Source organism: Magnolia sinica, chromosome 8 (assembly GCF_029962835.1).
Source record: "Magnolia sinica isolate HGM2019 chromosome 8, MsV1, whole genome shotgun sequence".
NCBI lineage: Eukaryota > Viridiplantae > Streptophyta > Magnoliopsida > Magnoliales > Magnoliaceae > Magnolia > Magnolia sinica.
The window spans coordinates 20,244,283-20,316,371 of NC_080580.1; the positions used below are offsets into that span (position 1 = coordinate 20,244,283).

The 72,089-nt window shown below is 39.2% G+C and overlaps 2 protein-coding genes and 1 pseudogene across 2 annotated transcripts; 2 read left to right on the plus strand and 1 right to left on the minus strand.

Moving 5' to 3' along the window:
* Nucleotides 1-15,222: 15,222 nt before the first annotated feature.
* On the plus strand, nt 15,223-17,337 carry LOC131254159 (uncharacterized). Its single transcript, XM_058255162.1, has 2 exons — nt 15,223-16,982; nt 17,082-17,337. Exons 1-2 carry the CDS (start codon nt 15,223-15,225, stop codon nt 17,335-17,337), a joined length of 2,016 nt encoding a protein of 671 aa, XP_058111145.1.
* Nucleotides 17,338-19,966: 2,629 nt separating this feature from the next.
* On the plus strand, nt 19,967-20,854 carry LOC131254160 (uncharacterized). The gene is made up of 3 exons (XM_058255163.1): nt 19,967-20,369; nt 20,473-20,520; nt 20,654-20,854. Exons 1-3 carry the CDS (start codon nt 20,064-20,066, stop codon nt 20,852-20,854), a joined length of 555 nt encoding a protein of 184 aa, XP_058111146.1. The 5' UTR covers nt 19,967-20,063.
* Nucleotides 20,855-30,079: 9,225 nt separating this feature from the next.
* Nucleotides 30,080-54,332, minus strand: LOC131253041 (probable pectate lyase 4; annotated as a pseudogene).
* Nucleotides 54,333-72,089: the final 17,757 nt, after the last annotated feature.

Below are 72,089 nucleotides of genomic sequence, written 5' to 3' on the forward strand. Positions count from 1 at the left end.
ATTCTTATAATCGCTCTGAGTGACCTATTGCGAGTTTTTTCCTTTTGTTTGATTGCACCAATATTCTTTTGAGAATCTAGTTATATACATTTATATTAGACATATCTACTTATTTTGGTGCTTAGGATCAAAGTTGATCAATTTGGATCGGCTTTATCGATTCTAGCATCCTACACACATTACACATGATAAGAAACAAACGGAGTGCCAACACAATCTAGATCAATACTAGATAGTCCAAATGCTCCAACGGTAGCAATAGCATTTCTCTTCACCTGAGTCCAAGTTACGCTACTGATTTGGAGTTTGAATCAAATTGGATCTTCAAGCTTTAAAATTAGGCTTATGAAATAAATTAGCAAGTGTGATACATGTGGACAATTAAGAGTGAAGATTTCATGCCATGAGGATCACTTTTTATTGAGGCCTGCTAGTCCCACCCACGTTCACACGCAATAAACATGTCACCATGACATGTTTGTGAGAATTATGAGCCGCATATAAAGTGGCCCACCATCAATATAACCTATAGCTAACCTAAATACCAGGCCTTCTGAATGCTGACAAATGGTAAGTTATTTTCACACTTACGTGCCGTGCTAGCACATGCATAACGTGACCTGCAAGTAATGGGAGGGCAAGCAAATTTAGTTGAAATATCATTTTATAGTAACACGCAGGTTGACAATAGGGATTTTTGCATGGTCTAATTACAGAGCCATTGACTCGATGAATAACCGAGAGCAAGTGGCATAGAAAGAGAAGAACAGAAAAGTATAGTGCATTTATTGATCCTTTGAAATGTAGGTGCAATGATCTTTCATTTTTCCAAGCATGATTAGCTGTCATTAGTATGGGAAATGGTTATATGGTCCCACCAAGATGTGTATTGAACATCCGTCCATTTTTTGGGTACACTGTAGGTTACGAGATATTTCAAAAATTAGTCGTATTTAGAACTTAAGTGTGTCATATCATCTGAAATCATCTGAAATCATGCTTAAAATTTGGCGGGTACTCTTGCTCGGGTGGTAGGCTCTCAGGAGTTTCAACTCCTGGTCAAGGGTTCGAGTACCCATAGGTGATGAAATTCCACCAGCGTGAGTGTGTGGGGGTGTGTGTGCGTGTGTAAAATTAAAAAAATTAAAAAAAATTAAAAAAAAAGAAAATGAAATCATGCTTACAATATCTAAAAGCACTTGTTGGGCCCACCTGAGTTTTGGATATGCTGAAACTTGGTTTTGCCCTTATCCAAGTGGGACACACACAATGGATGGTCTGGATGTCTGAAACACATCTCAGCTAGTGCTATAAATGATGATGAAGATTTCAATAGGTGGATATCCACTCTCGACTGTTGTCTATAGTGTGTCCTACCTAAGCCATGTATTAGCCTGATTTTTAGTCCTGTGGCCCACCATGGGAGGGTGCATCTTATCAATGGGGTGGATTTCTGACATAGATCACAACGAGCCCACAAAGCTCAACTTCATGGGCAGTTTCCCATGAGGTGGACCTTATAGTACCATTTCCCTATAAGTAATGTCACAATTATCATTGAGATTTTGAAAATCTTGATAATATCTTGAATAGCATCCTAGACCACATTATTGTGATTGGATGTGAGATTTTTAAAATGTTAGCATATTCAAAATATCATGTTTTTTTCACAATATTTATGATATTGTCACAAAAAAAAAATAATAAAAACCATAAAGAATTGGTTACATAAATATATAATCATTCATATTGTATTTTAAAATGCTTTTATTTTCGCAATATTTTCATGCTGATATCTTGAGGAAACTTTAAATTTTAAAAATCTCTTGAGAAATTTCTAAGCCAAAAAATTGTCTAAGAAGATCCATCACTATGCTTTCCGAAATATTGAAAAAATGTTTTCAATGATGCATGATAGGCTTTGCATCCTTTCCTTACTTTTAATATTTTCTTTGTTTGAAAATTAAAAGAAAGAAGATATAAAAGGGAAAAATAAATAAATTAATGACCTATTTATAACTTAATTGATATGATTTAACTAAATAAAACTCGGAATATTTTAAAAGTAGCCTACCAAGCAATTCAACAAGTCTGGTGCTAGTTCATCATCAAGGTGGAGCCCACCTTAAGAAGAGCTCCCAAATGCACCACATTTGTGTTAGGTTGGCATGGGTGCACACTTCAAAGGTGGAACTAATAGAGCTCTGCTAAAGTATAATTATCAAGGTGGACCTAAGGAACTTTTTTTGTACAGTCTTCCTAATTAGATACTTCATATAAGCTATCCACATAAACCAAGAGACGACTGTGTAGTTACGCACATTAAAGAAAGTGAAAGTAATGAAAATTTAATATATATTGATTACAAGAACTAAAATGTAGACAATTTCTTACCGATAAACTATATTTTAATGATAATTTTATCCTCTAATAACCAATTAAGTTTTTAAGATTTGAATGTCCAAAATTATTTATATTATATACCATATAAACTTTTAAATTTGGATGACTGAAAATATATATGCCTAACTATGGCATAGGAAGAGCTTACAATTCAACAATCTCTATAATGAAATGCTACATCGATCAAATGTTTCCCTTATTAAATGAACCAAAACGTCTAATAAATGGATGAATACAACCATTGGTCTATGTTTTATAGGGGCCAACTCAAATGGCATAATTGTTTAACAGTGAAATTTTGAGGATAACCCAAAGACTCCTATCCACTTTGGGGCCACCGTATAAATGTTTTGGATCACTAAAACGAGGGACCTGCATCCACAATGTATTGAGAGATGGATGATATGCAACAATTTTTGTTTCCTCATAAGTTTGTTTTTTGAAAATGTCCCTAAAAGACTTAAGGCCTAGGTGGGGATGGGACCGGTCGGGTTCAAGTTAGGGGCTATCAAAGCCCCAACCTTTTTAAAGTGGTGAAGAATTATCAGCCAAGCCCAACATATGCCCATTACATTGTGCCTAATACAACCCACTTAAAATTCATCAAGCCTAAACTTGACCTGACTTGGCCTATTTAGCAATAATAAACTCAGGCTTTCATTGACCTGACGTGATCATACCCATTTCACAGTAAGTCAGGCTTGATTGACTGGCCCCACTAGCACAACATAACTGTAATAGATCTCTACTTGTGAATGAGTAGATCTGTCTTTTGATCCACTTGGAGGGTAGATCAACCTCAAATTTTAGAATAGAATATGAGGCCAATTGTATTATTAGCCGAGAGAATCATGAATACCTACATAACCATATGTATGTATTTGAACTTACCTTCTATTAATTTGTTTTTGATTTTGGGCCAGCCGGGTAGGATCATTTAGCCCAATATAGTGGGTTATTAGGTATAGAGATGGAAATGGATTGGGTCAGCCTACTGGTCGATCAACTGGCTTTACCTTCTTTTGAGGTGGATTTCGGAGAAGCAAAATGGGTAATGGTTGTGTTTGTGTTAGAAAATGTGGCCCATTTACTTAAATTGGTTGGGCTTGGGTTGAACCCTCAATGGGCCTTGTATTCCCACAATGTATTTATGTATGTATGGATCTATTAATTACTGTTCTAGAATACCTTTAGCCCGATATTCCACTCTTAAGCATGTGTCGTCGTGCTGGGTTGGTAAGATCAGTCAAGCCCACTCTACTTACAATAAAATGGCTTGGGTTGGGTTGGGTTGGGTTGGGCTCGGGTGTGATAAATTTGAAGTAGATTGGATCAGGCCACAAAGTAATAATGGGTCACTGGTCGAGTTTCGGGTAGAAATCTAGGGTTGTTTGTTAAACAGGTTGGGCTCAGACTAACCTAAACCTGGCCTGAACCCAACCCATTACCACCCCAGGTTGGGTATGGTTCAAACGAAGCGCTACTGATTTATTTAAATGGGCCACTTTTCTAGACCAGGCCTGACCAGCTACCCACTTAGCTTGGCCTGAAACCACCTCAAAAGCAGGTTGGGCGTGGGTCAATATCAGCACTACGTTTTCAAAGAGGCGCACCAGACAAGCACAGACTGATCTTGTGACATGGTCAAGGTGGGCACTTTCCTAGCAGGTTGGGCTTTTGTTTTTTGCCTAGTTTCCCAGCTCTTAATCAAGCCTGACAAGCCTCAACCCAGTTGGACCCAGTTAAGCCCCTGGTCACATCCATCTCGTGGCCTAAAAGGCCACACTCACTGCCAAGCTCGATAACCGGACTCACAAGAAACTCGATGGCCGATTCTGGCCGCAACAGCCTCCGTAGTACCCCATTCTCCGCTCCTGAGGTAGGTTCCAATCCTGGGATCCTACAAGGAGGATTTTCATATCAATATAATCACTTCCAATGCGAGCATACCCAAGATCACAGCAAGTACATCTGAGAATAACAAAGGCACACATCACAAAATCCACTAAATATTTGAACTTTTACAATCATCCAAAAGGTCCAAAAGGACATACATGAGAATAAAAAGGAAAAGAGAGAAAAATCAGCAACACTGGAGTCCTCACTGCTCAACTCTACTCCATGCTCTGCTGCTACGGCGCCTACCTAGAGTCTCCTGCACGTATCAATCATGCATAAGCTTATAGAAGCTTAGAGGGTGGTGTAAGTGTGTGACAATGGTGCACAGAAGAATAGTAGGAGGTATAAGGAGAGAAGCATAATCAATGAACATATCACTAGTCTTACCAAGGCTTACCATGAATGCGATGCAATAAGTAATGAATGCCATACCAAGGCAATGTATGAAAGGGGGGCTTGTACAGCCAATGCTAATGCGATGTAAGTAATGTCAGTGCTCATATCCAAACCATAAGTCAAGTACATTTTCAATCATAAGGAAATCACCGGGGTCCATTACACTGCTGAATGACTGCCGCTCTGCCGCTCTGCAGATCAAACGAGCGTAAGAGACCTCACTACCCGCCTGTGGACAACCAATCACCAACAAGGCCTGAAGGTAGCGGACCCATTTACGAGCTGGTCAGACTCAGCCTAGCAATGCCTCCTCACACCAGGCAGGTAAGGCCACACCCCTATCCAACCGACTACACGACAGTGGGAGTCGCGGCCTAACGGTATAAGGCCCTCGTGCGCTCATGTATTCCACCCGGTCACGGCGTTGGAGCAGATCCTTGGTACCATGGAAGTTTTGGGAATCTCCCCCATGGGCATCCTACGCACCCAGTATGCTCAAGTAATATTTCCGGTGTCCACATATGCGGCCATCCACAAATGTCCCTGTGAAGGCAAGGCCCTGATGAAGCAAGGGCGGTATCCTCATGAAATGCGATGCCAATGCATGAGTCGCACACACAAATCATGCACAAGTTTCAGGCACTCAATGTGCAAAAAGGGAAGAAACTCCATCCCTGAATGACCACTATACAATGCAATCAATTCATACAGATGATGCATATGGGTTGCAACGATGTAAGTGTGCTACCTGAGGAATATGAAATCGTCTGTCCCAAGGAGGGTCAAGATCTAGGCACATCGACAGGTATTCTAAGAAGAAGAGAAGTCCTCTAGTGGGAGCCCAGTACTTTGGGATGACCCACAAACTAAGAGAGTCAAAATCCTAAGGAGGAACAGTCTTAGCCCATGCCCAAGGTGGGCCTTTAACCACCTATAAGGGCCTCTATGGACCTACCATAGGGCCACCAAGGAGGACATCCAACCTCAACTGGGTCCCAAAAGGTAGCCTACTATATAAGCAAAGAAAGGTCCAAGGCACAATCAACCCATGGCCTAGTGGGCCATACACTAAGCCCAAAAATAAAGGCAACCTGGTGGGCCCTTAAGCAAGGTTAGGGCCCAACCATAAGGGTCATAGGTTCATTCATTGTGGTAGGCCTAATGGGCAGCCCATTATCCCAACATATGGAAAATTCTTAAATTTTTAACACATGTAAGTTGGGCCTCACATCTCGGCCCAAGTATGGATTTATTATAGTGGGCAAACAAGGGCCCAACTACTTGAGTATTTAGCCCATAAGGCCCATTACAATGACATGGTAAATATAGGACCCAAGGGTTCAATGGGCCTATCAAAAGTTCCAGCCCAACCAAGGCTATAAGGCCCTTACTTAACTAAGAGACTAGCCCAAGAAGAATCCTATTTGGGATGGGCCTTTAATCATACACTAATTAAGCCCAAAAAATAAAAATTAAGATGATAAGATACTGACATAAATCCTCCTCAAATCTAGTGGGCCATATTGCCCCAAAGAACATCTATAGGCAATAGTTATTGGGCTCAATGCCAAAGTCCAGCCCACCCAAATTTCTGGGTTGGTTGGAGTTCAGCATTAGAAGTATTTTTTTAGTATAATTAATTCTGGATGGCTCACACACATCACTGTGGGCCCCACCAGATGAGAGAGGATATACAATACATATATGAAATGGGCCAGACTGTTAGAATGCAAGCCCAGCAGTAGCCTAAGGCAGGGATGTCCCATGTGTAGGCAGTCCTATGGGCCTGGGGTATATGGCCCAAAAATCCACCTAATGTGTTCTAATTGAATAAAAAGGGGGCAAGTATGATCAATCCCCTAAGGACCCTACATGGATGGGTGGTGGGACATTCAACACATCGAGGTGGGCCCACGAAGCAGGCTAGATGCCCCAGCCTGGGCGTCCCTGCCTAGCAGACCACTTCCAGCCATACCACGGGCAACTCAAATGTATTTTGGATCTGAAATTTTACAAAGTGATACTTCCATAGGTGACCTACACCCCCACAAAATTTCAAGATTTTTGGACACTTATAAATATTTTAATTTATTTAAATAAAATAGACTGTCCAGAAAATCGGACTGACCTGGACGTCCCAACGTGGTGGGCTAGTCCGGCCCTTCCCACGGTGTACACAGAGGTCCATTGGCCCTGAAATTTGGTAAGTGGGTCCTAGAATGGGTGGAACATATCTCCACAAAATTTCAGAATTTTTAGACATATATAAATATTTTAATTTATTTAAAGAAATCAATCTGTCCTAAAAATCGGACTGATCTGGACACCGTATTGTAATGGGCCAGTCCAGCCACCACCATGGTGTGTACAGGTGTCCATTGGCCCCAAAATTTTGTAGGTGGGTCATACCATAAGTGAACCACCTCTCTGTAAAAGTTTATGATTTTTTGATACTCATAAATATTTTAATTAAATTAGGAATTTCAATCTGTCCAGGAAGGGATGTTGCTGTCCATGCATTGTTTACCCAATAAGGTGGGCCCAACCTTCATCCAAGAGGGGAAAAATGGAGGTTTAGTATTTTCTTCATAAAATAAAGTAAGGTGGGGTCCATAAAAGTGGCCCATCCTTCAGAGAAACCAAGCTGAAGTGTATGTTTTCCCTCCATACATGTGGGTTGGACAGCCCAACAAGGTGGACCGCCCACCCCTATGGGCCTCCTTTTTGGGTACCATATCATGGACCATCTGAGGTATGACCCATCACACCTCATGGTGGGGTCCACACCTTCTCATTACACTCCATACTTATAAAGAAAATAATGACAATCATGATCCAAAAATCCATGCCAAAGATTGAACATGACAATCCATGCAACAGTCCAAGTTTTTGGACAGCAATACATGGCTGGACACATCAGCTTATATCTCAATAATCCCAGCCATAAAAAGGGTGTGTAGCCTTCCTCAGTGGGCCCCACATAAGTCCAGATCACATACTAGAACTAGGACACTTGCATGCATTTGATTAAGGTGTCCGATGATCATGGAGTTAGGTGATAAGAGCATCCCACCTTGCTGGATTTTTATTTTTATTTATTTTGGGACATCCAAGGCCCACTATAAATGGGCCACACACACACTATCATCCATACATCAGAGAAAGAAAAGAAGGAAAGAGAGTAATCCGGCCATGGGGGTAGGGCCCCGCCACTAGTGGGCCCTCCCAAGAGTGAATCATACCCATACAACTACATTGATTTTACATGCAACATAAAATCACTACATGCATGATATATAATTGTTATGGATGGTTGGGATGCCATCCCAACATGATCCTTAGGGTCTAGATGACCTTAAGATGGAGTGGATTATAAAATACATCATGATGGGGTCCATGGAGAATGGCCCCATCATGGATCATGACATGCATGTAGGATGGGCCAAAGGGCCACATCCATGGGATCAAATGGGATCCCCACCATGGATTGGTGGGTCCCATATGATCCATCTAGAAAGAAAAAAAGATCAAAGGGTAGAAAATAAGATCAACAATTATAATCACCCACCTTGAATCTTCAAGCTACCACCAACACTAGGTACTCCAAGCTCCAAGCTTAAAGGTTCAATGGTCAAGATGAATTTGTGGTGGCTAGATGGAGGAAGAAAGGAAGGGAAAGTTGCTGGAAATTGGGAGAGGGAGGGCTGGAAATTCTTCCATGGAAGAGGAAAATGAGAGAATGAAGGAGGAGAGAGAGGAAGGGAAGGTTGTAGGGGAGTCATCATTACTCTCCCTCCTTGGTTAGAGAAAGAAATCATAACCTATGGTGATACAAACAATGCTTGCTAGGGTAGGTTAGGTGTGGGTAGTGTTTAGGATGGGTAGTGTTTATTCCATGAGAATTATAGTGTGTGTGGGTGGTGTGCATGGGAACTTGTGCCTGAGAGTGGTCCATATGCTTTTGTACAAAAAGTGGGCCACATGATGAAATGCTCACAACTTTTGATCTATAAGTCGGATGAATGCACAAGACACGTCGTTGGAATCGCAACGATGATGCAGTCACAATGGTATAGGTCTCAACTCGATCCGAGTCGGGTCTTTATGATTGGGCTCACCGATGACTGCAAACACTATCCAAAGGTCACGAGTCGCCGGGATTCGACCGGTAGGACCGCGGGATCAAGATGGACAAAATGCATACTCACACACACACATGCACACATGCGAACTCGGGTCGGGTCTCACACACTTTCAATCTCCCCCTTTATTAAATTTGTGACAAAACCAAAATCACAATATGCAATAGATATTCAAACAACACATTAAGCTTGAGCTGGTATAATCAAGACCTAACCAACTCAAACAGTAGGGATAGGCTTGAAGCTCGGCTCCTGTAAAGCTTGAAAAGGGGGGTCACATAAATAAACCGGATCAAAAATGGGTCAAACTCGGTTAGGCTCAGCTTGCATACAGCTCTACATGTGGCCATTGAAAGTTGGTGAGAGTGGGTGGTTTCATGCAGTAAATCTCACATGCAGTGGCGGCTTGTATAACCGCCAGTAAAGGGAGCATGACCGCCGGTAAAGCCTTTTTCTGGGACTTTGCCGGCGGTTTTGACCACTGGTAAAGGCCAGTTTTCTTGTAATGCAAGGTTGTTAAAGTCCACACAATTCAATATGGGATCCATTTAATTTACCCGAGACATTAGTAGTGGGATAATCTTATAGTTTGGATTGTCTATCAGATCTTTTAAAGGCTAGCTAGCACTTTTATAATTTCGATTGGTTAACTTTGAGTTTTAACTGTTAATTTATTTTAAACCATGCTTGATGGGCATCCAATGGCTAAGATATATTGATCCACTCCTTGGAGTGGCATAAGAATTTCCAAGGATAGTTCCCACTATTTCTAAGAAATTTGGTTCATTAGGGTGCATGGATTATAAATTTAAATAGCCGTCTTTCATAGTAAGGTACACAAAAGTCTTATAAGATGGTGGAGTGCCCTAATATGGTACACCTCTTGAAACTATTACCCGTACATGGATCTTATACCTGGTGACTGGACTTTGTAGGGCCAACCGTGATGTATTTAAAAAAAAAAACTCTCTCTCACATCTCTCTCTCTCTCGCTCTCGTACCATATTAAAAAAAAAACTCTCTCAAATCTCTCTCTCTCTCTGTCTCTCTCGCTTTCTCTGCAACTCCGCGACTCTCCTATTTCGTACCCGTCTCTCTCTCTCTCTCTCTCTCTCTCTCTCTCTGCAACTCCACGACTCTCTCCTTCTCTCTCTCCTCTTTCTCTCTCACGGCTGCTTTGGGATCTCTCTGTAGTATCTGGATCTGCTACTCTCTTGTTTCCTAAGGTTTTGGATCTGTTTTCTGCACTCTGCTGCAGTTCGGTCTTCTGCTGCTGGTGAATCTCATATTCTCAGGTATGATCTATTTTAGAATACTTGATTAGGAATATGTTTTGTTAAATACAAATCCCTAATTAGGGATTTGCGTTGTAGAATCCATTTTCAGGGATTTGCATTATCGAATCCATTTTTAGAGATTTGCATGGTCGAATCTCTAATTTAGAAGTGCTTATTACATCTGCAGATTCTCAAATCAGGGTTGTTGATGGTGTTGATCTGATTCACAAGTTCAAAGGTATTAGCTAAAACCTTCATATATATATATATATATATATATATATATATATATATATATATATATATATATATATATATATATATATTGTTCCTGTTTGTATCTTGTCCATCATTTTTTGTTGAAACTGTTTTAGGATTTAAGACGAATCACCAGCAGATAGTCCATTCTGGAAAACAAATCATTCTTCTTCGTTAGTCTTCCTGTGTGCGTGACATGCATTAGAGCAATATAATAAGGATGAAGAAGTGGAGATCTAGCAGAAGTTTGTTGTAGCCATTGATTTGTTTCATGCACTGTGGCATCATCCTCTGAATAGCCACATCTGTTTTATGGGCCAGGAAATCTAGATGGTGGATTGTGATTGATGGATGGCTTGGAATATTGGCACCTATGCTTGCATAGCTTAATGGTGTGGACGATCAACCGTCCTCTGTTTTGGGGTGAGGCAACAGCATCATTGAAACCATTTGCCAATGTATTAGCCACAATTGATGGGAAAAAGAAAATGCAAGTCCCATTGTGGTTTTGCAGGACTGTTTAAAAGAAGAAAAGAAGAATTGTCTGATTTTTGCTATTTTTTCACTCTAGCCCATCCATGGGGTGGGTCCCACCAGATAAATTGTTTAATCACCGAGGATAGTTGCGAAGAATGATGAAGATTGCGCGAAACTGAAATTTATGTGAGATCTTCAAGCATTGTACTAGTCCTTTAATCCTTTAAGATATAGCCATTATGTAATGGCTGAATCAAGACGAGATTTGGGGAAGATTACTTGCTCTCGTGGAGGAGAGAGGATACATCCATAGCAAAGAATAAAGGATATATACAATAACTTCTCCATCCCAGGCATATTATATCTGTAATGGGATGTCATATGCGCAACTTGTCCACTATAGTCCTTTGTTGATCTCTTCCGGGTCATCCAAGTGACTTCAGAAAAATGTCTGTCAGTTAATCTTTTCATGTTACAAATGAGGTATAAACTTACTTGAAAGATTTCTTGTAGTTGATTATTATAATAAAGATTGTTACAAATGTGTATGAAGCCCTGTCAGCATGGATACAAAATTCCCACACTCCTAGCCGAGCTATCTCAGACCTACTTTGTTTGACCCCACACCGACACCAGTTCACAGGCTGGATTTGAGTAGACATAAGCCCCAGCGAGCCCACCCAGCCGGTTGGAGTTGGAAGGTTACATGTTTATCTTTCATGTCAGAATAAAAGGCTGCATGTTTATCTTTCATTTCAGAATAAAGCACGCATCAATCACCTTTCTCTACTCTCCCACAAATGCTTGCCACTTGTGCCTCAGCTGCCAATGATCAAGACCATTCATCCATTACATGGATTACATGGGGCCACAAGGGAATAATCCCAATGGCTACAGATAATACAAAGTTGCTAAAATGCACAAACATTGTTCTAAACCGGCCTTCACACGGGCAGTGAATTGTTCAACATGGCCCAGCCACACCGGTTTACTCGATAAACTGTCTGGAGCACAAATGGTGAAAACAACTGTCTTAAAGAGTGCTTGATCAACTTGTTCCAATGCAACAACCACGTCCTAAAAACCAGACTGACCAAGTTGACCAAAACACCCATCGGTCCTGATTGCCATACAGCCAGTTCGGTTTCCATAGGTCCTGATTGCCATACAGCCAGTTCGGTTTCCATACAAAAGGGTACTTGATCAGAACATCAAATGTTTCAGTTTCAGTCTACCATACCAGAACAAACCACATATGGGATGAGGTAAGAACATCAGCAGAGCATCTTCCAAAAAGAGATTCTGCTCGACTATAACAGATAAATGAAATGTGAGGGACTAATTAAGATGACGACGCGGCCCTCATCTTTGCACTAAACATGCAGCTTTTCAAGCCTAAACAAGTGGTGCCTATGGTTTGGTAATCCACGGACCATCACTATATGCAGGCCATGCCCAAAAATCTCCCCATCTAAAGAATCAGGCAACTGATCTCAGGACCTTCTGTTCCGATTGAAGATTACTTGAAAGATTCCTTTGAGGGAAGTTGTGGGGATTTCAGATTTACCAGTAGGTTTGGCACCATAAAGAAATGGGAGTTTCAAATATAAGAGATTTCAAATCTGCGATAAACACTCGGATTACATCTAAAATCATTTTAAGAGTTGCATGTATAACACGTGTGTCACTAGACTATTAATTCTTTGGGTACATGGCCAAATTATGATATCTTAAAACAATTAGATTATCAATTGCATCACTATAATTACTTTAATATGATGATATGCACTGTCCTAACATTAATCATGTAAATCAACAGTTGGAGTAATTTAGGTAAGAAGTACAAAAAGGCAGTGATGGTTTCCTCCCGCAGCTGCCAAAGCAAATAACACTATTATTTACTTGCAAAGAGTCAGTCTCAATCCAAAAATCAACATTAAAATAGAAAACTACAATTTATGCAAGTAAAGAGAATCCTTAAAGGTTCACATTAACTTAAAAAAGGACTGTCAACTGATTAAAATCCTTTTAGCAGGTATGCTACAATTCTCTATTTGTTGTTCTGTCATTTTTGGTGCTTAATGGAGAGCAAAACTGAAAGTTGCTGTCCATATGTTAAATTTCCAAACAAATTTTCAAGTTCTATGTTAGTATCTTCTAGAATTTCAGCTGTAGATTTTTTTCCTCTTTTTAGATGAAATTCAACATGATCTTCTAAATTGCATATATTTGATTCTTAGAACCAATATAAGCAATCTCTTCCTATATAGCTCTACAAAGTAAGTCAACGGGTTTCTCTCCATTTGTTTGCCAGGTATTATTCATCAATCTCTTCCATAAATAATTGATCTTGCTTAATTTATATTTTTGTCGTTTTATTTATGTGTTTTCCTAGAGAGTAGAGGCCCAACTTGTAACTCCTCAGAACCCACTTTGCCGTAAGATATTACGGTGTATGACGGTTCCCAGCAGGTTAAGTTGCAAGTTATTATATAGAGTTGGTTGGATATCTTTTATTTTTGTAAATGTTGTTAATAGTTAGTTGGATAATGAATGATACATGTGATTGTGAATGACAATAAATAATTTATTATATATGGAGCCCCAACATGCCCACAATTTTTGACCTTTACGCTGACTTGCAATTGAATTCGACGCCCCAGATGGATCGGTCAATGGGTAGCTTTCGAAAGGAGGGTAGTTATAACCCACCAAATTTTTTTGATTGAATGGCTAAGATCATTCAATCGGTGTGACTTTTGGGCCATGACATATCCACGCTGCAATCTAGTGATAGGGACATCTAGATTGATGGATATGCTAATTCAACGGTAGAGATTGTGAAAAATCCTATTTTATTGTGCGCGTATCAGTTCATACGCACTATTTTTTGGCATTTTATACTTTGACATTTTACACTGCATGACTCGCAAGTCGCATGGTCATACGTGTGAGTGGTAGAGAAATGATCATCTACAGGCAAAGGTACCACAACTTGTTGTACCGTACCGTTACCCTAGATAGTGTGCGTTTATGACCACTTTACGAATTGTTGCAATTCTCTCCATAGCATACACACACGCCATTCTGGACCGATCAAATTACGGTTCCTACTGTGGATGGAGCACCATTAGCTAGATGATGAATGCCAATTGTGATTGATTATGTAATTGTTTAAGTATAGGACAATCAGTTGCCCATTTGAGAATTTTTATGTGGCCAAGCATAGATATAGTGTGCTTTTGGAGGCATAAAAATTCTCAAATTGTCCCACGTTTGGACAATTCAAGGTTGGATAGATTGGAATGCTTTTGGTTACCTGATTTAAATGCATATGCTAGTTCTGCGTTGTATCTATCCTTTTCTCTCTGGTTACGTTTCTTATATTTATTTCTAATGTCAAATATCCTCACATTATGTGGATACTTGACATGGGAATCAAATGCAAGATCAACGTATTCGGAGAGACATGGGAAGATGCTACCGGAATTTCAGTGTGGGCATTTAAATGGGAACATGAAAGTATTACAATCTATCCAGTCTTGGATGGGTGACTGATTTAGTTAGTCAGTTAAAGATACCATTAGAGATTCTATTAGATGCCTAAATCGTCGTTACTTGTGGGGTGAGCAATAATGGTGCTTGTTTCATTATAATTTGTCTCTTTAGTACTCTTCCTTAAATTTCTCTTATACCCATTCTAGTTTCTCTCCTAGGAAGCTTTGTCGGGCTCACGTTGTATTTCAACTAACTTGTCGAAGTAGCCGAGGAAAATAGTGATGGATAAGAGTTGGATTCATTTGTCAAGGTATCTCAGTAACTTTTTCTTCCAGTTGTTGTGGCCCAATGGTTAAGATTCATTATTTGATATGTCCTCCAATTGCATTGAATGGTTTAGGGTAAGCAATGCATACGTAAGTGGAGCTAAGGAATTCCTAGACTTTGCATTTACAAATACAAGTGATAGAGGGAGGATCCTATGTCCATGTAAGAACTACAATAACAACTTCTGGGTATCTCGACAAGAAGCATACGATCATATCGTGTGTGACGGATTTAATACGAGTTATACTTATTGGCATTTTCATGGGGAAGCCACGTCTTCTACTGTGCCTAATCTGGATCCAAACGATGATATGCACGAATTGTTACATGATGCATTTGATTTGTCGGGTTCGGATGATCAAGAGAGTGATGCAACATATAGACCTACACAGGGGCTTAATACTGAAGCACAACAATTTTTCAAATTAGTAGAAGACGCCGATAAGGAATTGTACCCAGGCTGCAAGAAGTTTAGTAAGCTCTCTTTCATTATTTGACTATATCACATAAAGTGCCTTGGTGGATGGAGCGACAAGTCATTCACGATGTTACTTGAATTGTTAAAGGATGCACTTCCCGAAGGTGAAACCTTACCAAGGTCTTTCTATGAAACCAAGAAGATTATTGGAGACTTGGACCTAAAATACAATAAAATTGATGCTTGTCCCAATGATTGTATGTTATATTGGAAGGATACTGTCGACGAGCAATCATGTGGTATACGTGGTGCGTCCAGATGGAAAACATTTGAACATCAATCAGATAACGAGGCGACTTCTTCGACTGCCAAAGAGAGAAAAATTCCAGCAAAAATATTACGCCATTTTCCTTTGAAACCAAGGCTTCAGAGGTTGTACATGTCATCTAAAACAGCTTCCTCTATGAAATGGCATTATGAGTGTCGCACCGAAGATGGAATGTTAAGGCATCCGGCTGACTCCCCGGCGTGGAAAACTTTTGATCACTACCATCCGACCTTTTCATCGGATAGTCGCAATGTTAGACTTGGGTTAGCAACTGACGGTTTCAATCCATTCAAGACAATGAGTATTGCTCATAGCACATGGCCGGTTATTCTGATACCATATAACTTGCCACCATGGATGTGTATGAAGCAATCTTATTTCATGATGTCCTTGCTTATTCCTGGTCCTTCTGGACCTGGTAATGATATTGACGTGTATTTGCAACCTTTAATAGATGAGTTGAAGGATTTGTGGGAGGTTGGCATAGACACTTATAATGCCTCAAGCAATGAAATATTTCGAATGCATGTAGCATTGTTGTGGACTATCAGTGACTTTCCTGCATATGCGAACTTATCTGGATGGAGCACTAAAGGACGCCTTGCTTGTCCTTGCTGTAACAAGGACACTTTGTCTAAATACTTGAAGCATGGTCGAAAGTTTTGTTATATGGGTCATCGTCGATTCTTGGAACTTGATCATAAATTTAGAAGTAATAGCAGATCTTTTGATGATACAGAAGAATTTAGCGAGGCACCAACTTTGCTATCTGGGTCTGATGTGTTGGATCAGTTACAAGGAATTAATGTCACATTTGGGAAGAAGACTTCTGACAATTATGGGCACAAGAGAAGACGAGAGGATAATACGAAAGAACGATATAACTGGAAGAAGCAGAGTATCTTTTTCGATTTGCCATATTGGGAGCATAATTTGTTGCGGCACAATCTGGATGTGATGCATATTGAAAAGAATGTGTGTGACAATGTGCTCGGGACACTATTGAACATTGAAGGGAAAACAAATGATAGTTTAAAGGCACGTCTCGACATGCAAGATATGGGTATAAGACAAACATTGCACCTAAGGCAGCTTTTATCGAACAAAACATATTTACCACCTGCATGCTTTACCATGTCATCCAGTGAGAAAGATGATTTCTGTAAAGTTTTGAAGCGAGTGAAAGTTCCAGATGGTTATTCAGCCAATATTTCACGATGTGTATATCTCAAAGAGCACAAAATTTCAGGGCTCAAGAGTCATGACTGTCATGTTTTGATGCAGCAATTACTTCCTATAGCGATACGAACGACATTGCCTAACTACGTGAGCTCAGTCTTGCTTAAATTGTGCAATTTCTTTAGGGAATTGTGTTCCAAAGTTGGCCAAGTAAAAGATTTTGATGGGATGGAATCTCAAATTACGGTAACACTTTGTCATCTAGAAAAGATCTTTCCACCAGCTTTTTTTGATATTATGGTGCATTTGCCGATTCATTTAGCGGGTGAGGCCAAACTAGCAGGACCGGTACAATACCGATGGATGTACCCCATCGAGAGGTGGGTACAAATATTTATAAATTAAATTTATTTTTCATGCTATTCCAGTCACGCTAATCAATCATATATTTCTAAACTATTTAATATTGGTGACTATAGGTACCTGCACACATTGAAGTCATATGTACGTAATAAAAGTCGGCCCGAGGATTCAATTGCAGAAGGGTACTTGGCGGAAGAATGCTTAACTTTCTGCTCGAGGTACTTGCATAATGTGGAGACAAGGTTCAACCGACCAATACGAAATGATGACTATGGTAACACCGTTATAGAACAATCCGCTATTTTCCCACAAATAGGTCGTGCATTAGGGAAGCCGGAGGATTATGTGCTAGATAAAGTTGCATTTACATAGGCACATCGATATGTTTTATTTAACAGCAGTGCACTCATCCCATTTTTTGAGTAAGAAAACTATAACACTTATTTTATACATGATGGAAAATAAGTTACTATCACATGTCTTACTGAAACCAATTCATATGCAAAGAACACATGAATGTTGTTAAGCAAAAGAATCCTCGCGCACAACCAAGGGACATAGAATGCATTTACAATGAAACATTTCATAAATGGTTTAACGATCATGTAAGTAGTTGATGCAATAAGTCGATCGATGTGTGCATGTTCATTTATTTTCATTGTCCAGACATGTGCTTTTGTTTTAACATTTTTTAAATAGGTTGAACAACTGTGCCAGGTAGAGAATAAGCAGGTCTCAGAAGACCTTAGATGGCTAGCTCGGGGTCCTTGTGCAACAAGAAGATACAAGGGTTTTATCATAAATGGCTTCAGGTTTCACACTAAAGACCGAGAAAAGAAAAGAAAAACTCAACATAGTGGAGTTGTGGTGACCGCAAAGACATTAAGCTTTGCGACTGTCAACGATAGAAATCCTGTTACAGGAGATGTAACTTACTATGGTGTCTTGACAAACATAATTGAATTGGAATATTGTGGTGATCGGAAAGTTGTATTATTTAGGTGTGATTGGGTTGATGTTTTATCTCAGGGCAGGGGTGTCAGGAAGGATGGGTTGGGGTTCACGCTCGTGAATTTGAAACAGTTATGCCATTCTGGTCGACAGTTGTCTGATGAACCGTTTGTGTTTGCATCTCAAGCTGAGCAGGTGTTCTATGTACAAGACCCTGTCGAGAAGGATTGGCATGTTGTGATGAGGGCGAAACCTAGGGACTTATTTGACATGCATGGGGAGGAGTTTACAGATGATGCTGATGCATACTTGGGGAGCTCGCCATACAATGATCAAAGTTTGGAGGATTCGAGTGATGACATTGATAGTTAGGAAAGGATAGATATCGATGGTACAACAATTATCACACCTTTACCTCCCACCCAGACAATGGTAGATGACCAAATAGATGATACTGAGTTTTCTGATCGTGATGGAAATGACATTATGTACAATAATTGATTTCTTATACACTATATTGTCCTAAAGTATGAAAGAGAAATTCACATCTTTTTTCATATGGTTGAATTATTATTATTTTCACATGTTCATTTATTTTCATTGTCCAGACATGTGCTTCTGTTTTGGAATATGTTTCATTGATAATGAGATTCACAATTTGTACGACTTGTATATTTTAATATGCAATTGTTCACAAATCAAGTTGTTCATTTTATGAATCTCCATTTAAATGAGAAATATTTGATTATCATATTGTCATATTGCTAGACATATACAGGTTTTAAACATAAGTACTAGACGCAGGGTTAGGCAATCTGTAGGCCCTATGACTGATAACACCAGCCAACCTCAGCTGCCCCAAACTAATGTTGGTCCTGCCCAACCTCAGCTGCCTCAAGCTACTAGTGGTATAACAAAATGTGTTCTTCTCTCTTGGACAATATGTTTTACCATGTAATTTGCTTTTGTTAATTAGTTTTATATGTACCATTGTGATTTTATTCAACAGATTCAACGTCCAAGAAAACAAAGACTCGAGGCCCCATAAGATCCTTTGATGTTTGAAAAATGCGTGAAGGTCAACGGATTTCTATTTCCATCAACGATCTAGGGTAGCCCGATTGTGACAATGCTAGTAAGCTGACAAATTTCATAGGGACAATAGCACGCAATGGGGTATATGCTCCCCTTACATTTAATGATTGGAGGGCGGTGCCAAATGCGAAGAAAGATGATATGTGGGGGCTTGTCACGGTAATGGTTACGATGCTTTTTTTTTTTGTTCATTATGTGATTGTCCGCTTTTAACATGTGATGCAATCCAAGTTTGAGTTTGACAGTAATGCTAAGGCTTGGGTGTTGAAGTCACTTGGTAAAAAATGGAGGGAATGGAAGGGCAAGCTGAAGAAACTCTACTACTCTTCTCATGAGACTGATAAGGAGCGGCTTGCAGATCTTGATGGGCGGGTCCAAGAAGATCAATGGAAGATTCTCGTTCAGTTTTGGAACTCTGAAGAGGGGAAGGTATGCCTCATTCAATTATAAAATTATACAAAATCTTTTGCTGATATTTTATAATTTACTGTCTGTGTGTCACATATAGGCTCGTTCTAAAAAAAATAAAGAGAATCGGAAGAAACAACTAATTAACCACGCGGCAAGCTCGAAGAGTTTTGCGCGAATACGTGAGGAAGAGGTAAATTTTATTAATAACCTGACTAACCATGTTAGTATATTTGTGTTATATAACTTGTTTGCATAATAATAGAGGAAAATGGCTAATGGGTCAGATCTGAGCCGGGCAGATATATTTATCTTGACTCATACATGCAAAGATGGAAAGCCTATGGATGAGGCCTCATCAGTAGTAATGGTATGTTAATGTATTTACATGCAAGAAGAGCTCCATATAAATGTGTAGCAGCAACTATAGTATTTACACATTAACTGTTACAATGTGATAATTATTATTGCAGAAAAAACTCAATGAAGAAATATCTCAGCAACCCGGGACCTCACAGAGTAGCACAGCAAGGGATGATCTATTATCTCAAGTTATATGAGAAGACAAGTATGGTCGTGTCCGCACTTATGGGTTAGGACCATCTCCATCTGATTTGTGGGGTACAACATCCAGCCAACAAAGGATGACTTTCATTGATCAGAGGAGATATGAAAGATATGAGGAACTACATGCTGATATAGTCTCTCTTAAAGAAAATATAGCTGCACTCTCATCCTTAAGAGAAGCTGAAATGTCATCCCTTAAAGAAACTATGGTTGAAATCTCATCCGCAAGAGATGCTGAAATTTCTTCCTTGAAAGAAACTTTGATGAAATTGATAGCCACTATGAATAATGCAAACAATAACCCACCCACAGTATTCAGTGCTGCAGCTAGTTCTAACATGAACCAACTGTCCTCATCATCAAGTCATTGGGTGAACTCTCAGGTAATTATATTATATAAATGTCTTTATTTACATATGCACTATGTCCTAGATTATATATAGTTTAGTTGGTATTTAATGATTGATATTGATTTATCATTTGCAGAAACACTCGACGAATAAGGGGAAGACCACGAGTTACACTAGCGCTGGGGTAATTCCTTATACCAAGTGAATAGTTCTTTTATTATATTTTGATGTTATTGTGTTCTTAATTATATGTGGTATACGGATGAGTGTTTATTCAATACAATGCAGTTTGTCAAATAGTGAATTTTATTTTATAGGATGTGACTAGAGTTCTTCTTACAAGTGTTGTCAAACCCGGAGTTACTATTGCTAAAGGAATTGTTTGGAGCAAGGATCCGCTCACAAAAGTAGGGGGGCACGAACTTGGAATTGGTTTTTGGGAAGTATTAATTCATGTGGCAATAGTACGGGAACAATATAAAACAATTGGGGATGCTATTGGAACGAGTATTGTTTGACCCTCTATTATGTGTAAGGTTAGATTTTTTTATTTTTTATTTCCATATACAATAAAATTTCCTGTACAAGAATGCGAGTACTAATTAATTTTTTTTTATTGTTTTGTTTTGTAGGTTTAAGGAGAGATGGATTGAGCTAAATGAAAGGATCTTTCTCTCTCTCTCTCTCTTGTAAATGTTTTATGTTTTGTGCATGGGTTTAGGACTGATGTGTGATTGGTTTTGGATAGAAAGTGTTTAACTCTCATTTTGGAATTTGGATTGACTTAAGATCCAATGCATATGACAGGTTGGGTAACTAAATCAACAAGTTAGCCAACATGATTTACTCTTGTTCTTATCAATTTTCTTTATAAGTCAATGCAACTCTTGTTCTTTCCATGTTTCCTTACAACATTAATAGGATGGCGTTGACCTTTTTTAGCGTGTTTTTTGTGGCAGTGTTAGATGATGGAAGCCAAGCGAAGGAGAACAACTACATTTATGTAAGTATTATAAGTCTTAAGCTCCATTTGGTCATCACATCAATCTTTATGAATATAATTTTTTATCAAACCAAATGGATCTTAAGCCCCTTTTTTAACTCCGCCAATGCAACTACTTGCATTGCCGGTCCCAAGCCCGAGTAAAGGACGAGGGAGAAAGGCTTGAGCGTCAAAGTTAGTTTTCTGGATCTATGATTGTCTCTGTTTTTCCTATTCATCCCTCTTTTTTATTACTTTGATTGTATTGTGTTGGTTTGTTTGTTTTTTTATTTTTATTTTTGTGGAGCAGGCATGCCTGGCTAATAAAACATGTGGATGATGTATGTTTTTTTTGGTCATTATAGATTCTTTTCAAGTATCATCCTACGAAGAGCTTTGCGGCAAATGACATGTTTGGTGTTCTTGTCAACTGTGACTGTGAGGCACATCAGACCAATGGTCTCGATAATTGAGCCATGGCCCCACATGCACAGAAACCTGTGCAGGCAATGTTTTTGCTGTCTCAAAATTATACCATTTCTTCCTTTTTGTTTTCTAAAATTGGACTGGTTATCTTTGTTTGACACGGTTAAAATGTATTGAAATTATCAGTGATGGTGAGTTGAGCAAGCTGTGTTTCTAAAATGATTGGAAGACTCCTTCAGGGTAGCAATAATCCAGACAATCTGTTGCTTGCTGGGTTTAGCCCTATCAGGTACTAGGCCTAGATTTCAAGCTTGGGCATTGTCCTCAGGCCATGGCAAAAACTATAGAATTTTGGTTTTGTAATTGTTTTCCTGCAAATCAGTTTGTGATTTTTTCCATATTTTGTAACTCTTTCTGCAAAAAATCAGTAGAGTGATTTGGGTGATCTCTTGTTTTGATTTGGTCATGGGAGCAGTTGTTGTCATAATCTCACTAGGGTTGCTACTGGTGGTGATCTCTTCTGGTGAGTCTAGTTATTTAAGCACTAAGGTGTGTTAGCTGACTGTTTTGGTCATGGGAGCAGGATGTTCTTCCTTATTTATAGTCTTCTATCATTGCTGACTTTTTCCTTATTTCACTTTCCATTATAACTGATAGTTCTTATTTTTGCACTACCAGTGGGTACGGCTTTTGGAAGATGGGTCTGTGAATTACATAGTTGGTAATGGATCTTATTTCTAGTCTTTTATCATTGCTGACTTTTCTTTAATACCGATTCAAGTGACTCACCTAGCTTTTAAATGATGCTTATGACATCAGTATGTATGTTCTTCCTTACTTCAAATGATGCTTCTGACATCAGCTAATTTTATTTTTTATTTTGGTGATTTTCACTGTTGTATCTTCTTCTTTGAATTCTTTTATAATAGTTAGCATGTTGGCAAATAGTTCTTTGTGGCATTGACAAAAGTCACGTCTCTGTATGTTTTGTGCTTACTCTATGTTATTTGACTATTCAGGTATTATCTCAATTGTATTTTGAAAGTTTTGAGTTTTTTGTTTATTTCATGCAGGAACCTGCATCAGAGATACAGGACAAGATTTTATTTATTATTAATAATATTTCAGCTTCAAATATGGATGGGAAAGCAAAAGAATTTACTGATGTCCTGAAAGAGTAGTACTATCCATGGTTTGCTCAGTATATGGTGATGAAAAGGTGAGAAAAATCTTATGAATAACCTTTAGTTTCATCAGGTGATTTTTACTTTACTGGGACATTCTATTTGACAGAGCAAGCATTGAGCCAAATTTTCATGAGCTGTACTTGGAAGTTCTTGGAGAAAGTTAATTCAAGTTGCTGAATAGGGAGATTGTCAAAGCTACTTATGAGAATTGCAAGGTGCCTTCGCAAAACTTTTTTGTTAACCCTGGTTGTCATTGTCATCACACATATTTTCCAATCTCCCATAGACATGGACGAATGAGGTCCAGCTAGAGCTTCTACAAGGGACCTTCAAGTGCCTGGAATGCAGTTTTGTCAGCAGGAATGTCGAATAACAATTCAAATACACTGAGGTGCGTTTGACTCCATTCCTCGAAAATTGCATTTTACCGATTTCTACCCTTCAATATGTTAGGATGAGATGTTTTATTGTGATTTGCACTTTATACGTTGGGAATGTTGTTCTTGCAACTGCCATGTACATTGTCCACAGTTTTAAAGGTTTGATTTGAATTGCCAGTAATATATTAATGTTCAAATGTTTGCCAAGCCCATAAACATGCATAAGGCAGGGGCTGCACCTAATCAGCTCAATCTCCCATTACCTTTAATAACCTCATGATGGTATATCGTATGGTACAGCATTCCTACCGTGCATTGTGCATTGGCCAGCTTTTTGCACCTGTCAGCTTGTTTTGCGCATTGTGGCCCACCTGATGAGTTGACCACCTTGATTCTTGGTTCACTGCAACAAAAATGTGTAAAACCGGCACTTTGGGAGCATCATGCACCAGCGCTATTTAAAAGCAGGCCCACGGATGTTTCTATATAAAAATAAAAATCAGAATCTTATTCAAGCTACAGGTGGACATAGGACCTTTAGAGAGGGATTATTGGTAAACACAATCCGAAATGCTAGACCCAAATAGCTGGGACAAAGCTATGATAATGACAACAAATCTATCTTAAGGACGGTATGTTGTTATAGATCTGAGTATCTGAGGTTTCTGATTATGTTGGTTTCCTAGTTAGGTAATGTTTGTGGTTTCTAAATTTTTCTGTTGAGTTAATGCGTTGTGCTTAATAGTTTCTCATATGTTTGGATTCCTTTGTGCTTGTCATGTTGGTTCTGTAGAGCTCATCTGTTACTTGTTTCTGTCTTGTTCACCTTGTTAGATATGCCAAGAGTTCTGATTTGCAGGTTAGACACTTACAACTACAAATGTTTTTACAGGTTAGAGATTTTTTTGCTGGTCAGTGTTTAAGAGTAAGACGGCTTGTTCGACTTCACAGGAGAAGACAATTAGATTTAGTCAGCATGTTTCTCTCCGTCTGTTTGTTTTTGTTTGGTAGTCTTATTTTATGCTTATACCTATGAAGACACTTAATTTAATGGATTTGATATTGAATTTGGTATGCTTATATGTTGAAATTTTCAGCATTTTTACAGGTTGAGAAGTGGGTTGATCCAAAATTCTGTTGACAGTGTAATCTCTAATTGCTTTATGCTTCTTGTAGGTGCATTTGCTGTGTATTTGGAGCCATGGCATTTGCTAGAATCGGAGACTTTTGGACAGGAGATAATTCAGCAGACTGGGATCACCTTTGAGTCTCAGTTCCAATGATCTTGACTCTTGGCCTTACTGGGATGTCATTCTCTGGTGAGTAAAGCTCATGAATTGATTGGCTCAAGGTGTTTCTATTTGATCGTCATTCTCCTTTTTTTAGGTAAATTATTTTGATGGATGTATTTTATACAGGTGCTGATGTTGGTGGATTTTTTGGCAACCCTGAGCCTGAATTGTTAGTTCACTGGTATCAGCTAGGTGCTTACTATCCTTTCTTTAGAGGCCATGCCCATCATGACACCAGAAGGAGAGAACCTTGGATGTTTGGGTAATATATTTATTTAGTTTAAAAGAATGTTCAAAATGGAAATTTATACTTTGCACTTACATTGCATTGTGCATATTAAATTGCTAGCCTTACTGGGATTCAGGACCCATCAACAATTAGCTAGCTACAAGTGCATCGAGTTTTCTTCTAGTTGCTACACTTAAGAAAGCATGTATGTATTAATGTTGAATATTGAATCTGTAGTAGAATTCACTTTTATGTAAATGTTACAGGTGGACCTGCAGCTGAAGCACGTGCAATGTTGGATCTTGGTATCCAGTACTGGACTAGTTGAGGATGGGCTTTTGCCGATTTTAATGATGGTGGAAGTACAGGTTTGGCCTTGAACTACGTATGTGCATGATTTTAGTAATTGTCAATTATTTTGGAATTAATTATTTATCCTATGATTGGATTGGTGAAATCAAGCATGGAGTTCAGGTTGGTTGGATTGACCCATCTTTTATGTGTGTGCAGTCAATTTGGTCCTTAGATTATTTTCTATATATATGACTTGGACTAGTACCAACTATATAGGCACAAATTAGACATTATTCCAGATTGATGAAACAACTAGTTCATCTTCCTTCAGAGTGTTTAGCTTGGTAAAGTCACCTCCTTATTGTGCATGTGGTGCAACATTTGTTTGTTCCATATACACATATTCCAGGCCTTTACTGATGTGGAATAACCAGCAATTTTGTGGAATAAATTATTTATCTGATGGTTCAGTTGATGAAGGAATAGATTTGGAGGTGGGCGTTAGTTCCATAACTCTCTGCTCCTCCATGTGATATGAATGTTTTAGTTCATACATTATAAAAAGGACAGGACTGCAGTTATAGTTGACTACATTTTCGAAATGGTGGTCAGTAATTCACAAGAGTTGTACATGTGCAGCATCCCATTGTATTAAAATCTTGGCCCCACTGTGGATTGAGCATTCCACAAAAGTTATACTGATCAAACCATCCCTAACCATCCGATTAGTGACTATCAAGTGGATGGTTAAAAATAAAATGGTGAACTGTCCCAATTCAGCAGTCTAAATTGCTTAGTTAAGATAGTCAATTTTCTGGCTATGCTCCATACACATTGGGGCCGATGGATTGGAAAGTCTGGATTTTCATGTACGCATACGATTTTTATGGTGGATGAGTCACCACCTGAATCTAGCCCTCCACTGCATGAGATTTCAAGCTTTGACAAAGTGGGAGTAGCTCTAGATGACGGAAAGTGGTGATATTATCAATCATAAAGCAGAGTATTGATGAGTTACTCTGTAGTTGAGGTTTTTGTGCAGTGTTGCTGCTACTGCTTTACTAAGTAGTATCATACTCACTGCTTGCGCTGTTGGCCCATCCAAACTTTTTACTTGAAATGCAAACAAGAAAGATAAGACAGCTAGATAGAAAGATTTCACAGTTTATTCAGCTCCGTATGCCAAAATGCTAGAATTATGGAAATAGCAAATATTCGTTCTGATCCTATTAATCTTCAGAGAAGTAATATTATGCTCGAGTCTTTTTCACACTCCAAGGTAATCTTCCTTTTTTTTTATTTTTTCTTTTTGGGTCTTTTGAAAATTACGTAGATTTGTATTTATCTTGTTCTCTTTTCCCAAGACAACTTTTAATTAATTTATTTTTTTTTCTTTTATAGACCCTATACTATAAGTAGAGTAACATTGTAACCATGGTTATGCCATTGATGGGAAGCCACGTAAAGCGCCGAAAAACCAACTTCCATGGAGCAGCTAAGGACTAGCCTGGTTCTGGCTATCATAGGAGCAATTTTCAAAAGGCTAATGGTGGGTGATCCACTCTTCTCGTTGCATACAAGTGGGGCAATCCAGAGTTCAAATCACTTCAGCCTTTTGACGCCACTCGTGCTAGGAGTAAGACCATATAGAGGATTTGTTTTTATTTATTTATTTACATTCAAGACCATTTATTGTAATATTTTTTTTTATTGTGTGGCAATATAAATTTTGTTTAATATTTAGTTTTATTTGTATTGCATCATTTTTATGTTTCAAATATTTAAAAAATATTACTGGCATGCTGGGGCCTCACAAATCTATACAAAGAACTCTACCGGCGCTTCTGTAGAAATCTTACGGCGCTTTTTCGCAAGAAAAAGTGTACACAAACTATTTTTATCGGCGCTTGTTCGCGTCGGAAAAACAGACAGCTATCGGCGCTCAGAAAGGCGCCGTTAGAAGTTACCTAGCGCCGCCAATACTTTTAGCGACATACCCATTTATCGGCGCTTGAGTAGCGCCAATAATAGAATACCAGCGCTTTTATGGACTTATGGCGGCGCTTGTGAGCGCCGCTAAAACTCTCATTTGTTGTAGGGTACACCTCTTGAAACTATTACCCATTCTTAAAAGGAAAGAGTGAATCTAAAGAAGATCCCTCGACATATAAGTTCCTTTTGAATAGTCATCAGAGAGAGAGCCAAAGAGAGTGGAAATTGAGAGGGAAAAGGAAGGACACCTCACCTCCTATAGGCATCGTTTTAAGCTAATTTAAAGACATTTCATTGTATTAAATTTAGTTCTGAAGATAAAACCGTTTTATAAAAAAAAAAGGGAATTTTTGATGACCTGGAACAGTGATGGCTGAAACATATACAATTGGAAATTGTACATGTGGCATTCGTTAACTCAAATTAAACCATCCACATTTCAGGACTACACCGTAGTTTAGATAGGTCATCGTTCCAAAATTACATTGTTTGAACAATCCTAACCTTTGATATACTGGCACTTATCCAAACAGCAAGAAATAACAAGCAAAAACATCTCTGTTTTTTTGTTTTATTTATTTATTAAAGAAAGATCTTTGTACCCAAACAGGCCAATGTCCACCAACAGGCTATCTAGATTATCCAATCAAGTCGTAACTTTTGATTTATGACCCACCACAATTTTGAATAGGTATAATTTATTAATGTCATTTTTCTTTTAAATTTTGAAATATGCTCTCTCTCTCTCTCTCTCTCTCTCTCTCTCTCTCTCTCTCTCTCTCTCTCTCTCTCTCTCTCTCTCTCTCTCTCTCTCTCTCTCTCTCTCTCTCTCTATATATATATATATATATGATACAAACGTTCAAAAAGAAAGGATTAGGCCTAGATTTTCAATGCATCCATCGGGCACCTTTGGACATGGAGCCTTTAACTACACACGCACGATCATAAGGATCGATGGAGATTGAAAAGGCTGAAACCATGTCATTCCAGGGCGACTAGACAACGGATGCTAAATGTCACAACAATGGCAACTTTCCTAAGTACTTTTGCCTAGTTGTCGCAATGAGTCAGGTCCACCCTCAGGTCAACTGGCCTGACTTAATTTTGAGGTGGGTTTGGACCAAGCTAAATGCAGAGCAGGTTCAGCTCAGGCTACAAATGTGATTCCTTCAACTTAATGGGCTAGGCGTCGGTTGAACATGATGAATTTTTAAGTGGGTCAGTTCAGAAGGTAATGGGTTGTGGGCCCGGCAACCGGACCTGCTGGCAACCCTACTCCTGCCTTTATATTGATTCAGAGAAAGCTGTTCAACCTGGACCAAGAAAAGCCCAATATTTGTTGGGCTTCAAAATCATAACAGCCCAAACCATGGGAAATAAAAATTAAGCCAACGAAAGTACATGGTGGGCTTCAGCATTGACAGAGGAAGCCCCCTTGACTGTCCTATTTCCAGTAGCTCCACAAACATGGTACATGTGTTGGAAGTCACGACCATCATCTGGTGGGTCAAACCATATACATGGCCCGGCCTAAAAGAGGTGGCCAGTCCACCATCATCAATTACTGGGCCACAGGTACAGGAGAAAAACAGACTCTTGGAAAAATGACTACCAATGGTCTGCATACTCTTTTGCAAAACCTAATAACTTGACTGGTCACATTTCTGGGCCTGGGCCTGTTCATGCTATGGCCCACCAATGAGTGGTCCAGATCTCATGACTTGTTGGATCTCTCCTCTCCCAGTCGCCTTAGCATCTATCTCAGAAAAAAAAAAAAAAAAAAAAGCCGAGTATCATATCATCCATTTGCATCAGTCTTGTGGGATGCATCCCATGTACCAGCAGCGTTCAAAATATTAGAGCTCCGCAGACCACAGATGAAATTTTCAAAAACTCGAGTCAACTCGATGTACCCCTGAGCTGAGTCGACTCGACTCTATTGCACACAGTATCTAATAATTAAATTAATAAGAATATATGTGTAACAATAGATGAGAAATGCTTAGAGTTCTCCTAGCTGCATTTAGTTGTATAGGAGCATTTGGACTGTCCAATCCATTGATCTAGACTGTCCATTAGGTGTAACGCACATTCCATGGTCAACCATGCAAGCATCACAGCAATCCAAGAAACATTAACCATATGATCAATGTCTTTAACATGGAATGCCAAAATCATTTACACAACAATATGTCCAGTCAACAATTTAATCCATCTACCTGTACAGACCATCATGGATTGCTTATGATTCTAAATAACCTCTTTTATTAAGCAATCGTCGCCATCCGATCAATGGCTTGGAAACGACGACGGCCATAACAAAGAAGGCCAAATCAAGGCTGCAATGGATCATCTGATCAGTGCGATTTTTGCATGGTGGCCAGAGAAATATGATCTGGACATAATCGAAAGTTTAGATCGACTGGTCTGTCTTACTCCCATTAATTTTTACATTAATCATGCTTGAGTCGACCAAGTCAGCAAGCCAACTTGATGAGTCTGGCCAAGTCATAACCGAGTCGAGCTCACTCGGAAGTTTCTTGGGGACTCAGGCTCAAAATCTAATCGAGTTGAGTTGACTCAGCCGAGTTTCAAGTTGAATCATTGAGTTTAAGAACTATGCCACTAATCACATGAAGATGTATTTAGAATCAACAAAAATAAAAATAAAAAACATATATTTCCATATATAACGGGTTTTAACCATAACTGTAAGTTTCTGCAACCATGTTTATAAGTAGTATTCAACGTATAAGAAATAGTAGATTACCAGTATTGGTGTATAAAGAATACACCGATATGATAGTGATCAGGCAGTGGAGCCCAGCAGCTGCTCAAGTACAGAACCTGCTCGTTGGACACCAAAAATCGATCACAGTCGGATTCGGATCCGACGGTTGAGGATATAACACAGCACTCTTATTAATTTAGCCACTAGAATAGGCAGTAGATCAGACTCAAGCGTATATACCCAAATGCAGGAGCCTCTTACGCTGTTGAAACATTCTCCGGTGGCCTCGGTATCGCCTGCCATCCTGTACAAATTTGGAGAACCTCTTTCAGACCCACCGACGGAGCTTCCATAGTCAATGTCGAGCAGCATTCGCTTGCCTTAAACACAGAATCCACGCCAGGCCCGGTGACTAAACAAGGTTGAGAACCGTTTAGGAACAGATCACCTTCAGACCTTACCCACCCAGATGCAGCCTCTTCACAATCAGCTGCCTGCACCAGCATCACAATACCCCACCACTTCAGTCTCACCATACAAACAGCTACGAGTAAAGTGAAAAAGCACTGACATGCAACCAAATATAGGAACTGGATTTTTCTTTTTTCTTTTTTCTTTTTTGAAAGATGACAAAAAAATTTTAAAAAATAAAAAATAAAATAAAATTATCAGGGAGGCTCACAAAACGAGCAAAAGAATACAACACCAACGACGCCAGATCAGGCCCAACTCACTAAGAAACTGGAGATTCTACTAATGATCTCCTCATCCCTAGGCTGGATAAGAACTGGAATTATCAGGCCCAACTCACTCGGAATGCAACTATAATGGAGGACATGCAAAGTTAATCAATTCTATGCATGTGGCAGCCAATCAGATCAACAGTCTAGATTATGGAACAACGGGTCCCACATGTATGGAATTCCAATCACACAGAACATAAACATGACACTTTGCATATGAATATGAACCAAGCCATCCATCAACAAACAGACTATTCTGGCAAGAATCATTAGAGAGGCACATAAGGGGCCCTGTACCTCACCAAATGTATGGTACGGTGAGATGCAGGATTCTGAACATGTTAGAAACGCAGTTCAGTGATCCAGACCATTGATATGATGGCCCCACATTGAAGGAGGATGGAATTCCATGTTGGGCATAATCTCCCAGACTCTTGATCGTTGGCCTATTTTCCATTGCGTGTGGATAACTGCCGTCTTCTTTTCTTAATCCCCTATTTGTAGACCGGAGGTTGACCTCAAATCTGGGAGATTTTGAGGGCAACCCATACACGGTGGATTGACAGATCAACAGTCCGGATAACCAAATCATGGGCCTCATATATATGGAATTCTGATCTGATGCTCGGGACTATAATTCTGTTCAAACAAATATCACAGGTATAGTTCTCTTACAAACTCTATGCCCCGACCAGCAAACCATCCATTCACAAATCTCCAACATCCGATGAAAATTGCATCAGGTATCTATCAATATCAGACAAGAATGTAGAATCTGCCTCCTCGCGTAAGTAATGAGTTTTACATTCAAGACAACCGTCTCTCAACCCAGAAATACTAGAAAGCTCTCTCCTTCTACCATCATTTTTATACAAAAGCAGCCACTCTTCCTTATTGGACCACTTAACAGTTTAACAACTAGCTTTCAGAGACTCATGATTCAAATGACTGCTCTTTTCCCTATTAGGTCCACCCCATGCCAAGTGACTAGGACATATTCGAAGAAACTTTAGAAGATTACCCAGCCACAAACTATAGTTACGTACAATGGAGATAGATGCCTGTATCTAAGCAACAGCCTATATCAAACAGTTAGTGATGTTTGGCAAGGTTAAGGTGAACCGTCACAACAGCTGAGATGGAAGAAGAATAATCCCACTGACCGATAACTCAGTGCCTAATTGGACCTTTTGGAACCCTGGTGTTGGAGCTTGCATTTGTCTTTTTGATTAACCTTGTTAGGCGAGAAACTAGTTCCAAATTCCATAGAGTTAAAAAAGGGAAGTCCCATGCAAAACTCCTCAAGTAGTTAAACTTTTTTACTTTTTTTAATTAAAATATGATTAAGCACAAAGGAAAACTACAGGCTCTCTTCAAAAACAACAGACAAAATCAATTAGTGACCAACCGCCTATTTTATGATATGATCTGCACACCACTTTATGAAGAATCTACTATTTGGTCCATATATAGGAGTTGCTTGCTTTCTATTTGTTTCTTAATCGACTTTTTATCTCCACTTTCTGCCTGCCATATTATACTTAAAACTATACATCATTAATAGATAGAAACCAAGCAAATAGAAGCCCTTTCACTGTATATTTTAAATGTGCATGAATTCCATCTTATGTCCTACAATAACGAGCATATAGAAGAAGTTAATGTGCAAATATGGTAAAAGCATCAACTGAGTTACCTTCTCTGTCGTATATCTAAATACCTCCTTCTTCTTCCCAGCTTCATATATATTACACTGAGAAAGAATCTGGAAAAAAAAAAAAAAAAAAATTGCCAAAAGAAAAATAAATTCAAACCTGAAAAGTTAGAAAAAGAAGAAAAAAAAATAAAAAATGAGTGCTTTATACTTTCATGATCAAATGGTTTTTAAATGTATTGGAACCTGAGATTCTACGCTGGCGCACACAGCATATATACCCCAATTCCTTGTGTAATTGTTGTATAAATGAACTTTTGCAAATCTAACACGAGGATGCCGCTGCATAGTCCCGTCAAAAAAACAATGATGAATCGTCACCCTCATGCATCTGTCTCCAGTGTGTGTAGGATCTGCTCCAATAAGCATCGTTTTATCATGCTGTGCAAAGTGACATCTGTTGGTATAAATCATTGAATCTGATTAGCATTGAATGTTCGCTCCAAGGTAATAAAACTCGTTGAAACAAAGTCAACTTGGAGAAAAGATGTGACAACTCAGGAAAAAAAAAAAAGCATGTAGAGACACAGGGCAAACCGAGTTGCACCCCAGAAACATTTATATGTTCCTAGTGAGATACTGCGCAACACAACTGTTCCACCCACAGCAGAACAAGTTGTAGTGGTTTCGGCTCCTGAGCTTACATGGTACTCCCACTGAGACATGTCTGCTCGAAATGAAAGCCCTGATGGCTGAGGACAGCACAATTAGCTAACAAGCTATTGCATATTACTCACCTTGAAACAGTAATGTCTGTGCTTTCTCGTGTAATATCAATCAGTCCATCATCGTAACCACACAGGCTGCAACGGTCTATCCATATGTGCCTTGACTTGGTCCTTATTTGAATGCCATCAACATCATGTCCTCTACCACCTTCAAATTCCAGGTTGCATACAATGACATATTCACATTCCTTCAGCCGTAAACCGTAAACCGTTGCCCATCAGTTTTATCCTCTGCCCACGGCCATCGATTGTCTTATAAGATGATACATTTAAGTAAGAAATGAGATGAATGGTGCCAGAAACTTCAAAAACTATCCAACGTGGTTCTTGTATACGACACCCAGCACGAAGTGATCCATTTCCATCATCTACATAAAAAGAAAATAACAAATTAACCTAAGCAAGACAGCCAAAAGCTAATACGGTAGATATCACCTTGTTGCTGGAATCGATACGGGATGCTGCTAGAAACAAATGCAACAAAAGTCTGGGTTTAAAAACTTACTAGAGCTAACGAAATGCACAAAATGGGTAGTGAGAGAAAGGCACTTTTTAGGGGGCGCATGAGTTTCATGAATGAAGTTCAATAAAGACAAACTAGTAACCACCAAACACAGACTTCTAAAAGGAGGATTGTTCAAAGGAATACTACAATGTGTGTTTTGCACCATTGCTTAGCCGGCAGGGCTTTCAACAGCTCGAGTTTGAGTTTATTGCTGTTGTACCCATAGTAGGACCCGCCTAATGGGGTCGGTCAGGTTCAGCTCTGGTACCATATTCAAGATACCAGGCCCAAACCAAAAAATAAGTTTGGGTATCTTTCAGGTACCTATAAAAGAGAGAGAGAGAGAGAGAGAGAGAGAGAGAGAGAGAGTTTTTTGAACATCAAGCAAGATGAAAAAGCAAAGATACAAAACCAATGATCGAGAAAGATAAATTACTATGCTATGCTATATATAATATTAACATGAAAGATTAAATCGGTACTTGACTGGTACCCAACTACGTAAAAAATGGTTCCAGTGTTAGGATCAGACCTGTTTAAATCAGGTCGGGTATCTCGCATGCCTATGATCTGGGTACCCATTGACAGGCCTATTAGATGGTGGTGATTCATCCATGGTACATGTCAGTGTACATGTGTGTCAACTGCCACTCATCCAAATACCACATCACATTGCAGTCCTAACCAACAATTGATGGCCATCAAACGGACAGTAAAAAGGGCAAACAGTCCAAATTGAACAGGCTATTATAACATGGATATGATCATCCAATTGCGATATATTTAATAAATGCTACATACACAATGTGGCCCACGATTTGGATGGTTTTCAATTGGTTACGTGTATGAATTAGTCAATGACTCGCCACCATTAAAGAAATGGTGAAAAAATCTGAATAATAGCACAGCCCAAGTTGAAAAGGCAAATGCATATTTAAGGCGATGAAGTTGTAGTTTAGAAACACGATCTTACATGGGAACCACTTCCTTGCCATTTCCACGAAACAATTTAGAGAGAAAAGGAAAAAAATAGAGCATCCAAGACTCGGCCGACTGACACTGGTAGCTAAGTTGCAGATGACAGACCAAAATCATGGTACATTTGCTGTTGAATTAATGCACTTTTGTGAAAAGGTTCATGTCTCTTTGTTGAAGAGTCACATGTCCCTTAGTTGAAAAGGTTCATGTCTCTTTGTTGAAGAGTCATGTCCCTTAGATTTTTTTTATACTATAAATTTGTGTATGGATTTCATTTTCATATATGAAGAAGTACTACAACAAAAATTAGTTTTCTCCTATTCCCTTCTAAGTTATTTTTACTAAGTAAAAAGGCTACAATAGCCTACAAACTGGTATCAGAACTTAGTTTCGGGTCTTGACTGGGTGTTAGAAACTTCTACAAAAGTAGAATCAATGGCAACGAATGGTGCGATGATTCATCCCGCAATTCCCATTTTTGGAAGGAAGAACTTTGATCATTGGAGCATCAAAGTGAAGACCTTGTTCCAATCTCAAGGGCTATGGGAGATTGTTGAAACCGGTTATCCAACTACAATCGATCTCACATCTCTCTCAGTCATACAACAAGAACAACTGAAGGATAATAAGAAGAAAGATGCAAGGCCCTCTTCTTCATCTAACAAAGTGTCTCTGATTCTATCTTCTCTAGAATCATTCCATCTCAAACTTCAAAGCAAGCTTGGGACACTTTACAACAGGAGTTCAAAGGTACGTCTAAAGTGATTGCCATCAAGTTATAAACTCTACGGAGGGAGTATGAAAATCTGAAAATGAAAAACTCAGAAAAGATGAAAGATTATCTTTCATAAGTGATTGAAGTAGTGAATCAGATTAGGATCTATGGAGATTCTATTTCTAATGAAAAGGTGGTTCAGAAACTTTTAATAAGCCTCTCTGCAAAATATGATGTTGTTGTTGCTGTAATAGAGGAATCTAAGGACCTTTCAACCTTATCATTAGTTGAGTTGATGGGCTCTTTAGAATCACATGAACAAAGATTGTTGAGGCGTGAAGAAAAATTAGTTGAAAGTACATTTCAAACAAAACTTTCAATTGGTTCACAAAGTTCTACTGAGAAGACACAAGCTGGTCCAGGAAAGAATTAAGGCAATTACAAGAAAGGTGGAAAATCGATGCAAGGGAAATGGCAAAATCGAAACAAAGGTAAAATTTCAAATCTTACCTGCGATGTTTGCAAAAAGTCTGGCCATATTGAAAGTGAGTGTTGGAATCGAGGCAAACCTCAATGTTTTAACTGTAAAAAGTTTGGACACGTAAAGAAGGATTGTTGTTTCAAGGACAATCAGCAAGCTACAAACTTCTCTGAAGAAAAAGTTGAAGAAAACATGTATTTTGCATGTTAATACTCACTCACTCAAACTGAAGACATATGGTACTTGGACAGTGGATGCAGCAATCATATGACATGTGATGATCAGATATTCACAAATATCGACTCATCCGTCAGATCTTAAGTCTGTATGGGAAATGGTGTTATTGTGGAAGCAAATGGAAAAGGGACAATTGTTGACATGTGGAGCCAGATCTGGGGGACGACGCACGACCGGTCGTGGTCCCTGCTCGACCGGTCGTGAGGTCCGCTTGACCGGTCGTGATCAGTAGTGGACCGGCTCGACTCAAAGTCCAGCGAGCATCGATTTTTGGGTCCGAGGTGCTCGACCGGTCGTGGGATCCACTCGACTGGTCGTGTAGTCCGCTCAACCAGTCGAGGTTAAGTAGATTCGTTTCCGGATTTGATGCGGACTGCAGAAAATTGAGTCACCTTTTACAAGGGTGTGAAAGGGAAGTTGTCAAAACTATAAATTGGGGTCCCTAGGGCTATTCTAAAGTGAAGGTGAATATTGAGAAATAATTCTAAGGTGTGGGAAAAGGGCTTTCTCTGTTTTTCCAAGGGAGAGGTTAGTGTTTTACCTTATAACCTTTGTTATTCTTCATAGTAGAAATTTGTATCTGTGGTTTTTTACCCTAGTTTAGGGTTTTTCCATGTATATCTTGTCTTGTGGTTTGTTTGGATTGCTTTGATCTATTTCTAGCTTATATTTCTTCTTGTTTATCGTTTGTGGGTGAGACCGAAGATTAGATCTCGGTTTATTGAGTTGTTGGCGTGCTGCGCAACAACTGGTATTAGAGCTATTAGTTTAGTTCTATTAGGAGCAATGGCGGAAGAATGGAAGACTAAAATTGAGAAGTTAGATGGTTCAAATTTTATCTTCTGGAAGATGCAGATGGAGGATTATCTATATCAGAAGGACCTATATATTCCTCTAGGAGGAAAAAAGAAGAAACTAGAAAAGATGACAGATGATGAATGGTTTTTATTGGATCGGAAGGCTTTAGGAATGATCAGACTCTCTTTGTCTAAGAGCATCACCTTCAATATATCCAAGGTGAAAACTACAAAAGAATTAATAAAAGCCCTAGCCACCATGTATGAAAAACCATCAGCATCTAACAAGGTTCATCTTATGAAACAGTTATTTAACATGAAGATGTCAGATGGTGGGAGTGTGGCTGAACATCTAAACGATTTCAATACAGTCACGAGCCAGTTGGAATTCTTTGGCATTGTTTTTGAGGATGAGGTCAGGGTGTTATTGATCTTGTCCAATTTTTCAGACAGTTGGGATGGTTTGGTGATTGCTGTGAGTAATTTTTCAGGGTCGACAAAGCTAAAATTTGATAATGTGGCCGGTCTAATTCTCAGCGAAGAATCTAGAAGAAAGGCATCAGGAGTTTCAGGGGATTCAGGGAATGCTCTAAACGTTGAAGGAAGATGAAGATCGTTGAACAAATAAGGTAATAAACACGGGCGTTCTAAGTCGAGGAAGAAGTCCAAGGGATCAAAAGACAAAGATGGGTATTGGCATTGTGGGAAGAAGGAGCACATGAAACGTGATTGCATGACACTTAAGAAACAAGAAGGAAGCTCTCAAGGCAGGAAGGATTCAGTGAATCTATCTGAGGAGAATGACATAGAGGCGTTGATCTTGTCTCTTGATGTGAGGAATGAGTCTTGGGTTATAGACTCGGGTGCTTCGTTTCATGCCACTTTGTGTAAGGAAGTTCTGCATGACTATGTGTCAAGTGACTTTGGGAGAGTCTACCTGGGTGATGATGAGCCGTGCAGTATTGTTGGAATGGGAGATGTTCATGTCAATCAGAAAGATGGAACGGCTTAGAAATTGAAGGATGTCAGACATGTACCGAGTTTGAAATGAAACTTGATCTCAGTGAGGCAATTGGCCGATACCGATTATGTGACAACATTTACTAGTGATTCTTAAAAGATCACAAAAGGTATCTTGGTGATATCTCGAGGCAAGAAGGAAGATACTTTATATGTGACTTCAGGATCGTATAGTTCACTCGCAGTCACATCAACTGGAGTGAATGGGCAGTTATGACATCAGATGTTGAGACATATGAGTGAAAAGGGGATGAAGGTGCTATTGTTAAAAGAGAAGCTACCAGGGCTAAAGTCTATTGACTTGGAATTCTACGAGGACTGCGTGTATGGCAAGCAAAAGAGGGTAAGCTTCAAGGTACTTGATCGATTCAATATGGGAGGTGCTAAGCCGGTTAGGACTCTATTAGCCAACCACTTCAAGTCATCTAAGGAGCAAGGTGCAAAGACGCAAGAGAAACGAGACTACATGGCTAAAGTCCCATATGCGTCAGCTATTGGGAGTCTCATGTATCCTATGGTGAGCATGAGGCCAGACATTGCTCAAGCAGTGGGAGTTGTTAGCAGGTTCATAAATAACCCTGGAAAGGAACATTAAGAAGCTGTGAAGTGGATCCTTAGATACTTGGTAGGTACTAAGGATGTAAGGCTGTGCTATGGTGGATCGGAAATCAAGTTACAAGGCTACGTGGATTTAGATTTGGCATGAGATATCGACAGCAGAAGAAGCACTACATGTTATGTCTTTACTCTGGATAGTGCTGCAGTCAGTTGGGTCTCTCAGTAACAGAAAATAGTATCCATCAGTACGATAGAAGTAGAACATGCTGTGGCTACAGAAGCATGCAATGAGATGGTGTAGACGCAAGGTTTCATGGAAGAGTTGGGTAAGAAGCAAGCATATTGCAAGTTGTACAGTGACAGTCAGAGTGCAATACACTTGGCTAAGAATTCAGCCTTTCATTTAAGGACTAAGCACATTGCCATCAGATATCACTTCATACATTCATCACTGGAAGATGGATCGATTGCTCTGGAGAAGATTCATACAAGTGAGAATCCTGCGGATATGCTGACCAAGGCGGTCACACGAGAGAAGTTGAAGCTCTGTTCATCTTTGATTAGTCTTTAGGCTTAAAGATGGGGAGGTGGTATATTTCAGATGAAAAAGACAAAGGTTTATTGCGATGTGTCTCCAAGTGAAAGATTGTTGAGATGTGGAGCCACATCTGGGGGATGCACGACCGATCGTGGTCCCTACTCGACCGATCGTGGGGTTTGTTCGATTGGTCGTGATCGGTCGTGGACTGGCTCGACTCAAAGTCCAGTGAGCATCAGTTTTTGGGCCCGAGGTGCTCAACCCGTCGTGGACCATGCTCAACCGGTCGTGCGATCCGCTCGACTAGTCGAGGTTACGCAGATTCGTTTCCGGACTTGATGTGGACTGCAGAAAATTGAGTCGCCTTTCACAAGGGTGCGAAAGGGAAGTTGCCAAAACTATAAATTAGGGTCCCCGGGGCTATTCTAAAGTGAAGGTGAATATAAAAAAATAATTCTAAGGTATAAGAAAATGGTTTTCTTTGTTCTTCCAAGGGAGAGGTTAGTATTTTGCCTTGTAACCTTTTTTATTCTTTATAGTGAAAGTTTCCATCCGTGGTTTTTTACCCTAGTTTGGGATTTTTCCACATATATCTTGTCTTGTGGTTTGTTTAGATTACTTTGATCTGTTTCTAGCTTATATTTCTTCTTGTTTATCATTTGTGGGTAAGACCAAAGATTGGATCTCAGTTCACTACGTTGTTGGTGTGCTGCGCAACAACAATTGCCATTGAAACCAAGAAAGGGGTCAAGTATATAAAACATATTTTACTTGTTCCTAACTTGGATCAAAACTTGCTAAGTGTTGGGCAACTTGTTCAAAATGGGCACTCTATATTCTTCGAAAATGATTCTTGCATTATCTATGACAAGAATGGCACAAATCAAGTGATTACTAAGGTGAATATGGAGAAAAATCGTAATTTTCCTATTTAGTTGCAATATTCGATTGATTATGCACGGAAAGTCGAGACACTTGATGAATCTTGACTTTGGCATAAAAGACTGGGGCATTTGAGCTTTCATGGATTGAAGTTGATGGATTAAAAGAATCTGGTAGATGGTTTACCATCTATCAAATTTTAAAATGACATTTTCTCGGGTTGTGCATTGGGAAAACATCATCCTTTACCTTTCTCAAGAAGCGCATGGAGAGCAAAGGCGCCCTTGGAGTTGATCCACACTAATATTTGTGGAAAAATGCAAACTCCATCACTTAGTGGAAGCTTGTATTTTATCATCTTTATTGATGATTATACAAGAATGATGTGGGTGTACTTCATAAAGCAAAAGTCAGAAGCTCTTTCGATCTTCAAGGGATTCAAATCACAAGTTGAGAGACAAAGTGGCCTCAAAATCAAGATGCTAAGAAGTGATTGTGGCAGCGAGTATGTCTCTTAGGAATTTGAGACATATTGTGAAGAAGAAGGAATCGAGAGGCAACTGACTGTTGCTCATACACCTCAGTAAAACGGCATTGCAAAACAAAAGAATAAAACAATTGTCGAAATGGCTCGTTTTATGTTGAAGGAGAAAGGCATCCCAAATACTTTTTTGTTAAAGCTGTGTCTACAACTGTTTACTTGCTTAATCGGAGTCCTACAAAAGCTGTGGATGGCAAAACATCGATTGAAGCATGGTCAGGTCACAAGCCTCCTGTAAAACATCTCAAAATTTTCAGTTGCATTTGTTATATTCATATTCCATCTCAAAAGTATCAAAAACTTGATGAAAAATTTGAAATTTGCATTTTCATTGGTTATAATACTTTATCAAAAGGTTATCGAGTATATAACCTTAAGACGGGGAAGCTAATGATTAGTCGAGATGTTTTGTTTAGTGAAAGTACAGGATGGGACTGGAAAAAGAAAAATATGCAAGAACAAGCCGTTCTTATACAAGAAGATGAGCCGAAAAGTACTCAAGATGTGGAAGAAGAAACAGAAGAAGAAAATGATGAAGAAGATGATGGACTCACAACTCCATTCTCTTCACCAGAAGCTACTCCATCTGCATCATCAAGTTCTCCATCAACAAGTTCAAGTATTTCATCTGAATCGCCCTCGAGAAAAATGAAGAGTCTGAGAGACATATATGAGCGTTGCAATTTTTCGGTTATAGAACCGGAAAGCTTTGAAGTTGCAGCTCGAGAAGACAATTGGGTAAAAGCTATAGAAGAGGAAACTTGCATGATCGAGAAGAACTCTACTTGGGAGTTAGTTGATCATCCAAGCGGCAAAGATGTTGTTGGAGTAAAATGGGTTTACAAGTCTAAACTCAATTCAGATGGCTCAATCCAAAAATATAAGGCAAGGCTCCTTGCAAAAGGTTGTACACAACAACCAGGCATCGATTATAATGAAACCTTTGCACCGGTTGCTCAATTAGAGACTATACGAACCCTCATTGTACTTGCAGCTCAAAGGAAGTGGTCCATTTTTCAGCTTGATGTCAAATCAGCCTTCTTGAATGGTGTCCTCGATGAAGAAATTTATGTTGCTCAACCACAAGAATTTGTAATGGAGGGCAAAGAAGATAAAGTCTATCAGTTGAAGAAAGCATTGTATGGACTAAAGCAAGCACCGCGTGCTTGGTATAGCCAAATCGATGGTTATTTTGTCAAGAATCAGTTTCATCAGAGCAAGTGTGAGCCTACCTTATATGTCAAGACTGAAGGTACATCTATTCTCATCATAACATTGTATGTTGACAATTTGATACTCATGGGAAATGATCATAGTATGCTCCATCAGTTCAAACTCCATATGATGAAGACATATGAGATGAATGATCTTGGCATGATGCATTATTTTTTGGGAATAGAAGTTTCTCAAGACGAAAATGGAATCTTCATTTCTCAAAAAGGTATGCTGAATCTATTCTTGCAAAATTCAACATGGAAGGATGCAACCCAGTTACTACTCCTCTTGTAGTAAATGAGAAGCTGATAAAAGACGATGGTTCAAAAAAGGTGGATGAATCATTGTGCAGAAGTATCGTTGGAAGCCTCTTGTATCTCACTACTACTAGGCCTGATATTATGTTTGCTGCAAGTTTACTCTCGAGATTCATGAATTGTCCAAAGCAAACTCACTTAGGAGTTGCAAAAAGGGTGTTACGATACATCCAAGGATCGTTGGATTATGGAATCATGTATACTCCTATTCCAAACTCAAAATTGGTAGGATATACAGATAGTGATTGGGTAGGATCCATAGATGATATGAAAAGCACATCAGCATACACTTTCTCTCTTGGATCCGGGATATTTTTTTGGGCATTAAAGAAACAAAGTACCGTTGCTCAATTTACAGCAGAATCAGAGTATGTGGCGGCATCTCTTGCAGTTTCTCAAGAAATATGGTTACAAAGAATTCTTGAAGATATTGGCGAAAAGAAAAATGAAGGAGCTACCATATATTGCGACAACATGTCAACCATTTCAATTGCAAAAAATCTAGTATATCATAACAAGACGAAGCATATTGCTATTAAGCATCACTTCATCCGTGAAGTTATTGAGAGTGGCGAGATCAAGTTGACGTATTGCAAGATGAAAGAACAAATGGCTGACATATTCACCAAGGCACTCCCTAAAGAAAGTTTTTGTCATCTTCGAGAGATGTTGGGAGTAATTCAGAAAGTGCATTTAGATGGAGTGTTGAATTAATGCACTTTTGTGAAAAGGTTCATGTCTCTTTGTTGAAGAGTCACATGTCCCTCAGTTGAAAAGGTTCATGTCTCTTTGTTGAAGAGTCATATGTCCCTTAGTTGAAGAGGTTCATGTCTCTTTGTTGAAGAGTCATGTCCCTTAGTTTTTTTTTTTTACTATAGATATGTGTATGGATTTCATTTTTATATATGAAGAAGTACTACAACAAAAATTAGTTTTCTCCTATTCCCTTCTAAGTTATTTTTACTAAGTAAAAAGGCCACAATAGCCTACATTTGCAACAACAATGGAAATCAATAAGAAGTTGTCGTTAATGAGCTTAACTATGTGCAATATAGTGACTACTTAAAGGCATGAAGTGATATGAAGGGGTGACTATGAAGCAGGGAGTGATCATCTCTCGCATCTATAATTGAGCTCATCTCATCGTTAACAGATGGGGAATTCCTCTCTCCCAGTCTGATTCAACGAGCAGGGTGCTTAAGGCTATGGGCATTCTAGTGCCTACCCAGCCTAGATGTTCATCCTAGGTGGTGATTTGGAAGAGCAGAAATTTGAAAGACCAAAACTTTGGAAGAGCAGAAATTTGGCGAGATATAAAGGGTTGACTATGAAGCAGGGAGTGATCATCTCTCGCATCTATAGTTGGGTTCATCTCATCGTTAACAGATGGGGAATTCCTCCCTCCCGGTCCGATTCAATGAGTAGGGTGCTTGAGGCTATGGGCATTCCAGTGCCTACCCAGCCTTGATGTTCATCCTAGGTGGTGATTTGGGGGAAGCCCCCGCTGGGCTGGGTCAAATTAAACATTGATGGTTCTGCTAGGGGTAATCCAGGTGTGGTTGAGGGGGAGGAGTCTGCAGAGGCGAGAGGTGTGAGTTCCTCTTTGGGTTCCACACGGGCTATGGCGTTGCCTCCAATACTTGGGCGGAGCTTCAGGCGATTCATGATGGGCGTCAGCATTGCCTTCATCTGGGGTACCCCAATATTCTTGTCGAATTTGATTCGCTCCTCGTCGTGAACTTCCTCTCGGGTCATGCTGTTCCCGGTTGGAAATGGAAAGGATGGATAGATAGAATACACAACCTCTCCAAAGCTAGAAATGTAAAATTTGTTCATACTCTTAGAGAAGGTAACGGACCAGCGGATGCCTTGGCCAAATTGAGGAGCCAATGTCAAAGGTCGAGTTTGTTTTTAGATCATTCCAACCTCCCTCCAATGGTTAGAGGCCTACTCTTCCTTAACAGATTGGCCCTAGGCTCGGTGAGGAGGGGGACGTACGATCTACTCCCCTGCGCTCCCTCCTTTTTTTTTCTTTTATCTTCTTTGCCTTACGATAGGCTCCCCTCGCCTTTTTGTCTGTGGGAACCCAAATCCTGGTTGATGCGAGCCAGTTTTGTAAATCCTTTTAGGGAAATGAATTCTTCCTTTTCCAAAAAAAAAAAAAAAAAAGGCATGGGATTGATTGTCAGTCAAAATGTTGCTGCTCACATCACGCTCGTTGTGTGAGACTTTTTTATTTAGCCTTGAGATTGATTGAGTAAAGGCATGGAATTGATCGAGGAAAACCCCCATGGTCACCGCACTTTAAAGAGAGGGCCCTCACTGAGAGACACGGTATAGTCCCTTTTTTTTTCTTTCATTTTTTTCTTCTTTTTTTTTTTCCTGTTTTTTTAGTACAACTTGTAGGATTAAAAAGGAAAATTCTTTACAGAGGTCTCCACCAATTCCATGTTCTCTTGTCTAAGTTTGTGTATGCCCATGTCCACAATCCACATGCATGCATGATCAGGAGAACCTACGTAACAAGACATCAATAATATCCCATGGAAATTCTTAGCCAAGCAAAACTGCAATTTTTACCTGGCCAGCTACTATTATGCTATCTATTCCATAAGTCCTGATAGGTCCCTAATGGCTGTTCGAGGAGCATTTTTTCCATAACCTAAAATGGCTCGTTAACGTATAATGGTTCCTGCTGGTACTATTTGATGGGGTTTTCCTCCTCAGGTCAGAGGAGATGAGGTGCGGTTCGGATGCCACAAACAGTGGAATCACCGCACTGCTCGACCAGTCGAGAGCACTGCTCGACCGGTCGAGTGAACAGTGCTCGACCAGTCGAGGGTCACTCGACTCAATGTCCAGCGAGCTCAGTGAACAGTGCTCGACCAATCAAGGGCCGGCTCGACCAGTCGAGTGAACAGTGCTCGACCAGTCCTACAGCCTGCTCAACCAGTCCTGGTTATGCAGATTTGAGTTCGATTTTGTGCGGGATGCGAAATTTTAAGGCGGTTTTAGCAAGGGTGTGAAAGAGAGTTTTCTAAAATATAAATAAGAGGTCCCTAAGGTTTTCTAGGGCATGCAAGAGGGTTTCCTAAAGCTTTGCAAGGGTTTGTTAAAGGGTTTAGGGCTATCAAAGGTGTGAGAGAGAGAGAGGAAGCTTATGGAAGGGAGGCTATGCTCGTAGAGGTGATCTACCATATCTTAGCGCTTCTACGTCCTCGTAATCGGTGAGATCTCTCTATTTTCTTTGTTTCTCTTATTATTTATCCACTCCTGCATGAGTGAAGAAGGTTGTAACGTTCTACTTCATAGTGGATTATTGATCTGGATGAGGTCCCGTGGTTTTTACCGCTTTGAAGGTTTTCCACGTAAAAATCTTTTATGTCATGTGGTTTATGCTTTGATTTATTTCATTGCTTTATTACCCCATAATTCTGGTTTGTTTTAGAAGGCTAGATCCTAAGGTTTTGTGCAAGGCCCCCAATAAAGTGGTATCAAAGCTAAGTTCATTGAACGGATTGGGATCGGTTCTTTTGAATTATGGAAGGTGGCTCATCAAGGATGAACAGCCTCAATGGCTCTAACTAAACCATATGGAAGACTAAGATGGAGGACTTGCTTTATTGCAAGGACCTGTATTCTCCAATTTTAGGCATATCAGTAAAATCCAAGGATATGTCTGATGACGATTGGAAGAAGTTGGACCGAAAGGCGGTGGGGTTTATTAGACAATGGTTGGATGATTTCATATTTCACCATGCATCTATAGAAACCTCAGCCTCTAACCTATTGCTGAAACTAGAAGGGTTGTATGAGAGGAAGACAGCCAATAATAAAATCTTCCTGATAAGACGAGTTATGAATCTCAAGTTCAAAGATGGCGATTTTGTGGCCAAGCACATGAATGAGGTCAGTAATATAGTGAACCAACTCTCCGCTATGAAGATGGTCCTGGAAGATGAATTGAAGGCTTTGTTATTGCTTAGTTCATTGCTTGACAGTTGGGAGACATTAGTAGTGTCTCTAAGTAACTCCATACCAAACAGAAAGATTTTCATGGAACAGGTTACTGGCCATCTCTTCAATGAGGAGACAAGGAGGAAGTCTCAAGGGTCTACTCAGCAAAAAGCCCTTGTGACACGGGAACGGGGGAGAGGAAAGAACATGAAGGGCGAGAAGGCCCGAGATAAATCAAGAGGCAAGTCGAGTACTGGGAAGGATGTTGAATACTGAAATTATGGCAAGAAGTGCCACTATAAGCATGAATGTCATAAAAATAAGAACGACAAGAAAGGAAAAGGAAAAGAGAAGGAAGATGAATCAGATTCCACTGCGGTCGCTTTAAATGGCAACGTTGTAGTTATTCTTTCAGCAGATCATGATGTTTATCTCACGGCTACGAGTCAACACACCGACTGGGTGATTGACCCAGAAGTTTCTTTTCATGCGACTCCATGTAGGGACTTTTTCACAAGCTACAAGTCAGGTGACTATGGGACGGTGAAGATGGAAAATTCTAACGTATTGAAGATCATAGGAGTCGGTGATATTTGTGTGAAGACCGATGTGGGCTACACATTCGTTCTCAGGGATGTGAGGCATATTCCAAACATTCACCTAAACTTGATGTCAACGGGAAGGTTGGATGATGATAACTATGAAAGCCGATTTGCTAGTGGGCGCTGTAAGCTCATCAACGGTTTGTTGATCGCAGCCAGAGGAAAGAAGTGTTGTATCCTTTACAAGGCAAGTGTCAATGTGTGCAAGGGTGGGTTGAACGCAGTGGAAGAGCCAGCTATTGACATGTGGCACGGGCATCTAGGCCACATGAGTGAAAAAGGGCTTCAGCTACTAGCGAGGAAGCGGCTCCTTCCAGATGTGACAAATATACCTCTTAAAACTTATCTTGATTGTTTATTAGGGAAACAACATAGAGTTTCATTCGTTAAAACTGCTTCTCATGTTAATAAAGTGCTTGCATTAGATTTGATTTATTCTGATGTTTGTGGTCATATGAGAACAAAAACCTTAGGTGGGGCATTATATTTTACCACTTTTATAGATGATGCATCTAGGAGGGTTTGGGTTTATGCTTTGAAATCCAAGGATGAGGTCTTTTGTGTGTTTAAATTGTTTCATGCTATGGTCAAGAGAGAGATAGGCAGATCATTGAAGTGCATCCGCACTGACAATGGTGGTGAATACATTGGCGACTTTCATGAGTATTGTAAGTCCCTGGGTATACGGCATGAACAGACGGTTCCCAAGACCCCCAAAATAATGGTGTGGCTGAGCGAATAAATCGCACTATTATAGAGAGAATCAAATACATGTTATCCCATGCGAAGTTGCCCAAGACGTTATGGGGAGAAGCAATGCACATAGCAGTGTATCTGATAAATAGGTCTCCATCAGCCCCGTTGAATGGAGAAGTACCTGAGAAAGTGTGGACTGGACAGGATCCATCGTACAGTCATCTCAGGGTGTTTGGATGTAAGGCATCTTTTCACGTACCAAAGGACAAGAGGTCCAAGCTCGATATGAAGATCAGGCAGTGTGTGTTCTTGGGGTACGGTGATGAAAAGTTCGATTACAGATTGTGGGATCCGACCGAGAAGAAGCTCGTCAGGAGCAGAGATGTGGTTTTATTTGAAGATCAGTGTATAGAAGACATTGGTAAGCCAAAGAAGAACCGGCCTAGTTCAGGTGAGCTAGAGGACATGGATCCGATTATTTCTCTCGTGATACCTGATAACGGGGGAGTACAGTAAGGTGTAGAGGATGAGGGAGTTCCTTTAAAAGATAGACTAGGGGAGCAGCCCCCACTTAATCCACCTATTGAGCCACAGGTGAGGAGGTCATCTAGGGACAGATAGTCATCGTAGAGGTACTCGTTACATGAGTACATTATGCTGACTGATGGGGGAGAGCCAGAAGATTATTGTAAGGCCCTAGCCGACAAGCATAAGGGGGAGTGGTTGAAAGCTATGTAAGAGGAGATGGAATCCTTGCATAAGAACCACAGCTATGATATAGTGAAACTACTTAAGGGCAAGAAAGCTTTGAGCAGCAAGTGGGTGTTCAGAAAGAAAGTTGAGCAGAAGAATTCACAGATAAGGTTCAAGGCCAGACTTGTGGTTAAAAGGGTTTGGTCAGAGGAAAGGCATAGACTTCGAGGGGATATTCTTACCAGTGGTGAAGATGACATCTAAACGGGTGTTGCTTGGGTTGGCGACTAGCATGGATCTAGAGATAGAGCAGTTAGATGTTAAAACTACTTTTCTCCATAGTGACCTGGAAGAAGAGAACTACATACACCAACCAGAGGGGTTCGAAGTCAAGGGCAAAGAGCATATGTGTGTGGGCTGAGGAAGAGCATGTATGGGTTGAAATAAGCTTCATGACAATGGTACAAGAAGTTCGACTCGTTTATGTTGAAGCATGGGTATGACAGAATGGAGTCGGACCACTATGTGTTCACACGCAAGTTCTCAAATGGTGATTTCTTAGTTCTTCTGTTATACATTGATGACATGTTCATCATGGGAAAAGACATCAAGAAGATCGACAAGTTGAAACAGGAGTTGGGTAAGTCGTTTTCGATGAAAGACTTAGGCCCGGCTAACAGATCCTAGGAATGGAGATAACCCATAACAGAAATAATAGGAAGCTTTGGCTGTCACAAGAGCGGTATATTGAGAAAGTCCTAGAGTGGTTCAATATGAATGCAGCAAAGCCAGTCAGTACTTCATTAAATTGTCACTTCAGATTGAGCGACAGGCAGTGTCCCAAGACAAAGGCAGAGGTGGAAGAGATGCAAAAAATACCCTACGCATCAGCAGTATAAAGTTTGATGTATGCCATGGTGTGTACACGCCCAGACATAGCATATGCGGTTGGTGTTGTCAGCCGGTATCTTGCCAATTCTGGTAAAGAACATTGAGCAACAGTAAAGTGGATACTACAGTATCTAAGAGGCTCATCCAGGTTAAGTCTATGCTATGGTGATGGTAAACCTGTGTTAGAGGGCTACACAGATACAGATATGGCAGGTGACATAGACTCCAAGAAGTCTACATCGGGGTTCATGTTTACATTTGCAGGGGGAGCGGTTTCTTGGCAGAGCAAGCTACAAAAGGTCGTAGCATTATCGACGACAGAGGCCGAGTACATTGCAGTCACAGAGGCATGTAAAGAGATGCTTTGGATGAAGAGGTTCCTAGAGGAACTTAGCTTGAAGCAGAAGCAGCACGTGATCTATTGTGATAGTCAAAGTGCTATACACTTGAGCAAGAATCCAAGTCAGCACTCCAAGTCGAAGCACATAGAGATTTGGTATCACTGGATCAGGGATACTTTGGAACAGAAGGTGTTACGGCTTGAGAAGGTCCACATGGACAATAATGGGTTAGACATGATAACCAAGGCTTTGCTCAATGGCAAGTTTGAGGTTTGTAGAAACCTGGCTAGCTTGAAGAATGTAAATTCCTCCTGAGTTGGAAAGGAGGAGATTTGATGGGGTTTTCCTCCTTAAGTCAAAGGATATGAGGTGCGGTTCAGATGCCACAAATAGTGGAATCACCGCACTGCTCGACCAGTCAAGAGCACTGCTTAATCGGTCGAGTGAACAGTGCTCGACCAGTCGAGAGCCGGCTTGACTAGTTGAGTGAACAGTGCTTAACCAGTCCTACAGCCTACTTGACCAGTCCTGGTTACGCAGATTTGAATCCGATTTTGTGCAGGATGTGGAATTGTGAGGCGGTTTTCGCAAGGGTGCGAAAGAGAGTTTCCTAAAATATAAATATGAGGTTCCTAGGATTTTCTAGGGCATGCAAGAGGTAATGCAAGAGAGTTTCCTAAAGCTTTGCAATGGTTTGCTAAAGGGTTTAGGGCTATCAAAGGTGTGAGAGAGAGAAAGAGAGAGAGAAAGAGAGAGAGGAAACTTGCGGAAGGGAGGTTATGCTCATAGAGGTGATCTATTATATCTCAGCGCTTCCACGTTCTAGTAATCGGTGAGATCTCTCCATTTTCTTTATTTCTCTTATTGTTTATCCACTCCTACATGAATGAAGAAGGTTGTAACGTTCTACTTCATAGTAGATTGTTGATTTGGACGAGGCCCCGTGGTTTTTATCTCTTCGAGGGTTTTCCACGTAAAAATCTCTTTTATCGTATGGTTTATACTTTGATTTATTTCATTGCTTTATTACCCCATAATTCTGGTTTACTTTGGGAGGCTACATATTAAGGTTTTGTATAAGGCCCTCAACATTGTTTTCTAATAGCCTTTAGCATTTTTGAATACCTTGCTGGTGGGCCCCCATTTTAAATAGATCATCCACCAAAAGTCCCTCCCATTAGAAACTCATTGCTAATTGATTGGTTGATCTTTCATTTGTTAATAGAACTATTGGCTAAATAGTCAATATGCAAACCCAATCTGATCGTTCAAAATCTCTAACCAAGGAGACTTTTCAGGCAATGGGGGATCATTGATGGGGCCCATCCAAATGACAGACTGCAATGTTGAAAGGTTGGTTCGATTTGTATGGCTGTTGGGCCCATATTTGCATGAAGCATGACAGAAAGAAGTAACATATTCAGATGCAGCAGCAGGGAAGTGTTTGTTTCAACATATTGTATGGGAAGTGTCAAGAGTATCAAATATATTAGAAATTCCATTTAAACTGAAGGAAAGATTTTTTTTAGAATTGCTATAAGACTAGCCATGTTATATGGGATAGAATCTTGAGCAGTTGAAGACATGTTAATAGGATAAGCATGGCTGACATGAGGATTTGCAGGAACTTAGGAGTAGCACTGATAGCTAATAAGATAAGGGAAAGTAGGCTTAGATGGTTTGGCCTTATGGAATAGAGACCAAGAAACAGACCAGTTAGGTGTGAGTTGGTTCAAGTTAAAGGCTCTAAAAATTAAGGGGAAGACCCAGAAAGATGTGGCCAAAGCCTGAAGATAGTAAGAAAAGACTTAATGTCCTATGGTTTAACTGAGGATATGGTTGATAGAGTGGAATGGCTGAACAAGATTCATGTAGCCGACCCCAATTAGTGGGGATGATGCTTTGATGATTATGATAATGTCATAATGAGGGATTATGACATTGCAGAATGATGAGTTTGTGTTCCGATCGAAGAGGAAAGAGAATTTATGGTTGAAATATTTTTAAACTTATAAAATTACTACCTGTTGGTGAGGAAAGGGGAGTTTATAGCAAGTCTCTTTCCCATTGCTCCATGCACCCAAACACAAGGAAGAAAAAAAAGAAGAAGAAGCACTGATTACTGAGCTCCCTGAACTAATCATTGCCTATCCAATCGTATAACCCACTTCTAGACTTAATCTTACCATCACCAGTGTCTTAAAATTCCAGTCCTGGAGCACAAAACAGACAGCTCTTGAAGCAGGGCATATAAGCAAACATCAAAGAGTGTGCAAGATTATTTTTATTTTTTTGAGTAACAAATAACAACAAAAATAATATTAAAATGGGAAATCAAGGAGAGCGAACCGGCTAAGAGCTTCAATCTCTAAGCTACTACTGCATAATTTTACCTAGAGCTAGGCAATCCTGACCCGATCCGACCAGATCCAACCCGATCTGAACCAATCCGACGGCCTGAATTGGTGCAGATCGAGTAGGGCAATCCAGATCCAAAAGATTTTTAGGTCAAGTTCGGATCCATAGGTCAAGTTCGGATCCATACCAATCCGAGCCGATCCGATTGGATCCGATCCGGACCGGGTTTCGTTACATATCATTTCTGCATTCAATACAAGGTAAGAGATTTGGATGCTTGGGGAATACCCACTTCCTCAAATCGGAGACTCTCTCGGTAAGTTTCTATCTCAACCTTTCCATAATGCAAAAGAAAACAAAGATACAAAAGACCCATTTCCGATCTTGATATATATGGTTTTATAGTGCTTCTTTTCCTACCAAGTATAAAAAGGAAAGCCCATTTCTCTCCTCTATTGATGCCTTTATTTTCTAATTGTATCAGTGCTTCAGATTACTGTTTATGCCTCTTTTTTTCTTCCAAAACTGAAAATCCAAAAGATCCTTTCCATAACTTGATTAATCTCATCATCTTTTTTTTTTTTTTTTTTTTTTTTTTTCTTTTTTTTTATTTTTTTTTTTTTTTTTTTTTTTTTTTTGCAGTGTTTCTTTATCCACCAAGCCAAGATTCTGTAATTCAAGTGACAGAACAACCTTTCAGTGCTTGCAACATCTCAGATCCCATTTTGCACATGGATGGTGGCAATTCGGTTTTTAATATTACTTCATTAGGGAAGTTTTATTTCACCAGTGGAGCACCTAGGCATTGCGAAAAGTCACAGAAGCTTGAAGTTTCTGTGTTTCCCACAAATGGTTCTTTCCCTCCCTCATATGCACCCACCAACCATGTTGCCTGCAACTTCACCTTCTTACTTTAACGTCTTCGGCTCAATCCCATCATCTTCCGCGATGTTACATAGCATTTCGGGTTTGGTTACAATTGCTATTGGATCAGCAATGATTATACTACTCATCTTCCGTAGAGGTTACTTGCCTTTCGAGGTAGATCAGACATGAAGATTTCTTTGATCCATCTCAATGGACGGTAAAGCTACCCTTCATTGACTGCAAATAGCCAACATGTCATATACATCATCCGATCCGTTGAAACGATTGGTCCCACAACGATGATCACTAGGAAAAAATTTAAATCTGGACCGATCCGAACAGTGCCCAATCCGATCCAACTCGGTTTTCTTGACCGAGTCGGACTCGGATCGGATCAAGTCATGTACATTTCGGATCAGTTCAAGTCAGGTGACCCGGACTCGATCCCGGATCAAATCGAGTTCGGGTTAGGTCATTCGAACTTCGGATCGGATCGAGTTGGGCCCAATCCGATCCTACTTTGACCGATGCCCAGCTCTTTGTTTTTTTTCAAGATCAAACGAAATATTAATCTGCACATCAACAATCTTATTTCATAGGATACAGCACAGATCCCACAGTTCAGCTCCATATAAGGCCCACTGAACGACATTTGCTGCATTCCCAATATGAAAGATCTATCATCCATAACTCAGTGAGTTTTCCTGATACATTGTCATCTCAAGCAAATGTACCTTGTACATGGAATGCATGCACATGAGCATCTGGCCTCTGGTGGCAGCCGAGTGTCTGTGCCTTCAAACCGCTTTCTGTAACGCAAACTAATAATTCATGCATTAACCAAAACACAGACAACATATGCAAATTCATGCACGAACACAACATAAATGCAGAAATCCATGCAGAAACTTCAACAAATTTCGATTCATGTGATAGTGAAGGATGCAGAATCCATGTCCAACATCCAAGAAAACCAAAATTGCAGAACATGGGAGTGTGGGGCCTACTATCAAGTGTCTATAGCTCAAAAATCACAATGACAATACCATCCTAATCATCTAATCAGCATTCACCAAAATCCGCCTTAAAGACCAAAAAACAGCCAAAGTAAAAGAAATGCCCCATTTCTTCCAGGTGTTAAGATTGTCCAATCAGTACAATTTTTGAAACAAAAACCATACATTGTGGGACCACAAAAGGGATGCTAATTTCGAGGTGTGGCACACCACTGACATTGGTGATGTGTTGACGTGGCAAAGTTCTATGCACCTCACCATGATGTATGTGTTATATCCACACCATCCATCCATTTTGCATGATCATTTTGGGGCATTAGCCGAAAAATGAGGCAGATCCAAAGCTCGAGCGGACCACACCACAGAAAGCAGCAGGGACAATGACGCCCACTGCTAAAACATTCCTAAGGCCCACCACGATGTTTATATGCCATCCAACCTGTTCATAAGGTCACACAGACCTGGATGAAGGGAAAGCACAAATATCAGCTTGATCCAAAACTTGTGGCCCACAAGAAGTTTTCAATGGTAGGCGCTCAATCCCCACTGCTTTCCATGGTTTGGTCCTCTTTTTTTAGCTCATACCGTAAAAATGATCTCGCAAAATGGATGGACGGTGTAGATATAACACATACATCGTGTTGGGCCCACAGAACTTGCCAAGTCAACACACCACCAAGGTCGGTGGTGTGTGTCACACCACGCAATCTGTGTCCCCACAAAAGAAACGATCTTTCCCCCAAAAGAAATTCTCCGTTAACCACAATCGAAGATCGCCACATGCGAATTCCCATCACCATCCGATCCTTATCAGACAGCAACAGTTTCAACCACAACGAATCAAACTTCCAACAAGATTGACAAAAGCGACAAAAAATACCAGCTAAAGAGGTGACGTGGTAGATGGATCCATGAAGACCTCCGATGGCGGAGCGGCCGAAGCCCTCAGCCTGCCCGGCGAGGGCCCGCAAGCTGTTGTCGACGTGGGCGTAAGGTAATCGGGCCATCGTTGTGGTAGCTGCTGTCGTTGAGGGAGTGTAGGAGGAGTTGGGACCGAGGGGAGGAGGAATATAAGTAGTAGGGGGCGTTGTAATGGAGGGTAGAGAAGAGACGTTTAGTGCTGTTATGGGGTTTATGGGAAGGATTTGAAGAGAAACAGACGTAACAAATACCCGTCAATGCCACCCTTATCCATAGCTCAGTTGGCAGACTGAGTGAAAGATACCTCGTTTCACCGCTGAGGTCTTGGTATCGATCCGTGTGTGAACTGACAGTGCGGTGTGCTAACGTCAATGCAGAGACCGGAAACACACGATCTCTCTGCTCTATCTGTCGGTGGTTTTGTTGCAGGAGTTCGTTTTGGCTCTATCGCGATATACGATCAGCGTCTGTCGCCTCCCACTGGGGCCCATGTGCTGAGATGTACCGATGATTTTGAACCGTTCGTATTCTCTTTACTACTACATATTAGTTATTTTTTCACACAATGATAGTTCACTAATGATCTTGACCTTTGATTTTAAGAGATGAATACAGGCCATTGAAAATCTTCTTTTCATTTACAATCTGTGATAATAAAAATCCACCGTTAAGATTAATTTTCTTATACTAGAAATTTTTGAATAGATTCCGTAAAACGAACGGTTCCGATCATCGAAATACTAAGTATGTGGGTTCAGCGATTGGAGACACACGCTGGATTACGAGTCGCAGTGGGGTAAAACGAACTTGGGAGCGGATTAGGTGTTTCTCTTACCGTATGGGCCCTACCTTGATAAATCTGGTTAAGTGTTTTGGACCACGTTGTAAAATGTCTGGAAAGATCGTAATAGGTTAGGATTCTAGAAAACAGGTGGATCCGTAATTCATGTGAGCCGTACCTCAAGAAACAGTGGGGATAGAATCCCTGGGTGACAGAAGTTTTGTATCAGGATCATATTTGTACGTAGAATCTGAGTGGTGATAACCTATCAACGGTGTGGATGGCATATAAATATCATGGTCAGCTCCGGAAGGTTTCAACGGTGAACTTTTCTATTACCTTTCTTTCATTAGTGTGGCCCACCTGTGTTTTGTATCTGCTTTATTTTTGAAATCATGTACTATTGTGGTTGTTTCAACGGTTTTCTGAGGTAGGGTCCACTCCAGATTTTAATCTACATCAATCTTTGGATCATAGCCTAAAATGATATCTCCAGGTGGATGAATGGTGTGGATACAACACATACATCATGGTGGGTTCACAAACTTGATGACGTCACTTCAACAGCTCGCTGACATATTTGTGGGCCCGGGCTCTGTGAGGCCCACCGTGGTGTAAATGTTTTATCTACACCATTCATCATTTTTCTCAGATCATTTTTAAGATATGAACCAAAAAACGAAGCAGGCACAAGGCTTAAATAGACCACAAATTGGGGATTATACGTCCACCATTAAAAACTTCCTGGGAGGTGGAGAAGTTTTGAATCATGCATCCACGTCTACATGACCTTATGAATAGGTTGGATGGTATAAAATAAAATAAAATGTGGCCCTTAGACTTCAACTGTGAGTGTCATTATCACCGCAGCTTCCTTTGGTGTGGTACACTGGAGCTGTGGACCTACTTCGTTTTTTGGGTTATACCGTAAAATAATCTTAGAAAAAAAATTAACGGCATGGATAAAACACTTATATCATGGTGGGGTAGGACGCAATTCGCGTCCGGCACAAGTATAGCTGTGTGCCTGAAACAGACACTTTCCTCTTTCGGTAGTAAGAAAGGTAAGTGTATTTTTGGCTGCGGGCCCAATTGCACTGCACGGCCTGACATAGTAAAACAGGCCTGTGGCACGGCATTATATGGTTGGCCCGGTATGGCACGGGATAGTAGGGGTGTACATCTGTCTCGGCCATCAGCTAACTCAGCTCGATGTGGGCTCGGCCCGCTCCTTGAGCCTGATTGGCCAGCTCGGCTCAATTTGGTTAATAGCTCGGGCCAGTTCGAGCCGAGTTCACCATTGTAACATTTTTATAAACACCTGGACTGCACCTTTAAAATCTCACTGTATTTGAGACAGCAACAATGGTTTTACATGTATTTTATCAAACACCTTTTAAGCAACATAAAAATCAAGAAAAAAAGGATGTTGATTTTATATACATACCTTCCTTGCCACCAGCCACACTTCTTTGAATCATTTCATCAAACACTTGGTAAGCAACATCAATATCAAAGTAATTGAGTCACCGAACTAGTTCAATTCGAGCTGGGTTCAATCCGAATTGAGTCGAGTTGGGGCTAGCTCGAACTCATTTTTGAGCTCAAAAAATTAGCTCAACTTGGTTCGAACTCAACTTCGAACTGAGTCGAATTGAGCTTTTTCAAGTCAGGTCGAGCGAGCTAACCGAGCTAGCTCGGTTCGTGTACACCTCTATGAGACAGTAAGATAGTGGGCTGTGTGGGGATTTGATATCCTAGCCCATAGCCCGGCACGAAGCACACCCTGTTAGGCCGATTGGCACAATTAACGGTTATCCCAGCACAACCCTCAAATAGTTATTTTTGTGAAATTAATAATTTTGCTCCCTCCTCAATAACCATAAAACTACTAGTTTAGAGGTACCCTCTTCTTCGAAGCTATAAAACTTCCAAGGGCCACAAAAGTTTTCGATTAAGCTGATATTTGTGTTTTCCCTTCTTTCATGTCTGCGTTAACACATGAACAAGTTGGATCTCAAGTAAACATCACGATGGACTTTAGGAAGATTTCAACAGTAGACATCACTGTTCCCACTGTTTTGTATGGTGGGGTCCAATCCAGATTTGGATATACCTCATTCATTAGATCATGGCCTAAAATGATCTCTCCAAATGGATGAACGGTGGGGATACAACGCATAGATCATTGTGGGGTTCACATAACCAGGGGTGACTCAACATTTTTGGGGGCCTTAGGCAAGCCATAAAAATGAGGCTTTTTTGTTTAAAAAATAAAAAATAATAATAATAAATTCAAAATTAAACCATAAATTTGCTTCTTGCCTTTTTAGATGAAAAATTACTAAATAAACTTTTGTATTCAAGTTTACCCAATAAATCAGTTTCGATAGATAAAATTGTTAAACCGTTTAATCTATCTTGAGACATTATTGTTTGTAAATAATTTTTTATAATTTTTAGTTTTGAAAAACTTCTTTCTGCATATGCAACTGCAACTGGTATGGTAAGTGGTATTCCATATGCAATAAAACAATTTGGAAAACAATCTAGCTCTTTTATTAGATTAAGTATTTCAATTGGAGTATTAATTTCTATTTTTGTCAACTTCTTTTAAAACTTTTAATTACGAAAATAAATCCAAACCCTTAGAAAAATTAAGTTAGAATTAAATTTAGAAAAATAACGTTAGAATTTAAATTTTTTGAGACCTTAATTAGCAATAAAGTGGGTAGTTGTAGTCCTAGGTTTTAGGCAAAGAATTTATTGGGAATGATGCTATTATTTTGAAAAGAGACGATAAAGTTAGACTGTTATTATTGATATTACTAGTTTATAAGATTTGTTTTTTGTTTTCAATTTCAAATTTATAAACTAATTTTTAGATGTTCATATTTGTAGGCCTTTTAATAAGTTTTATTTGAAAAATTTTAGACTTTTTTTCTTCTTAATTTTAATTTTACTATAATATAGGACCTTCATAATTAAGAAATTTTAATTTTCCTATAATACAGGGCCTTAATAATTAGAGAGCCTTAGGCGATTGCCTCACCTGCCTACCCCTTTGAGCCGCCCTACGCAGAACTTAGTGACATCACTTCAATAGCCAGTTTCACTAGTCAGTATCTAATCCTCATCCGCAGTTCATCCATTTTGCCACCTAATTTTAGGCATGGTCCCAAAAATGAGGCAGGTTCAAATTACAAGTGGACCACATGGTAGTAAAACAGTGGTTATTAAATGCCCACCATTAATGGTTATTGAATGCCCTTTAGTGACCCGGCTTTAATGCCTATTTACCATCAAACATGATGAAAGGTCACATGTTGAAAGGATCTAACATGTTGAAAGGTCACGCTACCGGGATTAAGCAAAACACAAATAGTATAAGCTTGATCCAAAACATTCGTAGCCTCAAGAAGTTTTTAATGGTGGTAATCTAATCCCTAATGCGAGGTCCACCTGAGATTTGGATCTGTCTCGTTTAAATTAAAAAAAAAAATTTTAAAAAAAAATTATCATACCCTTAAAATAAGCTGAAAAAACAAATGGATGGCGTACATATAAATCACATACATCTAGTTGGGTCCCACGGTTAGGGCCTCACCCACTATACCCCTACCACTCACCTAATCCGTCCCTATTAGGCCCACATGTTGAGATGCTAAGATGATCGGAACCGTCCATCCATGAATTTTATGCTATGCATGCTACCTTAAGAAGTTTAAGCTGAAATGGATGAAACAGACGATCACAGAAATGAAGGTAGTACCTTGGGAGGAAAATTTTTCAACAGTTCATGTCCAACACCAAAAAGCTAGAGTATGGATGATTCTTGAAGTGTGATTATTTGGAAATAAGATGTTTATAGTATCATCTAGAAGATGGACCGTTTTGATCGTCGGATTATCTATTCATGTGGGCCCTATGGGGGACACATGCTAACTACAGTGAATCGCCATACATATAACTAATTTGTATTGGAACATTAACATACAGCACTCTTATCTTCTGCTATATTCATCTTATTGAGACATCCCATCCGTGAAAATGATGGGCCATACCATGAAGATCATCTGAAGAAGAAATTAGAACAATCCATCCATTCTCGGCTCCTGAGGTAGGTTCCAATCCTGGGATCCTACAAGGAGGATTTTCATAACAATATAATCACTTCCAATGCGAGCATACCCAAGATCACAGCAAGTACATTTGAGAATAACAAAGGCACACATCACAAAATCCACTAAAAATTTGAACTTTTACAATCATCCAAAAGGTCCAAAAGGACATACATGAGAATAAAAGGAAAAGAGAGAGAAATCAGCAACACTGGAGTCCTCACTGCTCAACTCTACTCCACGCTCTGCTGCTACGGTGCCTACCTAGAGTCTCCTGCACGCATCAATCGTGCATAAGCTTATAGAAGCTTAGAGAGTGGTGTAAGTGTGTGACAATGGTGCACCGAAGAATAGTAGGAGGTATAAGGAGAGAAGCATAATCAATGAACATATCACTAGTTTTACCAAGGCTTACCATGAATGCTATGCAATAAGTAATGGGTGTCATACCAAGGCAATGTATGAAGGGGGGCTTGTACAACCAATGCTAATGCGATGCAAGTAATGTCAGTGCTCATATCCAAACCATAAGTCAAGTACATTTCTAATCATAAGGAAATCACCGGGGTCCATTACACTGCTGAATGACTGCCACTTTGCAGACCCCACACAGTCAAACAACCGTAAGAGACCTCACTACCTGCCTGTGAACAACCAATCACCAGCAAGGCCTGAAGGTAGCGGACCCATTTACGAGCTGGTCAGACTCAGCCTAGCAATGCCTCCTCACACCAGGCAGGTAAGGCCACACCCCTATCCAACCGACTACACGACAGTGGGAGTCGCGGCCTAACGGTATAAGGCCCTCGTGCGCTCATGTATTCCACCCAGTCACGGCGTTGGAGCAGATCCTTGGTACCATGGAAGTTTTAGAAATTTCACCCATGGGCATCCTATGCACCCGGTATGCTTATGTAATATTTTCGATGTCCACACATACTGCCATCTACGAATGTCCCTGTGGAGGCAAGGCCCTGATGAAGCAAGGGCGGTATCATCATGAAATGTGATGCTAATGTATGAGTTACACAAACAAATCATGCATAAGCTTCAGGCACTCAATGTGCACAAGGGGAGAAACTCCATCCCTCAATGACCATCATACAGTGTAATCAATTCATACAGATGATGCATATGGGTCACAATGATGTAAGTGCGCTACCTGAGGAATATGAAATCGTCTGTCCCAAGGAGGGTCAAGATCTAGGCACATCGACAGGTATTCTAAGAAGAAGACAAGTCCTCTAGTGGGAGCCCAGTATTTTGGGATGACCCACAAACTAAGAGAGTCAAAATTCTAAGGAGGAACAGTCCTAGCCAGGCCCAAGGTGGGCCTTTAACCACCTATAAGGGCCTCTATGAGCCTACCTTAGGGCCACCAAGGAGGACATCCAACCTCAACTGGGTCCCAAAAGGTAGCCTACTACATATGCAAAGAAAGGTCCAAGGCACAATCAACCCATGGCCTAGTGGGCCATACACTAAGCCCAAAAATAAAGGCAACCTGGTGGGCCCTTAAGCAAGGTTAGGGCCCAACCATAAGGGTCATAGGTTCATTCATTGTGGTGGGCCTAATGGGCAGCCCATTATCCCAACATACGGGAAATTCTTAAATTTTTAACGCATGTAAGTTGGGCCTCACATCTCGGCCCAAGTATGGATTTATTATAGTGGGCAAATAAGGGTCCAACTACTTGAGTATTTGGCCCATAAGGCCCATCACAATGACATGGTAAATATAGGACCCAAGGGTTCAATGGGCCTATCAAAAGTTCCAGCCCAACCAAGGCTATAAGGCCCATACTTAACTAAGAGACTAGCCCAAGAAGAATCCTATTTGGGATGGGCCTTTAATCATACATTAATTAAGCTCAAAAAATAAAAATTCAAGATGATAAGATACTGACATAAATCCTCCTCAAATCTAGTGGGCCATATTGCCCCAAAGAACATCTATAGGCAACAGCTATTGGGCTCAATGCCAAATTCCATCCCACCCAAATTTCTGGGTTGGTTGGAGTTCAACATTAGAAGTATTTCTTAGTATAATTAATTCTGGATGGCTCACACACATCATTGTGGGCCCCACCAGATGAGAGAGGATATACAATACATATATGAAATGGGCCAGACCGTTAGAATGCAAGCCCAGCAGTAGCCTAAGGCAAGGATGTCCCATGTGTAGGCAGCCCTATGGGCCTGGGGTATCTGGCCCAAAAATCCACCTAATGTGTTCTAATTGAATAAAAAGGGGGCAAGTATGATCGATCCCTTAAGGACCCTACATGGATGGGTGGTGGGACATTCAACACATCGAGGTGGGCCCACGAAGCAGGCTAGATGCCCCAGCCTGGGCGTCCCTGCCTAGCATACCACTTCCAGCCATACCACGGGAAACTCAAATGTATTTGGATCTGAAATTTTGCAAAGTGATACTTCCATAAGTGACCTACACTCCCACAAAATTTTAAGATTTTTGGACACTTAAAAATATTTTAATTTATTTAAATAAAATAGACTGTCCAGAAAATCGGACTGACCTGGATGTCCCAACGTGGTGGGCCAGTCCGGCCCTTGCCACGGTGTACACAGAGGTCCATTGGCCCTGAAATTTGGTAAGTGGGTCCTAGAATGGGTGGAACATATCTCCATAAAATTTCAGAATTTTTTAGACATATATAAATATTTTAATTTATTTAAAGAAATCAATCTGTCCTAAAAATCGGATTAATCTGGACACCGTATTGTAATGGACCAGTCCAGCCACCACCATGGTGTGTACAGGTGTCCATTGGCCCCAAAAATTTTTAGGTGGGTCCTACCATAAGTGAAACACCTCTCTGCAAAATTTTATAATTTTTGGATACTCATAAATATTTTAATTAAATTAGAAATTTCAATCTGTCCAGAAAGAGATGTTGTTGTCCATGCATTGTTTACCCAATAAGGTGGGCCCAACCTTCATCCAAGAAGGGAAAATGGAGGTTTAGTATTTTCTTCATAAAATAAAGTAAGTTGGGGTCCATAAAAGTAGCCCATCCTTCAGAGAAATCAAGCTGAAGTGTATGTTTTCCCTCCATACATGTGGGTTGGACAGCCCAACAAGGTGGACCGCCCACCCCTATGGGCCTCCTTTTTGGGTACTATATCATGGACCATCTGAGGTATGACCCATCACACCTCATGGTGGGGTCCACACCTTCTCATTACACCCCATACTTATAAATAAAATAATGACAATCATGATCCAAAAATCCATGCCAAAGATTGAACATGACAATCCATGCAACAGTCCAAGTTTTTGGACAGCAATACATGGCTGGACACATCAGCCTATATCTTAATAATCTCAGCCATAAAAAGGGTGTGTGGCCTTCCTAAGTGGGCCCCACATAAGTCCAGATCACATACTAGAACTAGGACATTTGCATGCATTTGATTAAGGTGTCCGATGATCATGGAGTTAGGTGATAAGAGCATCCCACCTTGCTGGATTTTTATTTTTATTTATTTTGGGACATCCAAGGCCCACTATAAATGGGCCACACACACACTATCATCCATACATCAGAGAAAGAAAAGAAGGAAAGAGAGTAATCCGGCCATAGGGGTAGGGCCCCGCCACTAGTGGGCCCTCCCAAGAGTGAATCATACCCATACAACTACATTGATTTTACATGCAATATAAAATCACTACATGCATGATATATAATTGCTATGGATGGTTGGGATGCCATCCCAACATGATCCTTAGGGTCTAGATGACCTTAAGATGGAGTGGATTATAAAATACATCATGATGGGGTCCATGGAGAATGGCCCCATCATGGATCATGACATGCATGTAGGATGGGCCAAAGGGCCACATCCATGGGATCAAATGGGATCCCCACCATGGATTGGTGGGTCCCATATGATCCATCTAGAAAGAAAAAAAAGATCAAAGAGTAGAAAATAAGATCAACAATTATAATCACCCACCTTGAATCTTCAAGCTACCACCAACACTAGGTACTCCAAGCTCCAAGCTTAAAGGTTCAATGGTCAAGATGAATTTGTGGTGGCTAGATGGAGGAAGAAAGGAAGGGGAAGTTGCTGGAAATTGGGAGAGGGAGGGCTGAAAATTCTTCCATGGAAGAGGAAAATGAGAGAATGAAGGAGGAGAGAGAGGAAGGGAAGGTTGTAGGGGAGTCATCATTACTCTCCCTCCTTGGTTAGAGAAAGAAATCATGACCTATGATAATACAAACAATGCTTGCTAGGGTAGGTTAGGTGTGGGTAGTGTTTAGGATGGGTAGTATTTATTTCATGGGAATTGTAGTGTGTGTGGGTGGTGTGCATGGGAACTTGTGCCTGAGAGTGGTCCATATGCTTTTGTACAAAAAGTGGGCCACATGATGAAATGCTCACAACTTTTGATCTATAAGGGATGAATGCACAAGACGCGTCGTTGGAATCGCAACGACGATGCGGTCATAATGGCATAGGTCTCAACTCAATCCGAGTCGAGTCTTCATGACTAGGCTCATGGATGACCACAAACACTATCCAAGGGTCACGGGTCATCGGGATTTGGCCAGTAGGACCGCGGGATCAAGATGGACGGAATGCATACTCACACAAACACATGCATGCATGTGAACTTGGGTCGGGTCTCACAGACATCTCATCCGTGAAAATGATGGGCCATACCATGAAGATCATCTGAAGAAGAAATTAGAACAATCCATCCATTAGGTGGGCCCACCGTCCGAATTAAGTAGACTACATTTATAGATGTAATGCATAATAAATTAGGTCATTCCTCAAATGGTTCGTAAAACTTATATTGGTATTGATTACAATAAAAAAAAAAAAAACCTCCTATTATTGTTTTAGACCACACTACAAGAAAGAGGGTTTTTGGCGACGAAACTTTTAGTGACGAAACACATTTTCGTCGCTAAAAGTCACTTTTAGCAACGAAATAAATTTTCGTCGCTAAAAGTTCACTTTTAGCGACAAGACTTTAAGCGACGAAAATTTTCGTAGCTCAAAATCGTGGATTAGACTTTCAGCGACGAAAATTTTCGTCGCTAAAGGCTCCAAACATTTTTTTTCTTTGACCTACGAAAATTTTCGTAGCTAAAAATCGTGTATGAGACTTTTAGGACGAAACTTTTATCTACGAAAATTTTCGTAGCTAAACATCGTGTATGAGACTTTTAGCGACGAAAATTTTCGTCGCTAAAGGCTCCATACATATTTCTGACTTTGAGCGATGAAAAGTTTCGTCGCCAAAGGCTGCAATCATTTTGCCTAACAATTCAAATGAATTAGTTTTAGCTACGAAAATTTTCGTAGCTAAAAATCGTGGATAAGACGTTTAGCGACGAAAATTGTCGTCGCTACAGGCTGCAAACATTTTTTCAAAATTTTCGATTGTATTACTTTTAGCTACGAAACGTTTCGTAGTTAAAAACAATGGATAAGACTTTTAGCGACGAAAAGTTTCGTCGCCAAAAGCTGAATGAATTACTTTTAGCAACGAATATTTTCGTAACTAAAAATCGTGAATCGGACTTTTGGCAACGAAACTTGTCATCGCTACATGTTGCAAACAATTTTTCAAAATTTTCCAATAAATTACTTTTAGCTACGAATAGTTTTGTAGCTAAAAATAATGGATAAGACTTTTAGCGATGAAAATTTTCGTCGCCAAAACCTAAATGAATTACTTTTAGCAACGAAAATTTTCTTAGCTAAAAATCGTAGATGAGACTTTTGGCGACGAAAATTGTCGTCGCTACAGGCTATAAACAAATTTTCAAAAATTTCGAATGGATTACTTTTAGCTACGAAAAGTTTCGTAGCTAAAAATAACGGATTAGACTTTTAGCGATGAAAATTTTCGTCGCCAAAAGCTAAATGAATTACTTTAGTAACGAAAATTGTCATCGCTAAAATGGTTAATGAGACTTTTACCTACGAAATATTTTGTAGGTAAAAGTCTCTTTTTAAGAAAAAATATTCCATCTCAAATTTCCTGATATACACCTGTTAGAATATAATTCATCATATTCTTCCTGATATACACCTGTTATATAATATATTTCATCACATTCACATCCATCTAAACCCAAACTACGTAAATTCATCCAGACAAAAACTACATTTATCCAAACACAAACTAGATCCATCCAAACACAAACAATCTTTTGGAAAAAAAAAAACAAATGAAAAGAGAGAGAACATATGAGAGGTGATCCAGACAAATGAAAAGAAAAACACCATTAACCTAAACCTAAACCTATAACCTACACTTATAGGTTTAGGTTATAGGTTTAGATTTAGGTTTTAAGTTTAGATTAAGGTTAGGTTATAAGTTATAAGTTTAACAACTACGGATATTATTTGTAGCTGAAAGTTCGAGCAATAGGCCAAAATTCAAAAGGCTACACCTGTCTGATTAGTGGCTACGGATTTAATCCGCAGCTATATGTTAAATAGCTACAGATATAATCCATAGCAATTATATCTGTAGTAAAAACTTCAAACAGCTATGGATATTATTTGTAGTTGAAAGTCCGTAGCAATATGCCAAAATTAAAAAGGCTACACCTGCCTGACTAGTGGCTACGGTCAATATCTGTAGCTATTTTGTACATTAAAAAATTAAATCATTTGTTCATTCAATTACCACCTGTTCATTCAATTACCACCTGTACAATCATTCATTCATTCAATTACAATCATTCATTCATTCAATTACAATCCTTCATTCATTCATTCAATTACAATCCTTCATTCATTCAATTACTATTACAATTACAATCAATTATAGTTACAATTACAATAATGCTAAAAATACAAATCTTTGGCTCCATTCGAGAAATGTGCTCGACTTCACCCTGAAATTTTAACAACTTCGTATATTCCATCATCCTACAAATAGTCATGTCATTCATAAATTAGAATGCCCATTGGAGAAAAGAAAGACAGTAAAAGAAGTGCATCACGTATAATCACATTTTTTTTCTTAATGAATTAAAAAAAACTCAAAGAGGAATGAAATTGACACAAAATAAATGGTCTCACCATATGATTATAGGTTTAGGTTTAGGTTTAGATTTAAGTTATAGGTTTAGGTTAAGGTTAGGTTATAAGTTATAATTAAGTTTAGGTTATAGGTTTTGGTTTAGGTTTAGGTTAAGGTTTAGGTTATAGGTTATAGCTTTTGGGAACTTGATTATAAGTTAAGGTTTAGGTTTAGAAAATCGGGTTCGGGTTCGGGATCGGGTTTAGGTTTGAGTTTTCAAGTTTAGGTTTAGGTTAGGGAGTTGAGATTAGGATTAGATGTAGGTTTGGGTTTAAGGATTTAAAAATAGATTTAGGTTTTAAGTTTAGGTTTAAGTTAAAGGTTTAAGGAAAGGTTATAAGTTTAGGTTAGGTTTAGGTTTAGGTTTAGGTTATAGGTTATAGCTTTAGGGAATTGAGAATGGGTTATGGTTTAGGGAAAAGTTAGGATTAGGTAATAGGTTTTAGGATTTGGGAATAGTTTTACGTTATAAGTATAGGTTTAGGTTAGGTTATAGGTTAAGGTTTAGGGATTTGAGTTTAGGCTATAGGTTTAGGTTTAGGTCTACGTTTAGGTTTAGGGAATTGAGTTTAGGTTATAGGTTTAGGGAAAGGTTAGGTTTAGGTTATAGGTTTTGGGATTTGAGAATAGTTTTAGGTTATAAGTATAGGTTTAGGTTAGGTTATAAGTTAAGGTTTAGGGATTTGAGTTTAGGTTATAGGATTAGGTTTAGGTTTAGGTTTAGGGATTTGAGTTTAGGTTATAGGTTTAGGTTTAGGTTTTAGGTTTAGGTTTAGGTTTAGGTTTGGGTTTTGGGATTTGAGAATGGGTTCGGGTTTAGGTTATAGGTTTTGGTTTCGATTTAGGTTATAGGTTTTGGGATTTGTTAATGGGTTCGTGTTTAAGTTATAGGTTATAGGTTTTGGTTTTGGTTATAGGTTATGATTTAGGTTATAGGTTAACGGTTTAGGTTAAGGTTTAAGTTTAGGTTATAGGTTTTTTAGATTTGAGAATGGATTCGAGTTTAGGTTTATGTTATAGGTTTTGGGATTTGGGAATAATTTTAAGTTATAAGTATAGGTTTAGGTTAGGTTATAAGTTAAGGTTTAGAAATTTGAGTTTAGGTTATAGGATTAGGTTACGGTTTAGGTTTAGGTTATAGGTTTTGGGATTTGAGAATGGGTTCAGGTTTAGGTTATAGGTTTTGGTTTTGGTTTTGGTTATAGGTTTTGGTTTAGGTTATAGGTTTTTGAATTTGAGAATGGGTTTGAGTTTAGGTTATAGGTTTTGGTTTTGGTTTTGGTTTTGGTTATAGGTTTTGATTTAGGTTATAGGTTATAGGTTTATGTTAAGGTTTAGGTTTAGGTTAAAGGTTTTGGGATTTGAGAATGAGTTCAAGTTTAGGTTATAGGTTTTGGTTTCGGTTATAGGTTTTGGGATTTGGGAATAGTTTTAGGTTATAAGTATAGGTTTAGGTTAGGTTATAGGTTAAGGTTTAGGGATTTGAGTTTAGGTTATAGGATTAGGTTACGGTTTAGGTTTAGGTTATAGGTTTTGGGATTTGAGAATAGGTTCGAGTTCGGGTTTAGGTTATAGGTTTTGGTTTTGGTTTTGGTTATAGGTTTTGGTTTAGGTTATAGGTTTTTGAATTTGAGAATGGGTTCGAGTTTAGGTTATAGGTTTTAGTTTTGGTTTAGGTTATAGGTTTTGATTTATGTTATAGGTTATAGGTTTATGTTAAGGTTTAGGTTTAGGTTAAAGGTTTTGGGATTTGAGAATGAGTTCAAGTTTAAGTTATAGGTTTTGATTTTGGTTTATGTTATAGGTTTTGGTTTAGGTTATAGGTTTTGGGATTTGGGAATAGTTTTAAGTTATAAGTATAGGTTTAGGTTAGATTATAGGTTAAGGTTTAGAGATTTGAGTTTAGGTTATAGGATTAGGTTACGGTTTAGGTTTAGGTTATAGGTTTGGGGATTTGAAAATAGGTTCAGGTTTAGGTTATAGGTTTTCGTTTTAGTTTTGTTTATAGGTTTTAGTTTAGGTTATAGGTTTTTGAATTTGAGAATGTGTTCGAGTTTAGGTTATAGGTTTTGGTTTTGATTTAGGTTATAGGTTTTGATTTAGGTTATAGGTTATAGGTTTATGTTAAGGTTTAGGTTTAGGTTAAAGGTTTTGGGATTTGAGAATAAGTTCAAGTTTAGGTTAAAGGTTTTGGTTTTGGTTTAGGTTATAGGTTTTGGTTATAGGTTTTGGGATTTGAGAATGGGTTCGGGCTTAGGTTATAGGTTTTGGTTTTGGTTTAGGTTATAGGTTTTGATTTAGGTTATAGCTTATAGGTTTAGGTTAAGGTTTAGGTTTAGGTTAAGGTTTAGGTTTAGGTTATAGGTTTTGGGATTTGAGAATGGGTTCGGGTTTAGGTTATAGGTTTTGGTTTTGGTTTTGGTTATAGGTTTTGGGATTTGAGAATGGGTTCGGGTTTAGGTTATAAGTTTTAGTTTTGGTTTAGGTTTAGGTTATATGTTTTTGGATTTGAAGATGGGTTATGGTTTAAGTTTAGGAAATCGGGTTCAGGTTCGGGATTGGGTTTAAGTTTGGGTTTTCAAGTTTAGGTTTAAGTTTAGGTTAGGGAGTTGAGATTAGGATTAGGTGTAGGTTTTGCTTTAGGGAATTGAGTTTAGGTTATAGGTTTAGGGAAAGGTTAGGTTTAGGTAATAGGTTTTGGGATTTGGGAATAGTTTTAGGTTGTAAGTATAGGTTTAGGTTAGGTTATAGGTTAAGGTTTAGGGATTTGAGTTTAGGCTATAGGTTTAGGATTAGGTCTAGTTTTAGGTTTAGGGAATTGAGTTTAGGTTATAGATTTATGAAAGGTTAGGTTTTGGTTATAAGTTTTGGGATTTGAGAATAATTTTAGGTTATAAGTATAGGTTTAGTTTAAGTTATAAGTTAAGGTTTAGGGATTTGAGTTTATGTTATAGGATTAGGTTTAGGTTTAGGTTTAGGAATTTGAGTTTAGGTTATAGGTTTAGGTTTAGGTTTAGGTTTTATGTTTAGGTTTAGGTTTAGGTTTAGGTTTGGGTTTTAGGATTTGAGAATGAGTTCGGCTTTAGGTTATAGGTTTTGGTTTCGGTTTAGGTTATAGGTTTTGGTTTAGATTATAGGTTTTTTGGATTTGAGAATGGGTTCGGGTTTAGGTTATAGGTTTTGGTTTTGGTTATAGGTTATATGTTTTAATTTAGGTTATAGGTTATAGGTTTAGGTTTTAGGTTTTGGTTGTGGTTTTGATTTAGGTTATAGGTTTAGGTTAAGGTTTTAGGGAAAAGTAATAGGTTTTGATTTAGGTTATAGGTTATAGGTTTAGGTTTTAGGTTTAGGTTTAGGTTTTGATTTATGTTATAGGTTATAGGTTTAGGTTTAGATTATAAGTTTTGGGATTTAAGAATGGGTTTGGGCTTAGGTTATAGGTTTTGGTTTTGGTTTTGGTTATAGGTTTTGGGATTTGAGAATGGGTTCGGGTTTATTTTATAAGTTTTGGTTTTGGTTTAGGTTTAGGTTATATGTTTTTGGATTTGAGGATGGGTTATGGTTTAGGTTTAGGAAATTGGGTTCAGGTTCGGGATTGGGTTTAGGTTTGGGTTTTCAAGTTTAGGTTTAGGTTTAGGTTAGGGAGTTGAGATTAGGATTAAGTGTAGGTTTTGCTTTAGGGAATTGAGTTTAGGTTATAGGTTTAGGAAAATGCTAGGTTTAGGTAATAGGTTTTGGGATTTGGGAATAGTTTTAGGTTATAAGTATAGGTTTAGGTTAGGTTATAGGTTAAGGTTTAAGGATTTGAGTTTAGGCTATAGGTTTAGGTTTAGGTCTAGGTTTAGGTTTAGGGAATTGAGTTTAGGTTATAGGTTTAGGGAAAGGTTAAGCTTAGGTTATAAATTTTAGAATTTAAGAATAGTTTTAGGTTATAAGTATAGGTTTAGGTTAGGTTATAAGTTAAGGTTTAGGGATTTAAGTTTAGGTAATAGGATTAGAATTAGGTTTAGGTTTAGGGATTTGAGTTTAGGTTATAGGTTTAGGTTTAGGTTTTATGTTTAGGTTTGGGTTTTGGGATTTGAGAATGGGTTCGGGTTTAGGTTATAGGTTTTTATTTTGGTTTAGGTTATAGGTTTTGGTTTTGGTTATAGGTTTTTTGGATTTGAGAATGGGTTAGGGTTTAGGCTATAGGTTTTGGTTTTAGTTTTGGTTATAGGTTTTGGTTTTAGTTTTAATTATATGTTTTGATTTAGGTTATAGGTTATAGGTTTAGGTTTTATGTTTTGGTTGTGGTTTTGATTTAAGTTATAGGTTATATGTTTAGGTTAAGGTTTTAGGGAAAGGTAATAGGTTTTGATTTATGTTATAGGTTATAGGTTTAGGTTTTAGGTTTATGTTTAAGTTTTGATTTATGTTATAGGTTTATGTTTAGGTTTAGGTTATATGTTTTGGGATTTGAGAATGGGTTCGGGTTTAGGTTATAGGTTTTGGTTTAGGTTATATGTTTAGGTTTAGGTTATAGGTTTTGGGATTTGAGAATGGGTTCAGGCTTAGGTTATAGGTTTTGGTTTTGGTTTAGGTTATAGGTTTTGGGATTTAAGAATGGGTTCGGGTTTAGGTTATAAGTTTTGGTATTGGTTTAGATTTAGGTTATAGGTTTTTGGATTTGAGAATGGGTTATGGTTTAGGATTAGGAAATCGGGTTCAGGTTCGGGATTGGGTTTAAGTTTGGATTTTCAAGTTTAGGTTTAGGTTTAGGTTTAGGTTAGGGAGTTGAGATTAGGATTAGGTGTAGGTTTAGGTTTAAGGAATTGAGTTTAGGTTATAGGTTTAGGGAAATGTTAGGTTTAGGTAATAGGTTTTGGGATTTGGGAATAGTTTTAGGTTATAAGTATAGGTTTAGGTTAGGTTATAGGTTAAGGTTTAGGGATTTGAGTTTAGGTTATAGGATTAGATTTAAGTTTAGGTTTAAGGATTTGAGTTTAGGTTATAGGTTTAGGTTTAGGTTTTATGTTTAGGTTTAGGTTTATGTTTGGGTTTTGGGATTTGAGAATAGGTTCGGGTTTAGGTTATAGGTTTTGGTTTCGATTTAGGTTATAGGTTTTCAGATTTGAGAATGGGTTCAGGTTTAGGTTATAAGTTTTGGTTTTGGTTTAGGTTTAGGTTATAGGTTTTTGGATTTGAGAATGGGTTATGGTTTAGGTTTAGGAAATCGGGTTCAGGTTTGGGATTGGGTTTAAGTTTGGATTTTCAAGTTTAGGTTTAGGTTTAGGTTAGGGAGTTAAGATTAGGATTAGGTGTAGGTTTAGGTTTAGGGAATTGAGTTTATGTTATAGGTTTAGGGAAAGGTTAGGTTAAGGAAATAGGTTTTGGGATTTGGAAATAATTTTAAGTTATAAGTTTAGGTTAGGTTATAGGTTAAGGTTTAGGGATTTGAGTTTAAGCTATAGGTTTAGGTTTAGGTCTAGGTTGAGGTTTAGGGAATTGAGTTTAGGTTATAGGTTTAGGTTTAGGTTTAGCTTTGGGTTTTGAAATTTGAGAATGGGTTCGGGTTTAGGTTATAGGTTTTGGAATTTGATAATGGGTTCAGGTTTAGGTTATATGTTTTGGTTCTGGTTTAGGTTATAGGTTTTGGTTTAGGCTATAGGTTATATGTTTAGGTTAAGGTTTAGGTTTAGGTTATAGGTTTTTGGATTTGAGAATGGGTTCGGGTTTAGGCTATAGATTTTGGCTTTAGTTTAGGTTATAAGTTTGGTTTAGGTTATAAGTTTTAGGTTTAGGTTTAGGTTTAGGTTATAGGATTTGAGAATAGGTTCAGGTTTAAAATATAGGTTTTGGTTTTAGTTTAGGTTATATGTTTTGATTTAGGTTATAGGTTATATGTTTAAGGTCCGATCGGGTTTATGTTTGGGTTTTCTAGTTTAGGTATAGGTTTAGGTTAGGGAG

What these genes read in the sequence shown, in the direction of transcription:
- LOC131254159 (XM_058255162.1), top strand. Translation starts at nt 15,223, where the DNA reads ATGTTACTTGAATTGTTAAAGGATGCACTTCCCGAAGGTGAAACCTTA. An exon ending in TGGATGTACCCCATCGAGAG is followed by an intron (nt 16,983 to 17,081) that starts GTGGGTACAAAT and finishes TGGTGACTATAG; the next exon opens with GTACCTGCACACATTGAAGT.
- LOC131254160 (XM_058255163.1), top strand. Translation starts at nt 20,064, where the DNA reads ATGACTTTCATTGATCAGAGGAGATATGAAAGATATGAGGAACTACAT. An exon ending in GTCATTGGGTGAACTCTCAG is followed by an intron (nt 20,370 to 20,472) that starts GTAATTATATTA and finishes TATCATTTGCAG; the next exon opens with AAACACTCGACGAATAAGGG. An exon ending in CGAGTTACACTAGCGCTGGG is followed by an intron (nt 20,521 to 20,653) that starts GTAATTCCTTAT and finishes TTTATTTTATAG; the next exon opens with GATGTGACTAGAGTTCTTCT.